At 37.6% G+C, this 71,092-nt stretch overlaps 5 protein-coding genes and 1 long non-coding RNA gene across 16 annotated transcripts; 1 reads left to right on the top strand and 5 right to left on the bottom strand.

Moving 5' to 3' along the window:
- Positions 1-3,789: 3,789 nt before the first annotated feature.
- Positions 3,790-5,369, bottom strand: LOC122415115 (uncharacterized). The gene is made up of 4 exons (XR_006261863.1): positions 5,179-5,369; positions 4,465-4,542; positions 4,315-4,360; positions 3,790-3,898 (listed from the first exon to the last, which is right to left on the bottom strand). It is a non-coding gene; the product is annotated as an uncharacterized lncRNA (long non-coding RNA).
- A 21,008-nt stretch (positions 5,370-26,377) lies between these two features.
- On the bottom strand, positions 26,378-32,198 carry LOC122415214 (uncharacterized). Its single transcript, XM_043427203.1, has 4 exons — positions 30,801-32,198; positions 28,200-30,527; positions 26,710-26,737; positions 26,378-26,613 (listed from the first exon to the last, which is right to left on the bottom strand). The coding sequence occupies exons 1-4, from the start codon at positions 32,196-32,198 to the stop codon at positions 26,378-26,380; spliced, it is 3,990 nt and encodes a 1,329-aa protein (XP_043283138.1).
- Positions 32,199-41,478: 9,280 nt separating this feature from the next.
- RpS9 (ribosomal protein S9) lies at positions 41,479-51,896 on the bottom strand. Of its 3 annotated transcripts, XR_006261901.1 has the most exons (6): positions 51,549-51,896; positions 44,362-44,508; positions 43,227-43,482; positions 42,780-42,966; positions 41,910-42,192; positions 41,588-41,724 (listed from the first exon to the last, which is right to left on the bottom strand). XR_006261901.1 is itself a non-coding variant. In XM_043427377.1 (5 exons), the coding sequence occupies exons 1-5, from the start codon at positions 51,651-51,653 to the stop codon at positions 41,553-41,555; spliced, it is 867 nt and encodes a 288-aa protein (XP_043283312.1). In that variant the 5' UTR covers positions 51,654-51,795; the 3' UTR covers positions 41,479-41,552. The 3 variants fall into 3 exon arrangements, 2 of the variants coding, with proteins under 2 accessions (XP_043283312.1, XP_043283313.1); XM_043427377.1 differs by lacking the exon at positions 41,910-42,192 and having other exon boundaries at positions 41,479-41,724; positions 51,549-51,795; XM_043427378.1 differs by lacking the exons at positions 41,910-42,192; positions 51,549-51,896 and having other exon boundaries at positions 41,479-41,724; positions 43,227-43,462; positions 44,362-44,500.
- Positions 44,815-50,975, top strand: LOC122415331 (mitochondrial glycine transporter-like). 6 transcript variants are annotated; one of them, XM_043427370.1, is made up of 8 exons: positions 44,815-45,015; positions 45,730-45,950; positions 47,545-47,663; positions 47,887-47,971; positions 48,184-48,363; positions 48,464-48,632; positions 50,002-50,252; positions 50,783-50,975. In XM_043427370.1, exons 2-8 carry the CDS (start codon positions 45,798-45,800, stop codon positions 50,807-50,809), a joined length of 984 nt encoding a protein of 327 aa, XP_043283305.1. In that variant the 5' UTR covers positions 44,815-45,015; positions 45,730-45,797; the 3' UTR covers positions 50,810-50,975. The 6 variants fall into 6 exon arrangements, with proteins under 6 accessions (XP_043283305.1, XP_043283309.1, XP_043283307.1 ...); XM_043427374.1 differs by having other exon boundaries at positions 44,815-45,065; XM_043427372.1 differs by lacking the exon at positions 44,815-45,015 and adding an exon at positions 45,042-45,190.
- LOC122415330 (luc7-like protein 3) lies at positions 51,450-57,633 on the bottom strand. 4 transcript variants are annotated; one of them, XR_006261900.1, is made up of 8 exons: positions 57,106-57,633; positions 56,450-56,698; positions 55,270-55,476; positions 54,986-55,147; positions 54,582-54,805; positions 54,401-54,492; positions 52,592-53,468; positions 51,450-51,632 (listed from the first exon to the last, which is right to left on the bottom strand). XR_006261900.1 is itself a non-coding variant. In XM_043427368.1 (8 exons), exons 1-7 carry the CDS (start codon positions 57,208-57,210, stop codon positions 53,395-53,397), a joined length of 1,113 nt encoding a protein of 370 aa, XP_043283303.1. In that variant the 5' UTR covers positions 57,211-57,633; the 3' UTR covers positions 51,450-51,632; positions 53,358-53,394. The 4 variants fall into 4 exon arrangements, 3 of the variants coding, with proteins under 3 accessions (XP_043283303.1, XP_043283304.1, XP_043283302.1); XM_043427368.1 differs by having other exon boundaries at positions 53,358-53,468; XM_043427369.1 differs by having other exon boundaries at positions 53,382-53,468.
- A 2,857-nt stretch (positions 57,634-60,490) lies between these two features.
- On the bottom strand, positions 60,491-68,296 carry Myd88 (myeloid differentiation primary response protein MyD88). Its single transcript, XM_043427366.1, has 7 exons — positions 67,904-68,296; positions 67,560-67,756; positions 67,009-67,104; positions 66,338-66,465; positions 62,373-62,541; positions 62,062-62,224; positions 60,491-61,813 (listed from the first exon to the last, which is right to left on the bottom strand). Exons 1-7 carry the CDS (start codon positions 68,044-68,046, stop codon positions 61,414-61,416), a joined length of 1,296 nt encoding a protein of 431 aa, XP_043283301.1. The 5' UTR covers positions 68,047-68,296; the 3' UTR covers positions 60,491-61,413.
- Positions 68,297-71,092: the final 2,796 nt, after the last annotated feature.

Below are 71,092 nucleotides of genomic sequence, written 5' to 3'. Positions count from 1 at the left end.
AAATTTATGAGTTATTTTGAATAAATATTTTATTATTTCAAGTGATAATACAATTAAATGGAGTTTCTATTAATTCATACCCTCTTTCGTATCTCGAATCATTTAAGAGTATGGATCAGTCGACTAACCTCACTTGGAATTTTCGAAATCGAAATTCTTTGACTCAGTTTGACCGATTAAAAAAAGGCTCTGTCAGCCTACGCAGAACGATGGCAAAAATCGACTGACAGAGCCTTTTTTTAATCGGTCAAACTGTGTTCCAGAATTTCGATTTCGAAATTTGCAGCTATCTCTCTCGCACTCACGGTTGCGATATACCGATTGATCCATCCTCTTAAAAATAAGGAACGATACAAGTGATAACGTTTCAGTACGAAAAAAGCGGACACAATTTTGTGATTTTTGGATGTCGTTTTTTTTCGATTTTTCTTGTTTTATTGTTAAATAAATTTATGATATTTTGATTTACCCATCTCAATTCGGCTGCGATAACTTGACAATTAGTGGTCCTGAAGCTGAATTAGTCAATAGCAATAACACACAATGTTTTTATCCGTTTTGGAATAAACAAAACGCCTAGTCGAAAACTTTATATTTCTTTTCAGTTTTTTGTGCTAAAAAATGAGGGTTCATTAAAAGGAAATTGATGATGTTTGCTTTGGAATTTCTTTTAAACAACAAGGTGAAGATAGGAAATTTGAAAGCATAAGTTCACAGAGGGCGGGTTTTATTAGTAGAAGCTACAGTTATTTGCAGTTATAAACATTCAATAATGGTACTCCGAAGGCTGTAAATTTTCCTTATAAATGTATACTAGCACTCATAAATATTTTAATTTCACCTTGTTATTGATAAAAATTGCAATGAAGAAAAAGAAAAGACCTGTTATTATAGAACAAAAAACATGAAAACTCCATCATTTAAAATGAACATACATTTTTTGAGAATGAACCGAATTTGTAATTTACTTCTATCGAATTAATCTTCTTTGCAATTCTTTTCACCTTATTGGAGGCAGGGTTGTAGAATTTCCGATGAAAAAGTAACAAATTAATGATAAACTTTTCAGTTCGTAATGAGAATAACTTACATTCACCATTCAATTCATATTTTTTATGGAAATTATGTTAATCCACTGGAAATTTTTTACATTAACTATTCAATTTCCATTTTGAATAAAAATTATTTCCATTAAATACTCAATTGAAATGGCTAATGGAAGAAGTTCCCTTTAAAAAATAAATTGAGTAGTTTATGAACACCACTCATGATAGGTGTTCAAGTCCTCGGACGATGGCCGACGCCATGTCTACCGTCCACGAGCAAGAATTTTCGAGCTCCAGCCACGATACGTCGTGCCACAGCAATGGAGCGGTCGAATAACGGCGGGATTTTGGGCGTGCATGTCCGCCGCTGGACCAATGACATTGTGCGAAATTCCACCGAGGATGAGATCAGTGGATTACGTGAACATTCTGCAAAATGTCATGCTACCTTGCGCCAGAGAGCGGTTCCCCGCCGATCGGTATCCACATGTTCAATTCATGCAAGATCGAAGCGCCGTTCACACATCTCGGGTGACGATGGCGTGGTTCGATGAGCACCGAGAAGTTCGAGTAATGGATTGGCCGAGCAAATCCCCAGACTTCAATCCCATTGAGAATCTTTGGAGTACGTCTCATTACTCTTAGTTTGGTCACACTAAAGATTTTACAACGTGAAAACGTTGTGACCATAGTTATTGTGTATGGAGATTGTTAGAGAACTCCAGGGTTACAAAGTTTAACAAAAAATTTTGTTGTCTTAAGAAAAGTCATGTTTTTCAAATTTTCGATCGGATTGAAACTTTGAGTAATTTGACAGCATCCACGTCAATTTTGGTCTCAAACAACGTCCTCACGTGCACGGTAGCGCCCGTGTTTCTGCAAAAACTGTTTTTTCAAATTTATTCAAAAATTTCCATTATAAGTAAATTATAGCAAATCTTAATGTAAATGCGTATAATACCCTGCTTACATTTCCTAAGAAACCGTTCATCCTAACAGGCATAATGGTCAAAGATTGGAGATCCGGCGAGGACCGGATCCGTGAAGCACTTGTGGCGCACGTACATCGCGTGTGGGCAGACATTGAGGCGAGAGAAGATTATTGCCTTCGCCTCGTCAACTCGATGCCCACTCGCATGCAGTGCGTCATAGAAAATAATGGATCCTTTTTTGCCTTTTAGATAAATACAACTTTATAGCCAAACTGTGTTAAAAATTTATTTAATAGGATGTACTTTACTAGCTCTCTATGGGATTGAAGTCTGAGGATTTGGTTGATCAATCCATTGCTTGGATTTCTTGAAGATGTGTGAAAGGCCCTTCGATCTTACATAAATTGAACATGCGGGTACCGATGGACGGGGGACCGCTCTCTGGCGCAAGGTAGCATGACATTTTGCAGAATGTTCACGTAATCCACTGATCTCATCCGCGGTGGAATTTCGCACAATGTCATTGGTCCAGCGGCGGACATGCACGCCCAAAATCCCGCCGTTATTCGACCGCTCCATTGCTGTTGCACGACGTATCGGGGCTGGAGCTTGAAAATTCTTGCTCGTTGACGGTAGACCCAGCAATAGCTGTCGTCCGAGGAATTGGACATTGATAGAAGGAGTCGAGGCGGTTAATAATGGTAAAATGTTATTTGGTTGCTACTCATCTTTTTCAAATAATGTTTACTGCCAGTATAGGGAAGGAATATTAAATATCATTTTCAGTATGGCTTTTATTGTTTGCATAATAACATGGGAGCGGAGTAGCTAACTGGGCCAATGCGAAGGCTCACAAATTTTGAATCGTAATAATGTAGGAGTTACTTACAGCCATCCATGCTAGCCTATTGATGAATAATTACCGAAAATGCGCTGAGAAAGCGTGGAATAATTCAAATTCCATATAATCGAACCGTTATCGACTTTGTGATAGGTTGTTTAGTTTTTTAATTATACACATTCAAGCAAATAAGTTTTCATATCGATTTTAGAAGCTATCTGCAGAACATGATACTTTGCACGTTGAGTTCGTACTTAACTCCCTACTCCAACCAAGCTTTCTTCGTTAAATAACTGATATCAGTGAATATTCTTTTGGATTCAGATGATTCTATTCAGAAGACCGCGTGCGAAGTTTGAATAATGATTCCCTTTGACTGACAATGCCTTTTTTTCGATTCTGCAGTGATCCTGAGCGAAACGGAGCCGTGCTGGCAATGCTCCGGGGTGAAATCGTTTTTTGGGGGACCATTAGTGCCTAGGCCTGCTTCTTTTAAGTGACGTCGAGCCATATTTTTGCCCACACCGATTCCCGTTTCATTTAATACGGCGACGACTATTGTGAACGGGTGCTCTTTGATAAATCAACAAAGCTCCTCTTCTTATCCGGTGTCATTTTTAACGGGGGGTTTTTTCGTTTACGGTGATCGCGAAGTGCCACATCACCACCATCTTCATAACGGGTTATCTCACTGGACGGGAGTGTTAAAGTTTTAATATTACAGCCGATAGCAGCCTGTATTTGTGCTGAAGTAAGTCCGGCTTCATGTAGGCCCACAATTTTCCCGCGAACCGACGGATTATAGTTAGCAAGTTTTGTTTGAAGTTTGTTCTAAGTTTTGTTCTAAGTTTTGTTTCAAGTTTTGTTCTAAGTTTTATCCGAAGTTTTGTTCTAATTGTTTTTGTTCTAAATCTTATGTTGAAAATTGGTAATAAATCCAAAATATAAATATAAATATCATTCTGAAAACTCGAGGAATTATGAATAAAATTTATTTTTTTTTAACATTTTTGAACAAGACGCTCCAGCTCTGTCTTTCTTTTTCTTCTTCGTTGAGCTCGGCTTGGAAGCGCATCATTCTGTAAAAAAAAAAATAACATCAAGTCCGTGCTTTCATAATTTCTACTTCATGAAAACATGTTGTTCATTCCTCTTCATATCGGGGTTCACGTTTTTTCATTCAACCCTTCAAGAGCACGGATCAATCGGTTTATCGCAACCGTGAGTACGAGAGAGACAGCTGCCAATTTTGTAAGGGAAATTTTTACCATACCGTTCGCCCGATCGGAATGATAAAAATGTCATCCTATTATTGCCATCGCCCTGCGTGGGCTAACAAAGTTATTTTTTAATCGGTCAAACTATGTCAAAGAATTTACATTCCAAAATTTCGAGGTGAGGTTAGGTTACTGATCCGTTCTCTTAACGGCTGACGGGCACATGACGCTTCAAAAAAATTCGTGTGTCTAAAGGTTAAGTCGTACCATTTATTTACCTCAACATTTCCCTCCGCATTTCTTCCATCCGTTCCTACCCCGTCACTATTATTGAAAAGAAAAAGATATATCAATATTGATCGAGGTGAAATTACTTATCCACCGATATTCTTTATATTATTTCAATCCTAAATTTCCGAAATATTTACCCAACAACTTCTACTCCACGCTCCGACATTGCGAGGAGATCGTTCTTCGCCGCCAAGCCAATTTCGAAGAATGAGTCACTGTAACAATTATTCGTTCAAAGTTATTGAAGGAAAATGAAGTGCATTCTATTCAATCTCTAGAGGATCGGGAAACCGATATATCGGCTGGCCCTGTGATATGGGGTTTGTATACAGTTGATACGTGATACCAGAGACTAATTTAAGCATTTTTTAAGGAGTTTCGATACCTATTGACAAATTTTAAGAAATTGATAAAACTTGGTAATAATATTCTTCGACATAACGTGCAAAAACTCAATTTTTTCGAAATTTTCATCTACATAGTTATCGAGTAAAAAAGCATTAAAGCAAAGTTCTTATGTCCGGAATGTATACTTATACATATTGAAACGCTATGCTCATACACGTAATCTTTCGAGATCAATTACTCGATAACGGTGTAGAAGAAAAATCTAACAAAAACATGTATTGTCGAATTTAGTTCTAAAGAAAATGTTCACCAAATTTTATAAAATTTTGAACTTGTTGAATTTTTTCATGTTCTTTACATGGCTTAGCATGACAACATTGTATCGACTGTACCGAAACTCCGATTTCAACTCTCAAATCCCGGCGGTTTAAAAGTTGAATAACCTATAAAAACATTAAAACTTACTACACAACTTACTACTAATTAACACTTACTACACTTACTATTCACAATCTTCTCTTCTCGGCGTCTGTATTTTTTTTTCTTGATGAAATTGTCAAAAAAAGACCGATTCCGGTTGATGAATTTCCGTAAATAATCGCGGCGATGTTTACGTGGTTTTTTTTTGTATATCAACGGGAGGAGTTGGTCAACATCCCGCAAAGTTATATCCACCGTGCGTCTTTCGTCATCAAAAATACCCGAAAGTCCGACGATAAGACGCACGAAAATTTCAGGGTTGTCCCCGACGTTTTTGTCGTACTTTGTCACGACGCCGCGGATATAATCAGACATTTTTTACGGTTAAATGATGACTGAAGGAAGCGATAAGTCTGTTGATAGAACCATCTTCTGTTTTTTTCCTTGGTTACATAATAATCCAAATTTTCGCCTGACATCCTTGGACACCGTGGATACGTCTGGAAAATTCAAAAGTTCGTTCGAGGCACCCTTTCGCAAAGTTCGAACTCTGCGAGGTTATTTTTCTCGACAATCGGCTTATCCAGACGTATCCATCGATGCACCAGGTTGTTTTGGCTCCATAATAATCCAAATTTTCGCCTGGCATCCTCGACCACCGTGGATACGTCTGGAAAATTTAAATGTTCGTTCGAGGCACCCTTTTGCAAAGTTCGAACTGAGCGAGGTGATTTTTCGCAACAATCGGCTTATCCAGACTTATCCATCGATGCACCAGGTTGTTTTGGCTCCATAATAAACCAAATTTTCGCCTGGTATCCTCGGACACCGTGGATACGTCTGGAAAATTCGGAAGAAAAAAAATTTCGCATACTTGCAACCATTAACTGTGATCGTTGTCGACCGAATAAAGCATCTAAGACGTTTTAAGATACTAGTAATTTTTACTTATTTTTTCTGTTTCGCTCCTAGAATTCATGCATTCAGATTCTATCATTCAAGAAGGATAAATCAATTTTAGAATCATTTCCCTCTACTGGTTAGGTGGAATTTTTTCCATTGTCAATTTAGTGGTTAAAGGTTATCATTTCCATTCCATATATTTCTCTTCTTCATTGGTTCGTCCTTTCAATTATTGCCGTTACTTGGTAACGAGATCAGACTGCCGAAGTCGCACAGTCTCAGTGCTGTCAGATTTTCGGCAGGTTACGTTGTCAAAGGGGTTAACAATTTTTGGTGACAGATCAGTCTGAAAATCGTACGGCTGCGCTCAAATCATATATGCTACAACTCGAACGGTCGGTAACAATGACAGGTCCAGGCATTAATGGAACTCAGTGTACATACTGCTGGTACTCTTTCTGCTGTGCTCTCATGAATTTACGTTAATATATAAACCTTACAAATTGTTTTTTCAGTATTTTCCTATAGCATTTACGTTGATAAGCAGAAGAACCGAAGAGGCATACACAGCGGTTCTCCAGTGTATGGTCAAAATAATGATGACCTTTTTCAAGGCGGAGAGTATCATCACTGATTTCGAAGTGGCATTACAGAATGCGATTAGAAAAGTCTTCCCGGACGCGGAACAACATGGTTGTCATTTTCACCACAGTCAAGTAAGAACGTCGACTTTATATTCTTTCAATTCGTTTTTCTTTAACTTTAATAAATGTTGGCAAGATCAAATGGGTTAAATCGTCATTTTTTCAGGCTTTAGTGAAACGATGTTAATCGAGATCGATAATTACACGAGTGAGACGTCATTACCCGCAACTTATTAAGGAGGCATACATATTTCAGAGAAATCTGATGAATCTTTGTCTCCTAACTCCGGAGTTCGCAGCCAAAGGGTTTCGGATAATCGACAGAGAGATGCAAGACAACTACCCGGAACTAGCCGAAATTTTTGCAGACATGCGCAAGTATTACCAGCGATTCTAGATCAAGGGGCAAAGTCCGGCGGCGTATAGCCAGTTTAAAAAAATCGTACGCGCCAACAATCCCCTTGAGCGGTGGCATAGAAAAATCAAGGATGCAACAGCAACTCGTCCACAGCTCACAAAATTTATGAGTGAGTATAACCGCTGTTTATCTGATAAATTACCCTAGAAGATTGTACTACCAGGATTTTGGTCGAAACGACTACAAAAACGACCGAAATCGGTTGTTTTCGGTCGTTTTTGTACTTTTTTCGACCGTTTCCTGGTCGTACAATCCGCTAGGGTACTGTCATACAGTTACTAATGAAGCTGTATGATTTTATATAGAGATCTTGAAGGAATTGGTGGAATCAGCTCAACTGGATTTTTTACTGTCGAGCAGGACCCCCACAGAAAACCAAGACACTCAAGTAAGGAGTGACTTGCAGTCTAATGAGTGCAACGTGGTATGCACTTGGAGACTTGAGAAGTTACGACGAGAAGGAACGAGCATTATAAGATTTTTAACTCCCGACTGCCCGCAGGGCCCAAAAGACGAAAGTTATGTTTCACTACGATCAGTGGGTAGGGGGATATTCCTTTGTCGCCACTTTTCTGGAAAGCGGTGATAGTTGTTTTGACCAATTTTTGACATAACTTTCTATATATGCCGAACAGTGTTCTTATTTGCAGTATGTCAAGATTCATCGCGAACTTTTTTTTTTAACTTTTAAAACATTTAACGTCACACATCGTTTGAACATATCGCAATATGACCATATTTCGATCATCAACCACTTTACACCATTGTATGTTGCTAGTTTCACTCGGAGCTTTTTCGAGGTAGGGTCGTCCCAACTCGATAGTAGCAGCCAAGTGTCCAAGTATGATTGTGAACTCTCCACTATATACTGTGACGTGACATTTTTTCCCCGCCACTCGTACGAATTGTGTTGACCAGTGGACCGGGTTTACGGCCCAGTTTTGACGCCCCTTCGACTCATCGGGTGTTGGTCGGAGCAGGACTCATCGTTATTTAACTAAAATTTAATTTTAAGAATCGCGTATATTTTCGATCTAGCGAAAATTTACCAAGTCAACCGACGCTTACGTTTTTTTACCTTTTGCCTCTGTTTGTCAGGAAGAGAGAGAATTTTGATTGCCTATTTTCAGTTATAATGAAGTTTTTATTGACAGTGATTCTTGTTTGATTTTTGAGAGATTTGGTGTTGCCGCCACCACATATGGCCTCGCAACAATTATTATTTTGACGATACTCTCCTGCTGTTCGAGCCGATCTCGTTCGCAAGAGGCATTCCTCTCACGCCACCTCCAAGTATCGAGTATCATTCTCGACCTGCGGGCGGTTGAAAAAGCACGCTGGCATAGGCCATTCGATGAACGTCGTCCGTGTCGTGTCCTTCCCGTCGTAGCAACCGAAAGTTGTACCGCCCGCAAAACCGTGAATTCGGGTGTCACAGTCCGTGTGAGTTCGGAGTCGTGAGAGAAGCCTCCTCTCGGTCTTTCAGAGATTATATACTTTGTAACGAATTTTTCCCGGGGAGGTACGATTCGTCCCTTCCCGGCTCACTCACCTCGCCTCGCGCTACTCTCCGGCTGCGAGAACGGACTGGGCGCCAGGTACAAAGTACCGCCGAATGAATCGACTTGAATTTCGTCGGATCTCGCGATGGTAACGTCAGGCAAAATTAGAATATAGAGAGCACGAGGGAAACAAGTGACCGAGGACGGTCCGGCTACTCAGCTCAGCTGAGGTACAAAAGGTAGAGGGGGGGATCCTTGGGAGAGAGTAACAATTCATAACGCAACAAAAAATATAGCCGACACAAATCAAGTAATTCAGAAAAGGTTTCACAATTTATTCGAAAGCCAGAATACAGCGAGAGATATATTAGAAATAGAGTGGATGCGATATAAAACAAAACCGGGGGGAAGTAAGTCGCTACCGAGTCCGAGCGTACAACGGTTAGGTCTTGCGCCGCGACGATTGAAATTCGCGTACGGCGGGCGCGAACCCGCCGGGTGAAAACGATTAGCGATTCGCCCCGCGATCTCACAGGTGCCGTAGATAGACGACAACCGATGCTCTGACATGGCAGGTAACAGGTAGCCAGTAACCCGACAAGCGGGGCTGGAGGTAATAGGCAAAAGATAACCCACGTCAGAACGAACGGTGTCGCAGGTAATGCAAGGCAAAAGGTAGCGGCACCCGGTCGATCGAGAGGGGGTTAGAGAATAAAGTAATAGAAAAATTAACGTTGGGACGGTATGAAACGGATTGAAATTTAGGGCGTAACGCCGCTCGCAAAAATATATCGGAAAGTGACCAAAATACGACACGCAGTAGACATCGTAGCGTGAAGGCTCAGGCAAAAGAGAGAATCGAGAAATATTCAACTCAAAAGATAATAGGTACTGCCGTATAAACGACGCGCGACCACGCGAGCAAGAGAGACGGAACGAAAACAAAGGCGCGAACGAACAGGCCGGCGAGAGCCTCAGCGCGTGCAGGGAGAGAGAGAGAGAGAACAACGTAACTGCGCGGAAAGTTCCAGCGCTTAATACTACATTACATCAAACTTGAACTCGATATTTTCGAAATATTTGAATGAACAAGACTTTAACTAATTCACGCGAAGACCAAATGGACTGTGAGTTCGATAGTCAAGTCGAGCCACGCGAACTGCCGTACTAGAGAATGAACACGGGAAGTATCGGCCACAATCTCGCTCGATACTTCGGCCCCGTGCCCGACTACAACGGCCAAAACAGAAAAACTCTACAAAAACCGGAACTATATTCCGAAACTCAAAAAGAAAGGCTCGACTTATCTAACGAACTCGATGGAGAAAGAGACGTGGACTTACCGAGGAACACGCTCGCCGCACCAGGACCAAGAAAACTCGACTTTGGGGAGGCTCGGTTGTGGACTCGTCGTAACGATGCTCGAAGAAAGACTAATTGGTGCGTGCGAGCGGTCCTCGCGATTCGGCGTTATCCCCACCACGAGGCCCAGGTACTGCAGCGCTTCACGCGTTAGGCGCGAACCCGAGCGCGAACTCGGGGTTCGCGCTGCCGCGCGGGATTTTCAAACGGGGATTGCGTCAGAGTCGTAATTGCTGTTACGTTTGTTACACGATCGTATCGAATACTGACTCCTCCGCTGCTCTCACCTTTCCCGCTCACTCGAAACACTCCTCCCTACAAGATGACCGTGATCCGGGTGTCTTTCCTCTTGGGGATCCGGCGGGCAGCTCCGGAAGGCTGAGGGGAGGCCTCCCTCACGATTCCTGACGTCTAGGATGCGTGGTGGGCCCACAAAATAACCACCAGGCAAAACAGCACCTCACCTCCGGAAAACTCCCCCAGATCCCACCTGACGAGGCGCCGGTTCACGCGGACTTTGACACCCGAATCTACGGTAGTGCGGGCGGTGCAACTCGGGGTTGCTACGGCGGGAAATACACGGGCGGCGTTCATAAAATGGCCAATGCCAACGTGTTATTTCAACCGCCCGCAGGTCGGGATTGTTTTTCGGTGCTCGTAGACGGTGTGGGAGGACGGGTCCCTGCGAGCGAGATCGGCTCGAACAGCCGGAGAGACAGCCGTCAAGTTTTAATTGTTAGGCCCCTGTGGTAGCGACAACACCAACTCGCTCCAATATCGAACTCCACTGTCAAACGCAACGTCATTATTATTCAAAAACAGACACACTAAAATTCTCTCTCCACCCTGCACTCGGGGGTAAAAGGTAGTCACAGAAGGTAATTAACGCTCGGTCGGTAATATAGGCGCATTCTAAGCTAAACTTAAGAGCTACGTGGTGCTGAGTCTCACTCCGAACATCGCCCGACGAGTCGAGGGGCGTCAAAAGGGCCGTAAACCCGGTCCACTGGTCGACAACGTCCGTACGAGTGGCGGGGCAGAAATGTCACGTCACAACTTTTATTATGAGATTAATACTTATCAGGATTTTTTTTATTTTTCGAAACATGATCGAGGACAAATAGTTTGCAATTATTCTAATTCATTATATTTTTCTTCACCGAAAATTTGGAAAACTTAGCAATATTTTTTCGATAATTTTTACTGTTTCGAACTCAATTGATTTTATTCGAAAAAATGAAAAAAATCAGGTCGCGTCCGTGACTCGTCGCGATCTGGCCGTGATTTGTACTCAACTTATTTATTTCGTAACATCGCGGAAAAATTATTCGCATTTTCTCGTGATACTTTTCAGGATTTTTTTCCTCTTCGGAACACGACTGTGGACAAATACTTTGCAATTCCTCCAATTCAATGAAATACTTTGCACTTATTCCTATTCATTCCGTTTCTCAGCATCGAAATTGTGAAAACTTATCAATATTTTTTTCGATAACTGTCCGTGTTTCGAACTCATTTAATTTTTTCCGAAAAAATTTAAAAAATCAGGTCTTTCTCAATCAAAATAGTACATTACACTACAAGGGCAGAAAGTTTGATATTCCTGCAGTGCGCGTGTGGTGTATACTATTTTTCTTCATAGCCGGTCGAAAGTACGTTTCTTCCGAAATATGCATCTATCGATAGAAGATGTTTTAATGCCTGCCCCGACATTTGCTGCACGAGCGAAGCGAGTGCTGTTGGTCGGGGGGCGCCCCCCGACCAACATCGTCAAAAAAACAAGATTAGCAAAGATAATTTATATGAATATTTGCATTGCTATGAACCTGAAAATAGATCATTAATCCGACAATATTCATTTTATCAGTCTGATCACTTTATTTTTGGCTTTCACATTGATTTTATCTGGAAGGATAAATGTATGTTATTCGTTCGAATTTGTAGCAGTATAGTACTGTTTTGATAATAGTGCTTGGAAATAATATGGCATTTCCAGAGCATATTTCCGAATGAATAACATAACCTTATTCGTACGGTTTGCGGATGAATAGACACAACCTTTCAAAAAACACGTAAGCCATATCGGTTCAAACGTCAAACGTCAAAAGTAAAAAAAATAATTACGTCAAACCTTTCGGAATGTAGAAAAAAGTTTTTTTACCACACATGCGCCGAAAGTTCAACTTTCCGAAATCGGAAGGTTGAATTTTCGGTGCATGTGTGGTGAAAAATTATTTTTTTTTCCTTTTTATTTTTTTTCATAACTCTGCTTACATCACTCTAGTAAATTTCATATTTTTTTTTAGGACGTAATGATGAAAGGATCCCGGTTATTACAAGCATCAAGCAGACTTCTGAGGCTTTTCTAAATGTACACAGATAAATTTTCATGTTTTTGTCTTTCTTTCCCACACAAAATGCGAGTTGAGAGAATCTTGATAAAAACAACTATTATATTTCATTTCATTCCTCAATATACTCGTCTACAAAATAGAATGAGGTTTATTGATTTCTTGTCGATCCATTAGCTATCATGAAAATATTTCCACCGTATTTTTTCCATATTATTAAGGAGTTAACGATAAAGCCTTTTTACACCCAACCATGGCTTTGTCATTGCGACAGCTGCTCACAATTAGGAAAAACTTCGGAAACATTGGACATTTCTTTACTAAGATCACGAAATATATTCATTATAAAGATATGAAAGAAAGATAAAATTCATTATTTCTATAGAAAGAACTATGAATAGTGAAACTTAATATTCTTGTGTTTTACCTATCAACCTGACAGCATGAATCCATCTCGGCCACTAGAGAAATATCCGGATGCCTGGTCGTCTATGAAATTTTATTCCCACCTTCGAGACTTCGTCTTCGGAAGAACAATCGGTGGGCCCAAACGATCGATTCGTTATGGACTGGTTGTTCACGAGTTAACGAAACGGAAGCGAGCTTGCAAAGCGCCATGGAGGCCATAAATGATCTTCCACCTATGAGTAACCGGACTTTACTTATTGTTATTGCTACCGCTGACAAACAATACGATGTGCGTCTAACAAATCGTAGAGTTACAGCTAACATTAAAGGATTTAAAAAAAAAATCTTTTCTTTCTTGTAGTCAGGAGCATCATCTCTACTAACTTTAGGTAGTGTCCGAAGAAACGGAATGCCGCTTCGTAAAACACCGACTGGGATCAAGACGGCGATCGACCGGAAACCAACAACACAGCTGGAACAACAACAACGAGAACGGTAATAACAACAACAACGAGAACGACAATAACAACAACAACGAGAACGACAACAATTTATCAACAATGAACCTCAACAGTTACAACGTCCACAATCGGGTCAACAAGATGCTTTTCTTTTTCAGGAACATCAACAAGGACAACAATTCCAGAATCTTTACAATGCCCCCGTATCAACAACAATGGCAGGTCTCACCGTATCTCCCTCAATTTAATCGAGCGCCCCAATACGCAACAGAAGAGTCGATTGCTCAACTGACAAGGAAAATTTTTCCGCTGACCCCCTTCGATTTTGATGAAATTAAATATGTTATTCTACATCAAAATCTAAGAGATGCGTATTTTTTTTTTATCGGCGGAAAAACGGGGGTGAAATCACCCTTTAAACTTGAGACCTCTGAGGGATACTTTTCAGGTTTCACCTATTTTCGTCTGAGATAATAGAATGCACCCAAATGGATAATTACCATAATCATAAACTATGAAAAATGCAACTGGTTTCATATGGGGGGGTTAGCATAGAAAAAAAATTACAGGGGTTGAAAATCACAAAATCGTTATAAAAAAAAACTATTGCACCTATCTCGATGAATTCAATTGCACTTTGAAAAGAGCAAACAAATAACGGATACGGGTTTTTGCGTTTTTCTCGCAAACGGTGAAAGTGATTGAACCAAAAGTATGCGTCGAATCTTAATGGTTAGTTTTTTATTTAAAGGCATTTTGATACTCTTCTAGTTATACTTTAAAAATTCTATTCAAAATTTATTTAAACAATGAATTTGACCTACTTGAGCAAGGAAAATTGGAAAAAATGGAATTTTTCTGTTGACAATTCTACCACTTTCTCAATTTTTTATTTTTTCTAACTTTTTGCGGTATTCATACAAATCACATCCATAGTTTAAAAGAATTCACTTATTTATTTTTTTCCGTGAAAAATTACAGATTGGATAACTTTCATGAATAACAATTTTTTTTCATTAGTTAATAATAAATAAACCACAAGAAAAATTTTGAAAATATGTATTTCTTATATTTTTCACAAAAATTTTGTAAATACGACGTATTTTCATACACTGAAAAAAAAATTTGGTTGAAACACTTGAAAAATGTTCAGTTTAACTAAAGTATTTAGGCCCATACGCACGACAAAATATTTATTAAATTTCACAAAATATTTAGATAATGATTCAAATAGATAACGATTTGGATTAACAAAATTAAGAGCTATATGATGATATTTGGGTTACTTTAACATTATATTTTGTTCCTATGAAAATAATTGTATATTAAATGTCCGTAGACTTTGCTGTAGTAAAAAAAATATTCAGCTGAATTAACAAAAAGATATACCATTCAAACAAAAATTTAATCTCTGTCAACCAAAAATCTACAGTCCTTTGTGACGTAATGCCCTCCTGAACGACCCGAATCGACTCGAACCCGAACATAACCTCGAAAAACATCGCGACGCGGCGTCAAAAGATGATGCGCAAAATTATAACGGATCGAAGAAAAGTAATGAAAAGATTATTTCTTTTAGAAAATTGGTGTCAATTCAAAGAAAACAAGACGCGTGTTTATGACGCATGCGCGGGTGGAGCGTTGATGGGCTATAGGACGCGTACGTGACTTTTAGCGAATATAATTATTTAAATCGTATTAAACTGAATAACAGCGCTGAATTATAGAAAAAATTAAATAAGAACGAATCAAATGGAAGTTTTTGTTGTTAAAAATCACACAGCAGAAAAACATAAAAAGCGATAGTCCGCGCATCGTACGTTAGTCCGCTCGACCAACAGTAGAGCGCGAATCATGGCAACGAGCCAATCACGAGTCCCGTTACGAAAAGATGCGGAGAACCGATCCGAAAACCGAAAATTCGGCGTTTGATAATTTTATGGTGGGGACACGGGTATAAGAAGCGCTGCACGACTCATTCGGGAGGCAGTCCTTCCTCAAAATTCTGACTCGGAACAAAAAGGCTGACCTCAAACATTCTTCCTGATTTTAGCAAGCAATCTAACCTATCCTAATTTTCCTGGATGCCTGGATTCTCGGAGCGATTCGGCGACGTACCGCGATCCCATAATCCAGGGTCCACCCCTAACCTCTAAATTTTCCAAGCTTTCCGTTGCACGGAGTTCTCGGAGCGATTCGGCGACGTCTCAATCCTATAACACGTGGACGGCAAGTTACCTCAACCTTCCAAATGCTTAGACTCTCGGAGGGATTCGGCGACGTTTATATCCCATAGCCTGGGGTTTGTTCCTTAACTGAACTTATTTTTTTTATTATTATTCTTTTGCTTGCTATAATCAGGGATGATTTTTCGTGTAAATTAATCTGTAAATTTGTAAATTCTGTAAATTCTCTTTTTAAATTCAAAGTTGAAATTAATCGAGTCCGAGTCAAACAAAACCGAGATTTCTGTAAATTTTGTATATCTTGTAAATTTTAAATAATTCTAAAGGCCGCGGTACGAATTTGAGGTTATATTGCGTCAAATTAATAAATTTCTTTTATTGTATAAAATCGAAACATTTTTGAATTATCGAAACTACTATTTTTAAAAGCGAGCGAAAAACGCGTAAATTAAAAATTAATCCATTCGAAAACGGCGAGCGCAATCGAATTTCCCCTAATTGACGAACACAATCACAATAATAAATCAAAAAAACCGCAGATCCTGTGAATTCAATCAAAATTGAATAAATCGGAATTGTTATATTCTTCAAAATCGAAATCCCGCGTTCTCACGTTTCTTTCATACCTGCTTCTTTTAAAATTAAGGTAGCTCGAACCGACGCGTGGCGGCGTTCAGGCCAGGTCGGCAAGAGCGTTTCGTTACACCTTATCTAAAGATAAAATCAAAGTGACAATATATATATTTACTATAAAAAAGGATCCTGTCATACAGCTTGAAAGTACTGTTAATCGAACTAGTAAGTCATGCACTTTTAAAAACAAATTAGGATTGTTGCATTCAAAAGTTTCGTGGTTTTAACATACATTTCTTTAACCTCTAAAGGACCGGATAACCAATATATTGACTCGCCCAGTGATATGCGCTTTGTATTTAGTTGATACGTGATACCATAATTCTGATCACTTTTCAAGAGCGATTTCAACTCTGAAATTTCGGCCTCCTAAAGGTTAAGGAGTTTCGGTACAGAAGTCTAAATATTAAGAAATTGATCAAATTTGGTGATAATGTTCTTCAACATCAAGTGCGAAAATGCAATTTTTTTTCAAAATTTTCTTCTACCTAGTTATCGAGTAATTACGCATTAAAGCAGATTTCTTATGGCCGGAATGTATACTAGGGTGGCCCTTAATATGCGTAAAAAAAAAATTGATCGCGCCGCCCTCCAAAACGATTCCAAATGATAAAAAAAAAATCTACGCAAAGCCGCAGCTATGTCCGGTAAGAGGAACACGTGCCTGTAAGCATGAACTTGGATTCAAATATCAATTTTTCTGCATGATTGGAGAAATTTCGGTTTTTTATATCTGGTTTATGGGTCAATTTTTTTTTCCTACTTTTCAAAGCTATTGTATATTAGTATTCAATATCCAGATCAAATAATAAGGTCTTGCATACTACACTAATGAAAAAAATTAAAGGATCAAAAAATTTTTAGTGATTTTTCAAAATGTTGTATTTCAGAGAAAAATAGTCGTATCGAGGTCTAAAAAAAACGCATTTTGAAGCTTCAAGTTTCTAATTTCAAGATCTTATGTCGAAAAAAAAGCAGAGCTACATGTTCTGCGCAATTTTGAGAAAAAGTGCGAGAAAAAAATTTGCAAATTTTTATGCTTTTTTATCAATTCCACAAGCGTAGATTTATTTTTTTCAACTAAGCCATGGTATGGACCGGATAGCTGGTTTATTCAGCTTCAATTTGCTTTTTTAAAAACTTGGGTAAGACGATTTTTTGCTGAGATGTTGAACTTTGAATTAAGAAGAACTCTTTTGTCTTTGATCGACGATATCTCGGCAACCAATGGTCGCACAGGAAATTCAAGGGCAGTTCTGAAAACTGGAATGTATGTCCTGAAAGGTTCCGTTGCGATCTTGAAGATGAAATTTTTCTTTCATCCTTGTCGTGAATTTAAAAAAATAGGACGTAATTTATGGTTTTTCAGAAAGTCAATAGCCAAATTTCAAATAATCATGAAATGACTGATGTTGAGTATGCCATTTACAGCTGAATATACCCCCAAAAACCCTGCGAAGTTACATTTCGAACTAACCAATCGTTTTTTCGTTGCAACCGGTCAAACATTAAACAAATTTAAGGGTCACGTTTTTTACGTTAAAGGAGTCATGATCATGACAAAAATAAAAAAAAAAAAATTTCTAAAAGTTTTTTCTACATTTTTCCCATAAATAAGGTTGAAATATACAAAAAAAAATTCCGAAAATTTTTGATGAAAATTGATTTTTTTTTCTCAAAGCTTCCAACATTGAGGGCTTCTGAAAAATCATAGATTACCTTTTTTTTCTTATTTTTTTAAATTCACGACAAGGGTGGAATAAAAAATTTATCTTCAAGATTGCAACGGAACCTTATAGGACATTCATTCCATTTTTCAGAACTGCCCTTGAATTTCCTGTGCGACCATTCGTTACCGAGATATCGTCGATCAAAGACAAGAGAGTTCTTGATTCAAAGTTCAACATCTCAGCAAAAAATGGTCCTACCCGGGTGGGGGTCAAAACAGCGAACGATCAACATAGCGAACAGGCATTCTGTATATCTATATATGCATATAATACTGAATGCCCTGTTCGCTATTTTGTCGTTCGTTGTTTTGACCCCCACCCGTCCTACCCAAGTTTTAAAAAAAGCAAATTGTAGCTTAATAAACCAGCTATCCGGTACATACCATGGCTTAGTTGAAAAAAATAAATCTACGCTTGTGGAATTGATAAAAAAATTGATAAAAAAGCATAAAAATTTGCTGTTTTTTTCTCGCACTTTTTCTCAAAATTGCGCAGAACATGTAGCTCTGCATTTTTTTCGTCATAAGATCTTGAAATTAGAAACTTGAAGCTTCAAAATGTGTTTTTTTTAGACCTCGATACGACCATTTTTCACTGAAAGACAACATTTTGAAAAATTACTAAAAGTTCGGAAAAATCTTTTGACCCTTAACTCCATAATTGAACGATATACGTTTTGTAAACAACATGTCAAATGAGCAAGGAAGCAAAGCTTTTACATTTGACATGAGACCTCATAAAGTAGAAGACTTATGCTCGTTTATCTGACACTGAGGAGGAGAGTAGAAAGATTGCAAGTCTTATAGGCGTACGGATGGTGCTCCACTGACGCGAAAGCGCCCTATCCGTAGCCCTCTAGCGGATTTCTGCCACACTAGAATTCGTACTAGGCTATGCCGTTACAATTTACTGTTAAGGATGAAAAAAATAACTATTTATTCCAACAAAAATTTTGTTAGGTAATTACAAAAATAATAGCTATTCTGAACTAAATCATTGACCAATTAATGAAGCTCTTATCCATGCTAGAAAATTCATATGGACTAATTATCTGTTTAATTATTCAACGCGCTTGGTTTCTGGATTTGAAAATAATGTAGATGTGAACACTTTTCAAAGTATTATCAATAAATTCAAGTAACAAAAATGACTATTCGTTTCAACAAGAATTTTGTTTCGTGGTCACGAAACTAGGAATACATACGAAAAAAGTCTTTCGTATCAACAATTGAAATAAAGAAAATCAACTATTTGATCAGGCAGAAATTTAGTTAGTTAAGAAATAAATAAATCCGTTTAACTAATTTATACCTAAAATATACTGAGCTTTTTTCGAGGCAAATATCTGTACAGACAATTGTTTTTGTTCGTCATCGATAAGATTTAGTTAAGCTGCACGAAGAAAAAATCTGACCATCAAAATTATTTATTATTTTCCACAAATCATGTTGGCTAATATAATAATACATTTCAACTAATTTTGAGTTATATTGAACTGTATGATTCGATTTACAAAATATTTATCATTCTTAACAAAACCGTTTAGATACTCAGTACTTCAAATTCAAATAAATATATCATAAAAGTGTATGTGAACTGAGTAAATATAAACAAATGTTTTGAGTTCTTCGAACAAAAGATTTGGTTTCACTCGTTTAGTTAATTCACATAAACAAAAACTTAGTGATTCCGTTAAATGAACTACTCCTTATTTATCATAAGCAGACGTTAGTTAAATCAAGTAACAAACATATCAACTAAAGACATTTAGTTGTTACAACGATTTTTTTCTCAGTGCAGTTGAAAGAAAACTTCGAAAATATTTTGTTGAGTGCAATGAACTAATACAGTGGTTTCGAAACGGTAGAGTAAATTCTTTGCATTTTGAAAAACCATTTAAGGGTCGGGAAATGGAAATTGTTGAAGATAAAAAATGGGCAGACGCCCTGCATGAACCAGAATTTCCGCCTGAATCATGCACTCGTGATAACGAAGACTTATCTTACGAGTACAAATTAAGGGCCGTTGCGTATTGGCACAGCCGAAAGAAAGGAAATTTAGGTTTGGGAAGTATTCAACAAAAATTCAAGAAAGTGCAATCTATACGACAGTTGCGGCGATGGGCCCACAATTTGAATAAGGGGAGAACATACAAAGGAAAATTAGCACGAATTTGTGATTACACTTTGGAAAATTTCAAAGTTGCTATGGATGCTGGTTTAATAGTACACGATTCCGATTTTTAAAAATGGGCCTTACATGCCCAAAAAGAAATAGGGTATATTGATTTTCGTTTCAAAGCATCTCATACATGGATAAACTCATTCAAAGCAGCTCATCGTATCGTATCGAGAAAAATTAATAAATTCATTACATCCAAAACAATTGAAGATGGAAAAATCTTGGAACAACAAATTCAAAAATTTGTCTATGACGTAAAGCAAAATATTAGAACGTACAGATTGTCAAATACATTTAACGCAAATTAGAGTGGCTTTCAACTAGAAATGCATTCTGGAAGAACTTTAGCAATCGAAGGAGAAAAGCAAGTACAATGTCTTGTACAATCAGTCTCTCTTACGACCCATAGTTACACTATTCAGCCGACTATATCAGCTGACGCCAAGCTGCTATCTTCTCTGTTTTTAGTTTTAAAAGAACCAACTGGCAAGATTGATCCATTAGTGGAGAAAACGCTTTTCAGACCCGATAATGTGTACACAGAAGTATCCAAGTCTGGGAACCTTACTTCAGATATAAATTACACCCACTGTGTTCGTGTAGACATTTTTTTGAATGAAAAAATAATACGTTTTTCTATTTTCAGATCATTTTAAAATTTGGTTGGAGTATGTATTTTTCTCGAAAGTTGGCCCAAAATCTTTATTGCTGATTGATTCTTGGACTGGACACTGTCCCCAAGCTGTACTTGATGTGAAACCTTCAAATAGAGATGTCAAAGTAATGATTATGATACCTAAAGGAACTACCGGAAAAATTCAACTCCTCGATGTTTTTGGATTCCGAATATGGAAAAATTTGTTAGACGTTTTTCTGATAATTGTCTTTTGATAAATTGTCTATTGATTTGCAATCACTCTTTCATAATCAACTGTCATCACCACGTTATATCGATCTTTTCAAATATTCTTGGTACAAAAGTGGTTACATAGAAGAAAAACCAGCGAATTTTAAAAACCCTGTAAACTTTGCATTTGGAGATTCCGGCAATTCACACTGTGAAGTTCCAGGATGTGAAAATATTGCTATTGTTCGCTGCTCCGGATGTAAAAAGTCGTTATGTTTTAAACACTTTTTCAATGACTATCATTACTGCAGTACTTACAACTGCCAATAGAGCATACGATTATATATACTCGCTTCTATTTATTGCTGTAGTGATTATTTCGTTAGTTTCTTGACATATTATCAATAAAAGATCCAAGCATATTGTACGCTCTTTTTTTTTAATTGACTACGCAGTTTTTCTATGCATCATTCCAAAACTTGATCCTATCTACCGAGACGAATGTGTGTAAGCGCTTATCATATGCCTATGTTATCTCATTGCCAAATATAAATCAGTCAGAATTATCGATAAATCAAATTTAAATACTTTTTCGTATAAAAGAATTGATCTATAAATAAGTTGGCTCCTAGATAAAACCGTTTATTAAATGCTATATACGTGATATGGTTATTGTAAATTTAAAAAAAAAACGTATCTCTAGGAGAAGAAATAAGAAAAAAAAGAATTACTGCCGATGTATTGACATCAAACGTAAACATACATAGGGGTAGTTCACCCTCTTAACTCGATTTGCGAGAAAAACACAAAAACCCGTATCTAATATTTTTTTTGCCCTTTTCAACGTGCAATTGAATTCATCGAGATAGGTGCAATAGTTTTTGAAGTAAAACTTCTATAGGCGTGCTGGGCTTGGGGGGTAAACTGGTGAAAATCTTGTTACGGAAGTATGTAACGGAAGTGCTACGAGAAGTGTGAATGCGCCGCATGCGCATGTACATTTTCGTTCTTTCTCACGCTCATTACCATGGGCTCGTGTGATTGGGCGAGGTGAACGATAATTGAGAGAGATATACGTTGGTAGAGATAGAAATACCTAATACGCAGTGTAGACCCATCGTCCCCACTCTTACATTTAGTATTGAGCCCTGACTTAAAAGTATTGTAGGAGCAAGAGAGAGATAGAGTGATGCGCACGCACATTTTCTTTCTCTCTTTCTCTCATTTACGCAGTGTTAGTGCGTTAGCCTGCTTTACAGGTACATTGATAGAAGTCTTATAGAAGCAAGTGATAGAAATTTCAAGCGTATATTTTCTTTCTCTCTTTTTCTCATCAGCAGTTCATGAAATATATACATCTCAGTAAAACGTGTGTGAGTTTTGAGTTCAGTAGCTTTACACGAACGATATGAAAACCAAGCACGAAACGATAAAAATAAGTGGTTTTATAAACATTTTTAAATTACAATAATTGTAACACATTTTTACTAGAGAAAGTGATCCTCTACGAAAAATCACAAGAATGTCATGTTTTTTAGATACATATTCAAGTACACAGCTACTGAATATAATGTTATATGTCGAGATAATTGATTTTCAACCCATAAATGACGTGACGAACCGCAGTACGGCACACACCGATAATTCATGACGTATCTTTCAACTTGATTGTTTTATAGTTGATTTTTTAAGAATCTGAAAATAAAATAGCACTGTTTTTTTGTAAAAAAAAAGTCTGAACTTTACGAAAAAAATATTCTAAAATATTTTAAAAATGGTACATTAGGAGAAAAAGCAATTTTAAAGTTATAATTGCTTTTTCAGGATTTATTTGACCCCTGAGAATATTTAAAATATTTTTATCGAAAAGCTGAGGGTTTTTCACATAAAAATGACTACGTTTAGTGTTCCGAAAAATAATTCAGGGGTTCGATATTTTCAACACGAGAAGTTAACAATTGCAAATTTTCAAATCTCTATAACTTAGAAACGACTAGACAAAAAAAATTGAAAAAAATCATGAAAGCTCACAGTGACACGTACTTTTGAAAAGCAATTACCATTATGCATAATTCAGACCCTCCAACACAAATTAATTCCATAATTGGTAGAATGACCTATACATCTGTACGTTGCGAAAAAAGTTTTACTTCAGTTGTGTGGTCTAAAGCACATTCACTTTTTTTTATAATGATTTTGTGACTTTCAACCCCTGTAATTTTTTTCCTATGCAACCCCCCGATATGAAACCAGTTGCATTTTTCATCGTTTATCATTAGGGTAATTATCCATTTGGGTGCATTCTATTATCTCAGGTGCAAATAGGTGAAACCTGAAAAGTACCTCTCGGAAGTCTCAACTTTAAAGGGTAATTTCACCCCCGTTTTTCCGCCGATAAAAAAAAAATACGTGTCTCTTAGATTTTTATGTAGAATAACATATTTAAATTTCATTAAAATCGAAGGCGGTCAGCGGAAAGACTTTCCTTGTTAGAGCTGTTGGCAACTTTTTTTAGTTTGAAATATTTCGTAAAAAATGAAAAGAACTGTAATGTTCTTTTTCTGTCCTCCGGGCCGAAGTTGCCGCATTCCGCCTGCGTCGGACAGAAAAATCGTATACACACCTCGGGCAGGAAAAAGTAAAGCCTCAGACCACATGTTTGTCAGCCTCGGCTTCGCCTCGGCCGACAATTACATGTGATCTGAGACTTTCCTTATTTTCCTGCCCTAGGTGTGTAATATACTATTACGAATGGACAATACAACAGCTATTGCTTATATCAATAAAACGGGTGGCGTACGATTTAAAAAATTTAATCATTTAGCTCGAGAAATATGGGAATAGTGTGAACAACGTGAAATTTGGTTGACAGCATCATATATTAACACTAAAGATAACACCGAGGCAGATTTCGAATCACGAAGACTTGAAGACGAAACGGAATATAGTTTGGCTGATTGGGCTTTCGGTAGAATAGTTAACGCGTTGGGGAAACCAGAAATCGATCTCTTCGCCTCTCGTGTTAATACGAAATGTGAACGTTATTTTTCATGGTTTCGAGATCCTCAGAGTGAAGCGATAGATGCGTTTACGGTCGACTGGTCTGGTTTTTCTTTGTTTTATGCGTTTCCACCGTTTGCACTTATTTTACGTGTGCTAAGAAAAGTCCGAGAGGAGGGAGCCACGGGTATCGTGGTTGTGCCAGACTGGCCAGCCCAACCATGGTACCCACAGTTTCGATCTCTCCTTATTAGTGGAGTAGTAAGATTTGTTCCTAGACAATGTTTGCTTTTGTCTATCAACAGGGATCCACACCCGTTATGAAAACAACTTACCCTGGTGGCCGGAATTGTTTGTGGAGAGCTTTCGAATTGAATAATGTTCCAGAGGAAGCCAGAGATATAATGATTAGTTCAATACGAAATTCTTCGTTAAAACAATATGACAGTGCTCTTAAAAAATGATGGAGATTTTGCGTTCAAGAAGAAATTAACCCATTAAAACCTTTGATAAAAAATGATTTAGAAATATTAGCAAATGAATTTAAGAAAGGAGCATCGTACAGTTCGTTAAATACTCTTCGTTCGGCCATTTCATGAATAGTGGACCCACAAATAGGACAAGACCATAATATTCGAAGACTATTCAAAGGAATTGCTGAAGCTCGCCCATCTAAGCCAAAGTATGATCATACATGGGATCCTCATATAGTTTTGGACTACTTAAAGTTATGGACTACTTACTAGTTTAGAAAGAAATGCTGAGATGCCTTTAGAAAAGTTGGCAAGAAAAACAGTGACGTTGCTTGCTTTAGTAACAGGTCAGAGAATTCAGACATTGGCATTGATTCGTATCAAAAATATCAGGTGGCAAGGAAAAAAGATATACATAGAGATTCCAGATACTATAAAAACTTCGGGTTTTAATAAAAAACAACCTCTTTTGACGCTACCCGTTTTTGAAGAGGAAAAGGTAATTTGTCCAGTTACAACATTACAAGATTACGTGGAGCGAACGAAAGACTTCCGAGGAATGTGTGAATTCCTTTTTATCACGGCAAGAAGACCTTATAAAGCTGTTGGAGCGCAAACCTTGAGTAGATGGGTCAAGATTATGCTACATGACAGTGGAATTGATACAAAAATTTTTTCAGCCCATAGTACCAGACACACATCGTCTTGTGCTGCAAAGGCAAAAGGAGTTAATATTGATAACATTAGAGCGACAGTAGGTTGGTCTGAACGATCAAAAACATTTGCGAAATTCTATGATCGTCCAATAATGCATGATAATAGCTTATATGCGAGGGCAATTCTAAAGGGTTAAGCTTAATTGAATACTTATGTTGTTTACTCAGTGTTAATAAATTTAATAAATGTAAGAACATATACAGACAATTAAATGGGCCACAATGACTTTAAACATCTACACATTGATCTTGAGGAAAAGGCGCTAAATACAATTGAACGATTAAACGAACTTACTTGTAAGTGATGTTTGATCGTAATTGTATGTTGCGCCTCTTCCGAAATATCAGAATCCCATCCCGATTTTATACAAATACATAAAAAGTTATGGATCAAGCAAAATACCCATCTCCTAATAGGAGATTTTCCCAATTGATTGTGGCCATACTTTGAAAATGAATATCAGCAGGAGCATGAGCATGAGATCACAGCAGGCTATGGAAAAAATTCTTTAGACTTTAAAAACTCGTGATTATCTAGCAGTACGAGTAGGGGTACTACACATTGATCTTTCGGAAGAGGCACAACATACAATTACGATCAAACATCACTTACAAGTAAGTTCGTTTAATCGTTCAATTTTTCATTTCAATCATTCATGATCCAATATCCAATGAAAAACATAATCGCGTAGTTTCAACGAAAGTGATATTTCACTTATTCGCAATTTATATATTTTCTATTCTTCATATGATTTACGATACTATAAGAATTTTCGACTTATAGGCACGTTCAGAGAGTCGCTGTTTGCGCTAAAAACGCTAACGCTATCATTAACTAATATTAGTATATCTTGTATTTTTAGCGTAAATTGCGACTCCCCGAACGCGCCTTGTAACGATTGAAACTTTTTTTGAGGAAAAAATGTACCGTTATAAAAACGAAATCGAAATTTATTTGATAAATTTATATTAAGATTACTGCATTTAGGCGTAGTACCGCCTACTTCCTGCCAAATTCCGCGAGTATTCAGAGTCAAACAAACGGAACGGGGAACAGGCCCTCCCGTTCCACCATTCCGTACGATCCCTTCATAATGGTTATAGATTATTTACAAAGGGTGGGTTAAGCAAATAAATTAGCAAAATTTTTCCTTACACGGGTGGGAGTGTAATCTCTCGAATGAGACATCAGATATAATTACGATAGAATTTCACAACAGGTAAGTTCGTTTAATCGGTTAATTATATCCTCGTCTCGTTCTCGAGATTACAATGGTAGATGTTTAGAGATAATAAACAACAATTATTATTATTATTTGCTTTAATCCAATTGAAAAAACATTTTTTTTAACAATTTATATTAATCAAAAGGAACATTTCTTAATGAAAAACAGCCTGTGCAAAATTGCCCCTGTCCGGCTCAATTGGTCGATTGTAAAACCTCGCAAAAACTTGCGAATCTTTGGACTATCCTGCCGTTGATTTAATAATGCTTAAGTCTATACCTTTGGCTAGTGCTGTCGACGTTGCCGCATGCCTTGTGCTGTGAGGTGTGTATTTTTCGCCTACCCCACTGAGTTTTAATGTTACTCTAATCCAACGGCTTATGGACTGCGCCGTTGCCGCTTTAAACGGTTTTCTCGACGATATGAACAAATTGTCACAGTCGTTTCTTAGCGGGGCTGTTAAGGCTAAATATCGCTCTAAAAAGGATGCCACACATATCTCACTAAGATATTAATATGTAACTTTTTTTCCTCTTGATTCCAAAATCCATGTGTTCTCTCATTGTCGCATACTGCTCTCCAACCTGACAGCGAAGCATCGCTAAAAATTTCATAGCTGTATTTTTTATTTCTGAACGAATTATGAACTGAACGAATGACTTTTAATCACCAGGAGAATTCGGATTGTACTCGGAATTCGCATGAAACTCTCACAACAACTAAAGTTTTCCTCTAATGCCAAGTATCGAATTCTTTCAAAAGCTTTCGTATGACCCAAACCATACTTCACTGCTGAACAACATGCAACAATTGTACCAATGAATTCGGCAAATTCGCGAATGGTACATGAAGTTTTTTCACAAATTTTTAAAATTTTTCCTTCCACTTTCATTCTTTTTTCTGATGGAAGTTCTATATTCATCTTTTCGGTATCGAAAATGAAACCTAAGAATCTCGATCGTTTTTCAAGCAACAGCTGACATTTCTCTTCATTCAAAACAAAACCCAAGCTTTATAAAGTTGCATAAACCTTGTGTACAATTTTTTGGCATTCCTCGAAAGAATTTCCGATAATTAATATATCATCAAGATATATAACCAGAAGAAAACCTTTTTTACGCAAATATGCTATCACCGGTTTCAAAATCTTTGTAAATGTATACGGTGCTGTCGCCAGGCCAAATGGCAAACAGACAAATTCATATAATTGTTTTTTAAAAGAAAACCTCAAATATTTCCTGTCTCTCTCCCTGGCGGAAACTGTATAATATGCGTCCTTTAAATCTAATGTCGCGAGAAAACTATTCTTGCTGATAAGATTTTCTGCAGTCCTTCTATCCTCTATTTTAAAATGTTCAGTCTTAATAAATCTGTTTAATTTCTTCAGATTAAGAATGAATCGTTTTCTCCCATCCGGTTTCGGAACTAAAAAAATATCAGACACAAATTGTCCTTTTGATTGCTTGCATGCTACAATAGCGCCTTTTTCTAACAATTCGTTAACCAATTTTTCTAATTCCAAATACTCTTTTTTAGATCTTATAGGTTCAGAATAGCTTTTTTGATAAGGCTGTTTTTGCAAGGAGTCTGGTGTAGGTGGTAAACGAATAATAAGTACGCCGGTGGTGCGAGAAAAATAGTGAGGAATTTATTGTTCTGCTGTTCTATGTTAAAATACAGTATTTGCCCGACAATTAGTGCGATTAAGCCCGATGATGAAAATGGCGAGTGGACCCGGTGTTCGTCGAGCACGTGCGAGACGAACAAGATGGACGACCGAAGCGTGCTCGTGAGAAAGAACCCGATGACTTTTAGAGATATACCGTTAAAATGAGTCCGAGAGAATGTTCCGTTAAATGCGCAGAGTCCGTGTAATGATTTGAACCGAAAATGAATAAGAGAACCCGAATTTGATACCGAAAACTGATGAGAAGGTGAGATGCAGTGATTAGCCGTATTGCACGCTTCAGCGACCGGATCAAGACTGAGGCATCAATCATGGAGATCGATGATGAAGCCCCGCGCACATGCGCGGTGTGCTTCCCCGGTCCCGTGCTAATTACTGCCCAGGAGGTGGCGACGCCCCCCGTGAGCGCGTGAAACGAGCACCCGGCTGCTCTAATTGCACGCGCCCAAACGTCCGAACCCGCGAACTGTCGACGCCAGCGGCGGAGCGCGAGAGCCCGGCCCGAATTCTCTCGCGCTACCGTCGAGGCCTCGCTCAATCCTGGACATTCCGCCCGCCATCGGCAGCAGTGCTGTCGATTGATCACGGTTGAGGCACTGGCAAGAGTGCCAGTTTGGTGATAGGCCGGGTGAGTGTGGTCGTCGCCGTTTTGAGAGTAACCACCCGTATGAGCCCGTCCTTTCCCGGATGTAGCTGTGTGACCCGTGCCCGTGGCCACTTTGTGGGTGACGTGTTTTCGTTCATGAGTAGAACCATAGACCCGACCCGGATGTCGTGACTCGGATGATGCCATTTTGATATAGCCTGCTGCCGTTGCAGGTATCCCGATGACCAATGCTCCCAGTAGTATTGAACCCGTTCCTGGAGCCATTGCCACCGGTGTGAGGCGACCTTGAGGCACATCCCGTAATGAGGGCTCAGGAATGGAGGTGAGTGTGTCCCCGATGAGAAAATGCCTAGGGGTGAGAACCGAATAATCATCCGGGTCATCCGACAGAGGCTCCAACGGCCGCGAGTTGAGTATGCCCTCAATTTGTGTGAGAAGAGTCGTAAATTCTTCAAACGTGAGACTGGCATCCCCAATCGTCCGCCGGAGATGATACTTGACCGATTTTACTGCGGCCTCCCATTTTCCGCCCATATGAGGTGCCCCCGGTGGGTTGAACACCCATTTAATCCCGTCAGTTGCCCCAGTGTGCTGAATGAGTTCGGATTCCCGTGTACCCGTTTTGAATAATTGTCGTAGCTCCGCTGCTGCACCCTGAAAGTTGGTTCCGCAATCACTTTGGATCGTGTGCCGAATCCCGCGTCTGCCCGTGAACCGTCTGAGTGCTGCGAGGAACCCGTCCGTGGTTAAATCTGTAACAACTTCAAGGTGCATAGCGGAGGTAGCGAAACAAACGAAAATGCACAACCAGCCTTTGTGACATTTGCTCCCACGCCCGCGCCAGCTTTTGAGTGAAACTGGCCCCGCGTAGTCGACCCCCGAGAAGAGAAACGGCCTTGCCGGCGTAACCCGTGAGATTGGCAACTGACCCATTAGTTGCTGTGCCTTGAGCGCCCGGAAGCGTACGCACCGCACGCAACGCAAAATGTATGAGCATACTGGCCCACGCCCGCCGATGATCCAGCAGCTCTGCCGTAGATAAGCCAAAGTGAGTTGAGTCCCGCCGTGGAGAGTGCGCTCGTGGGCATCAGCGATGAGAAGTGCCGTAAGTGGTGAGTCCCGAGGGAGAATGACTGAGTGCTTGCAATCAGGTTGTAAGGCTGAGTGCTTCAGCCGTCCTCCCACCCTGAGAATGCCTTGATGATCTATAAAGCCCGTTAATCGCGTGATCGGATGCGATTTCGGGAGAGTGTAGCCCGATGTGAGTGTTTTAAGCTCTGAAGTGAAGTATGCTCCCTGAATGGCTTTCACCCAATAAAGCCGTGAGTTCTCCAGGTCTCCCGGTGTGATGTTGGCTGAACCCGATGTACCGTCGCCCTCTCTTTTCAGGTTTGTAATCACCTTGAAGAGCCATGAGGTGATTCGCAACAACCGTGTGAGAGATGAGTATTTCAAGATGAGATCGTAAACCGGTGAGGGTGATGTTGCGAGTGAGAGTGTAAGACCTGGCCGCTCTTCGAGCGCCGCTGCGTTCCCCGTCCCGACGCGTTGAGTTGGCCAATGGAATGAGTCTTTTGCTAACCAGTGAGGCCCGTCCCACCATGATGAATGTCGCGCGAGTTGTGAGATGGTTAGCCTCCGTGATGCGCAATCCGCTGGATTGTCCCGACCCGGTGTGAATCTCCATTGGGCCCGTGGCACGAGCTCCTGTGCCAGTGATACCCGATTCCGAACAAAATCCTTCCACCGTGAAGGATGAGAAGTGACCCAAGTGAGCGTTACCATTGAGTCCGTCCATAGGTATACCCGTGAGTCATCAAGGCCCAGCACGTTTTGCACGTGGTGTGTGAGTTTAGCAAGCAGCACCGCTGCTGCGAGCTCCAACCGAGGAATTGTGAGCCGTTTGATCGGTGCGACCTTAGTCTTAGCGCAGACTAGTGAGACCGTTGTTTGATTACCCGCGCCCGAAACCCGAACGTACACAGCTGCGCCCATTGCTAGTTGAGATGCATCCGAAAACCCGTGTAGTTCGACCGATGTACCCGTCGCGATGTTGAGCAACCGCGGTACCGAAACCGTCCCGATATGCGATAGTTCCTGCCGAAACGCGACCCAGGAGTTGCGAACTTCCGTTGACACGAGGTCATCCCAATTTAACTTTTCTAACCAAAGCCTTTGTAAGAGAACTTTGGCTCGAATCGTTACCGGTGAGAGAAAACCCAATGGATCGTATAATTATGCGATCTCCGAGAGAATGATGCGTTTCGTGATCCCGTCCCCGGCTGTGTACTTGTGAACCGTGAATTTGAACACGTCCGTGTGAGGAAGCCATGCGAGACCAAGGACTTTTGTCTCACATTCTTCAAATACCCGAGCGTTTTCCGTTGATGCGGTCGCCCCGACCGCCGTGAGAAGCTCCGGATGATTGCTCTGCCACTTGGCCAGAGGAAAGCAGCCCGCTGTACAAATCCCGATGAGTTGCTCCGCTTGCGTGATGAGATCTGCGAGCTGGTCAGCACCGCCGTAAATATCGTCCACATATCGCCCCTTTGTAAGAGGGGCGACAGCTTCGGGATATTTCCCGCCCTCGTCTGTAACCAGTTGATCCAGGGCCCGTCCCGCGAGGAATGGTGCTGACCGAGTACCGTAAGTGAAGGTGGTGAGATGGAATGGAACGACCCGCCCACCCTCGTCCACCCATAAAATGCGTTGTAAGTCCCAATCACTTTCGTGAACCCGAATTTGCCGGAACATCTTAACGATGTCGGTCGCGAAGACGAAACGGTGTCGTCTGACCCACAAGAGAACGTCCGAAATATCCCGCTGCAGTTTCGCGCCCGTGTGCAGAATGTCGTTAAGCGAAATTCCCGAAGCTGTATTGCACGACCCGTTGAATACAACACGTAACTTTGTGGTGAGCACCCCGTGATGCGGCAAGTAGTAAATGGGCCCGAGCGGGGCGTGATTGCCCGAGACTCGAGTCATGTGCCCCAATGATTCGTATTCCCCGAGAAACGTGTCGTAGAGGCCCTTGTAGCTTGAATCCCGATTGAGTTTGCATTGTAGTCGATGGAGACAGGAAGAAGCTGTGTGAAAAGACCCGCCCAATGTCCCCGATGCGGATTTAACCGGCAATCTGACGACGTACCGCCCGTCCGAGTCCCGTTTGTGTGTCGTCAAGAAATGAGTCTCACATTCCTGCTCGTCAGGAGTGAGGTGCGATTCGCCCGAGCCCGAGACTTCTTCCTGTATCCAAAACTGTGTGAGGAGATCCTGAAGCTCCTGATACCCGTGATCCACTGCAGCGTGATGGACCAACCCGGCTGACTGTTTAGAAGAGTCCGTAGGACCGAGAACGATCCACCCGAAAACCGTATTCTGTGCAATCGGTGTGCCGTGAGGCCCCCGCTTGATCTGCTCCCGAATGAGTTGCCCATAGATATCAGCCCCAAGAATTAAATCGATGGACCCTGGTGAGAGAAATTCCGGGTCTGCAAGTGGAAGACCTTGCAGATGAGAAAGTGAGATGTTCGGAGGTGTAAATGAAGGGAGAGTAGGCATTAACTTTGACAAAATGTGCGCTTTTATTGAGACAATGTCCGATGAGTGCATAGACCGAAGCTTTACACAAACCACCCCGCGCGTGTGGCCCGAATGCGTCCCGCCGATCCCGATGATCGGTATTACCGATGCTTCCCGGTGAAGCTTGAGTTGCTGCACGAGAGAAGCAGTGATGAATGTGATCTCCGCGCCCGTGTCGATCAACATTCGTACCCGGTGAGAAGCCCCGTGTGGTGTGATGAGGTTAGCTTGACCCGTTGCGAGAAGAACTGCCGGCCTGGCGGCTCCCGAGGCGGACAAAGTTAATGCCCCGTTGTCTCATGCGGAGCTTGATGAGGATGGTCCCGCCGTAGAGGCTCCCGATGCCTCGCCCGACTTGACCGAACGTGATGGTGCAGGAGTGCTCCCGTCCCGACTCCACCCGACGTGGATCATGGTGTGATGCTTCCGTTCGCACTCCTTGCACTTCGTCGTCGTCTGGCACGACGACACGTTGTGCCGACCCAAGCAATTAAAGCACAGCCGCAAGGACTGCACCTTTTCCCGCCGTTGCTCGTTGGTGAGCTCCCGAAATTTGGGGCAGGCGACGATGAAGTGCGCCTGCTGGCAGAACGAGCATGATTGCTGGCTCCCCGTTGTTGCCGCATGAGCCCTTGCTGACGGCCTTGAGGATGTACCCGATGCTGATTTGCCCGATCCCGTGTTGCTTCCGCTCCGAGAGTGAGGAGGACCCGTGGAGACAGCAGAGCCCTCAAGAGCCCGAGCTCGATTGGTGAGGAATGCCCGTAATTCTGCCAATTTTGGCTGATTTGGTGATTGGCCCGCTTTCGTTTCCCAGGCGACGCGAATCGAGGTGTCGAGACGTCGCGTGATCGCATACTCGAGAACCCAGTCCCAGTAGTCGATAGGTGCCCCCAGAACCCGGAGTGAGTTGTACGCCTCCGAGACGTCGTGGATGAGGGTGCGAAGATCCCGTGCAGAGTTTGGTGAGATGACCGTTGTGCGAAAAATGCTGTCCAGGTGAGAGCGGATGAGCACCCGTGTGTCGTTGTACCGATCCGAGAGAATCTCCCAAGCTGTTGCGAAAAATTCGGCTTCTATTGCGAGGCTGGCGATGAGTTTCGCCGCCTCTCCCGATGTGGCCGTCCGCAAATAGTGCATACGCTCGACATCAGTGAGCGATGCGTTGTCCCGAACCAAAGATGTGAATAGATCCCGAAATGAAATCCAGGCTGAGAAATCCCCGGTGAATGTGGGTAGAGAGATCTTCGGAAGATTCTCCCTCCCGATGGCTGCAGCGCCGCCCGATGTGGAAGCTCCCGTTGAGGAAGGCTGAATCTCGTCCCGAAACCGAGAAATGATTGAGGTGATGCGCTGGTGCAGGTGGAACGCCGCGAATATACGTCCCCGGTGACGTATGCTCCCGAAGAATTGCGTGGAGCCCAATAAACCGACAAAATCCCCAAAAAAACCGGAGGATATTGTCCCGTAGTATGAATGCTGCAGCCCGTAATTTTTGTACAAGCCCGAAATGCTTGAAGAGACGAGGTGGCCCCGAACCCGCCCGACCCGCGCCACCTGTCACCGTTAATCCCGAAAGTGCACAGAATACCGATAAAGCACCCGCGAATTTGTCCAAAATTCGATAACGGAACGTCACTGTAAACCCGAATGCGAAGTGTCACTAATCACTGCTAGAACCCGTGAGAAATGTCCGTTGATTTTGCCCGAAGTCACTGGCCACTCCCGAAAAGTACCCAAGATTGCCCAAAAAGGTGTGAAAAACCGAGTAATTGCCCGTAACGGTCGTGAGAATTGTCCATGCATTGAGTTTAGCCGATGAGTTGCCGCCGAATGACCGAATCCCGTGGAAAACCGATAAATTACCGGTGCGCGGTAATGTGACCGTTACTTTACCGCCCATGACCCGACGCCAGTGACTGATTACCGACTGCGCAGCGCCGCGCGGTGAGCGTCCCGAGAATGAGAGCCGAGATCGACGCCAATGTTCCCGCGCGCCGAGAGTGAGAGAGAAAGCGCTACCGCTGAGCCCGCGACCGCACACTTGCTTCACTTCCCGCACTGATGTCCATTTTCCCAAATAAATTGATGAATAAAGTTTGCGAAAAAACTCACCCGATGTGAAGACTCACTGAGAAAAAACCCGTTGAGATCGAAGAATCGATGAGAGTGCACGGTCGATGACCAAGATGGCCGCCCGTTGAGCTCGAACCACGTGCGAACCACGCCGTGGAGACGAGAATGTTCGAAGTCCCGTTGAGATGCGATGCGCCGTGAAAAACCCGTTGAAACCGTTCTCACTGAATTTTCACTCACTTTTTACACCCACTCCGCGCGCACTTACCACCAGATACGGCTCGAAGGACCAAAATGTTTTTGCAAGGAGTCTGGTGTAGGTGGTAAACGAATAATAAGTACGCCGGTGGTGCGAGAAAAATAGTGAGGAATTTATTGTTCCGCTGTTCTATGTTAAAGTACAGTATTTGCCCGACAATTAGTGCGATTAAGCCCGATGATGAAAATGGCGAGTGGACCCGGTGTTCGTTGAGCACGTGCGAGACGAACAAGATGGACGACCGAAGCGTGCTCGTGAGAAAGAACCCGATGACTTTTAGAGATATACCGTTAAAATGAGTCCGAGAGAATGTTCCGTTAAATGCGCAGAGTCCGTGTAATGATTTGAACCGAAAATGAATAAGAGAACCCGAATTTGATACCGAAAACTGGTGAGAAGGTGAGATGCAGTGATTAGCCGTATTGCACGCTTCAGCGACCGGATCAAGACTGAGGCATCAATCATGGAGATCGATGATGAAGCCCCGCGCACATGCGCGGTGTGCTTCCCCGGTCCCGTGCTAATTACTGCCCAGGAGGTGGCGACGCCCCCCGTGAGCGCGTGAAACGAGCACCCGGCTGCTCTAATTGCACGCGCCCAAAATGTCCGAACCCGCGAACTGTCGACGCCAGCGGCGGAGCGCGAGAGCCCGGCCCGAATTCTCTCGCGCTACCGTCGAGGCCTCGCTCAATCCTGAACAAAGGCCTTGTCTCAAAAGGAATTTGATAACCATCTATCCATGATAATATCAATTTATCCGACGTGATCTCGCTCCATTTGTGTTTGAAGAAACGTAAGCGACCAGGAATTGAACTTACAGAGTTCTTTACCACCTCCGACGTGTTGGACCCTCGCGTTGGTAATTCCGACGACTGGATTCCTCCCGACGACGACTCTTTGAGGTGTTCGGAAGGTTCCGAAGACGTTTTGGAAAACCTTGCTTCCTCCAGCCCTGTTCCGATGTCTCCTGGTGATAACCATTTGTCGTGCGACGGGGCAGGATCCTGAAGTTTTTTGAGTTCTTTGTATTCATCGTTTTCCAAGAGATTTTAAATTCCTTCGAAGTATTTTCTAAGGTTTTTGCCACTTTTACTCTATCCTCGATTTGTTTACCGAACAATCATTCGTCTGGTTCCGAAGCATTAAGTACGTCCTTAAAAGATGTATTAATATTTGCTAATATTAAACTTCGACGAATTAGAGACTCATATCGCTGCAAATCTGCGAGAATACGTCCTGCGTCACTAAGCTTTTCGAGAACGTTCAGTTTTCCTTTTCCACTGTTGACAATCTCGCGAAAAACACCTCCAATAATTGTCAGAGCAGCTGCAATCTTTTTTGTTTGCTAGCAATTCTCTCATCTCTTTTTGAGGAATTTTCACCAAGAGATATCTTGACTTCAGGATTGATATTTGGAGGATCGATGAAAATAGCATTTTCTGGAGGCGGGTATTTTTGTATGAGGTTTTCTCGTTCTTCTGTTGATAACCCAGCTCTCAAAATTTCCTCCCAGCGAACCATTAATTCATTTGGAATCTTCGAGGCTAACTGTCTATCCTCTTTTATTCTTTTTCCCAAAATCTCAACAATACGAGGATCCAAATTTTCCTCGTTCGAACTCGTCGTTTTTAGCGACTCATTCTGTTTTCCGCCATCAGTAATTTTTTGTACCTCTATGACCTCTGGAAGTGGAGTATTTGATCGCGATACCGACCGCAATCGCGACTGATCATGTGAATTATCCGAATCTGTCAAGTGAGGATTATCCATTTTTTCTTCATAATGACTCTTTACACAACGCTCATACCCACTGTGACTGACATTATTGTCATACGTCATTTCCGAATCGGAGTTGTGACGGTGACCTGTTAAAAATGAGATAGTCTCATAACCTTCAACCGTCATTCTTCGGTTAGTCCTACTTAAACGACACTTTTTTAACGTGGTCATTATGCACGAGCTACGCCCTTCCTCAATCAGGTTAGACCTTTTTGAGTTGCATATTTTGTTGAAATACTTGGCAGGTTAGAACCTCTCCCAGCGCTCTTTCATTTCCAAATGAAAAGATTCTACCTCTAAATGTAAGAAGGAATTCGAACATCCAGTTTTGAATGTGTAAACTAGGTAAAGTGAGACAGGTTAGAACCTATACTAGCCTTTACCCAGAAAATACAGACACGTTGTCATGGAGCTCCTTTGTTTATCTGAAAAAAAAATTTTTCACTTACGTCGTCGCTTCTTATTCTCAAAGCGTTCCAATGGTTCCAACCGCCGAATCCTTTTCTCCAACTGTTCCTCGCGTCTCCTTAGTTCTTCAGAACGATCCCTATGACGTTTTTTTCCCATTTCTACTACAAATCTCGAATTTTTCTTAAGCTATAACAAACAGACAACCGTGATCTTCTAGCACGAGAAGAAGAATGAATATCAGCAGGAGCATGAGCATGAGAGATCACAGCAGGCTATGGAAAAAAGTCTTTAGACTTTAAAAACTCGTGATTATCATCTAGCAGTACGAGTAGGGGTACTACACATTGATCTTGAGGAAGAGGCGCTAAATAAAATTAATAAGTAATATATTGAAACGTTTCGATATTCGGGAGGTTGTCAAATCACAAATACCGGAACTTAGGATTTTTTAAATCCTCTTCTCTCACGTAGGAGAGGTGTCATAGTGCAGGTTCGTGCACTGACCGGCGGATTTTTGCCAGGAGCGGGTAAAGCCGATTTCCCCATCTTGCAATTCGAGGAGCTTGGCTCGAACTCGACCTTCAAGAACGGATACTTTCGTCCGGTATAGGAGCATCTAGTGCTCTGTATTGCTTCCTCGCTACGCAATCGGGCTTAGCCTCGCTAAAGCGTACTGCAAGAAGCAATCTTCTCGGGATCGAGGAATGATATGCTCCGTTATTGCTTTGTTTGTGTACAATTTTGGTAGGAATAAGGAGGAGGATGCAGGAAAGGTTGGGAGCCTTATTGTCGTACGGGCGGTGCTCCGCTGACGCGAGAGCGCTCCGTCCGTAGCCCTCTGACAGACTTCTGTCAAACCAGAAATCGTGCCAGGGGGTAAGGCTGTCCGTTACAATATATTGTAACGGTACGCTTTTGGACGTCACCCGCTACGCGTAAGTTCGAGCTACTAAATTTTTAGGAGCAGGCATGAAATGAACGAGAGATTAAGAATTTGTGTATGAAAATATAATAATCGTGTTTATTCACAGTAATTTCATTAAATAAATGAGAATGTGATGCAAATCGTTGGTGTTTTGTGGTGTTAATGAGAATCTCTCTCTTATTTGAAGAATTTTGTCCAGTTTAATGCAACTTGCCCAAGTCGAATAAATTTGTTCAATTTAACTATTTCTGTTCTCTTTTGCGAATTCTCGTAAATTCTTATCTGTGAGCTCGAAATTAATTCCTATTTTTCTCGATTTTCAAATTTAATCAATCCGATTAATTCTGTGCTTCTATACAATCTTAAATAATATTCGTGGACTGGCTCGATATAACTCAACTGAAATTGATTAAATCAAAACAATTTTCTTTCTGTCAAATGATTTTCTGAAATAATCGAAATATTTTGATAGAATTGAAACAGGTCTCGCTTTAAACAAGATAGTGAGTCTCCTATGCTTTTAAAATAACTATTTTTTTGCTCTCAACAAGGAAATCAAATGAAGTCAGAGAACATAGATTTACATGGAACAACAGGGCCCATGTTAGCTTTTGGCATGGAAACTGTAGTTCCACTTATGCGCTGTAGAGCGCGCACCGACGTATCCATGTGTTTCACACATTCAAAGCGTCAATTGACCGCCCCCCTCTTATATATCGCTGCTAAGGAAGCCATAGCATCCGAGAGATTACCGGTTCATATACTCATGTTGAAAGAAATTTTTTTTGCCCTAATTTTTTTTTTTAATGATATTTATGGATATTTGGAAATTATATTGATAATTATAGCTCTTGCGACCACAGTTACTATTTCATAAAACTTCAACATATTAAGCGGCCCGGATAAGCCAGTAGCATTTTCTGCCGCTTAGGGATCAGAAGTTTATATGGTATAGTGGTTCGATGTCACTCTCATAAGGTTGGAGATAGTAGTTCAAATCCAGGTTGGTCGTGTTTTTTTTTCCATCAAAGACAGTTTTTTTTAATTATAGCCGAAACTAAACAAATTCAATTGATTTTGTTGAATGGTTGAATTATTGTTTTTGATTTTTTATGCAAAAAAATGACTGCAACATGTTAAATGTTTTAACAGCATTGAGACCCCAAGCGTGGGGTCCATAACTTATGGGTGCGAGCAAGAGGGCAATAGTACCCCAAGCATGGCTGAACGCTTGGGTACGAGAAAGCGCGCGCTATGACCCCAGCGTCAGTGTATGCGTGCTCACGTATATTGAACAGCGCCACGGTGGCCGGGGTCAGTACTAAGCGGACCCCAGCCAAATGCGCCCATATGGCCTGTTGTTCCATGTAAATCTATGTTCTCTGATGAAGTGAAGGTAAAGGGCCTATGCGATGCCAAGAATCTTCAGACCCCACAGAATCGCAGGGTCCCCTCCTTCTCAATAAGGAATGGAAAGGTTATCACCCTCGAATCTTTGGACTGCACGGAATCGCACAGTCCCCTCCCTCTCGGCATGATCGGAAAAGAATTTCACCCTCGAATCTTTGGCCTGCACGGAATCGCTACCTTTCCAGAGTCACTACCTCTGTACTAGAGCCAGAGCTGATTCAAGAATAAGCTGCCGTGGCTGCTCCGCACGGCCTTTTATACTCGTTCAGACAAAGAAATAATAATGATAATTCAGTCTAAAAATAACGCGAACTTTGATTCGTTGAGAAAAATAATCTCCAACCAGAATTTTGCTCGCTAAATTCATTGATTGGTCGGCCGATTTCTATTTCCTCGTGGTTGGACAAGCTTGAGGTTGATTTCCCTCACTTTTGAGAAATTGATGATCCTTGAGTAAAAATAAATGTTTTTATCAACCAAAAATCATATTTTACTTTATCAAAATTAAATAAATCAAATTTTCTTGTTGCACTGGTTAAATTAATAAATTACGCTCAATTTGGATCAATATTTCTCCTACAACCAAACGCTTGTTCGTGACTGGCTATTTCCGTTCGATCCAGCACGCAATAGGACTTTTCTGGACAAGTTTTATCTGGACACTCTCAATTGCCTTTTACACTGAATTTTTTATTTGCTTTGTTCGATTAAACCTTGCCTCGTATAAAATGAAATTAATAGTGTCATTGAAACATAAAATGAGTGTAATTATGAGAGAAAAGAGTTCTGTTAAGGCGATAGCCTTTACGCTGAGCCACGAAGAGTCGCGTCGAGCGGCTAAGTACGAGCTCGCGTGGCGCGGGGTTCAAATGTGATATTTCGATAGGATAAAAGGGAGTGCAGTTTCAATATAGAGAATAAAATATATACGTATCGATTGAGAGCATTATAATGAGCGAGATGAAAGGGATTTCAATTGTTTTATAGAAAGAGAAAAGGGCGAGAAAAATAAAAGAGGACACAGTCGTGACAGAAACGCGCATGTCAAAACATGATTTCTCTGTATTGGAATTCAAAAATATTCCTGTTCTAATAAAATACATTCGATCAATATTCTTTACTCTAATTTATTATTTTACATGTAAGCACTAAAAAAGTTAGACATTGCTCTCTTTGTTTAAAAATATAGACAATTTCGAAACAGGGCAGAAGTACTCGGAAAAGCACATATGTAAACATTTTAATATGCACGCTCAAGTCAGGTGCACGTTATAAGTTGTAACGGTTTCTCTCCTTTATGCTTACACACATTTTTTTTCTTGAGACAGCAAAACTTACATTAATTGTTTATATGACGAACGGATGGATTTTCGGACATCGAAAGCCGCCCGAAACAATTTGGATTCTAAAGAACCACCAAGAAATACTCAGCGTTTCTTGCATTCTCCCTTCCTCTTACTAAAAATATAGCTAACGAAAAAACCTTCGAACCACTTAAACGATTTTTCTGAAAAATACATATTTCAACGGAATGAAATTAGGTCGGCTCTCGCGAAGAGGTATAGGGCTATTTCAGACCTGCCGGAGCGCAGCGGCGCGCACAGGAGCGCACTTGGTCGCGAGCATCCGCGCGATTTCCAGCGCACCCTCGAGCATCCGCGCGTATTCCAGCGCATCTGCGGACATCCGCGCAAACCTTCACGTGCTCGCACGTATCTGGACGCGTCCGTGCGTGTTTGCACGCGTCCTCGACTTCAGTGTTCGAGCAAAGCTCGCGGGTGCGCTGGATAATACGCGCGGATGCGCTGGAATGCGCGCGACCAAGTGCGCTCCGTCAGGTCTGAAATAGCCCTAAGATTTGAGCGAAAACGTATTACACAGAAAAATCACTTCGAATGTACAGTATACGTGAGTGCGAGAAAGGTCCACAATTTTTTTTAATGCTTGATATTTTGAGTCATATTGGCCTCTGCTCAACAGATAAACGTGTCACTCTTCTCGTTCTTAATACGTTAAACGCATCCAAGAAAAATGTATTTCTACTATTCAGTTATACTTATAACATTTACTGAGGCGACATACTGCCCGATGCCGAGTTTCCCTCTTTTATATTCTAAAAGCTCAGTCAATATTCAGAACCATGTGCATTTTCTTAGCCAGGATTTTTTTTTCATCATTATCAACGGATGCTAATATTACCAATGAAATGGTCAGCATTAGAAAATGAAACTTTACGAAATACTAAAAAATTAAGATGCTGGTTACCAAACTCAAGATTAATCAAAATAATTCAATATAGATCATATATATACAAAAATTTTCACGTTGGTACGTCAAAAGCTTGACTGCTTGAAAGGAAATTCGACCGAACTGACAATTCAAAGAATTTTTTTTTTCATCTATCTAGAGTCGCGGCAGCGACTCTGAGACAAGTACATTTATAACAACAACATGACATGACGAGTTGCTGCCAGAGACTCTTTACCGGTTTATAAAACGAAGAATGAATGAAAACTCGAAAATAGTATATTGACTCAATCATTGGGAAAAGGACATGTGGTGTGGAAATTGATGAAAGGACGATTTCTATAGTCACAAAAGAATAGTGTCGTTTATATATTTTTTTATTTTTTATTTTTCATTCCTTCTCACGGCCACACGAGAAGGTAGTTACATCAATCTAATCTTCTTCTTCTTCGGCAGCAGCGTTGGTGGTTCCCTTGCGCATGTTCTTCCTCTTGACACGACCAGCACGGCCACTTCCGAAGGGCGATTTTGTGGAGAAATCGATGTGTTTCTGCGAGTCGAGACGTACGATGAATGATGGAATGTTCACAACTTGTTTGCGAACGCTGTGGGAAGAAAAACGATTTTTTGCTCATCAAAAACCAAAATTGTTAATTTCAATGATGAAAAATTCTTTCATTTGCCAATCGAGTAACATTCATATCAACAGTGTGTTGTTAAACTCCTATTTAAAATTTTATCTTATTTATATATGGTGATGAAGGAATTTATTTTGTGAAACGAATCGTACCGATATGAAACTTCAAGATTCGCGAGAAAACAGGATTTTTAATTCAAGACGTTGAACGCCGAGATCTTAAAATTAAGACTCGTCGATCAAGTGGTCTTAGTGAATAATTGTGACACCACCCGCGACCAGGACGCTCTGTCCGTAAAACAAAAAAAAAACTTTTTTTTGTTGTGGCGTGAAACGACAGCCATAACTGTAGCATTTCAGTGGCCATTACGAAGTCATTCAAGACGTTATTGAGTTTTGTTAGACCATCGATGGGTGTCAGTGAGGTTCCTCGTATCTGGAGAATCAAATACAAATATCGTAAAAATCATACGATTTTCTCTCTCGCATTTTTTCATCTTCGTTTTTTTACAAAATCATTTGATTCCGCGAATATATTAAGGATACATAATTAATGACACATTCGAATTTACACACATCAATTAAAAGAAATACGATAATTGACTTCTAAATTCATTGAATCTGATTTGTAATAAATGACATTGAATTGAATCATCTCAAAATGGTTTTCGAAACATTAAGGATGCCTTGCAAATGAAACGGTAACCTAATCTTTTTCCATAACTGTTAAGGTTGTTTATCAAACATGAAAAATTAACAGCAATATCGGTTTTGAGTATGTCATAATTTACAAATGTATATCATAATAAAAATGTTTCCTGGTCATGAAAATGCAAAGAGGATAATTGCCTCCGGCACTGATTAATCCAGGTATTTGATATTGCCTCAAAGATTAGAAACCATCTGTAAAGCAGCAGATGTTCCTTGCCCAATTTTTAAGGCGTGAATCAACATTTTTCTATTCAGCACTTATCCTGAATGGTATACATATCATTATCAATAAATGAAATCTATAATACTAACCGAATGTGTCTTTGACGAATAAGAACACGTGCGTGGTGGATGGACTTAGCCAATCCAAGTTTGAAAACCTGAGTCTGTAGACGTCTTTCCAAAAAATCTTCAATTTTCAGACCAAGAACGTAATCAAGCTTCATGCGTCCTTCATCCAAGACTCCGATTCTTACCAAACGACGAAGAAGAGCGTTACCTTAATGAGCAACAAAATAAAATTTTTTAAATTTATTTTTATGCCAATATCGGCATTGAATCGATCTCTTTTTTGCTTTGCAATCTCAGATTGTATGTGTCCTTTCACTGATAATTCAGATAAGAGGTGTCAGAATATATTACTTTATTGATCATCATTTTTATTTATAAAAAGATTTTAACCAATTTACAATAAATTTATTGTTCATTGCTATAGGTTAGTTGGTATCTGAAAAGACGATATTTGTTATTTTTTCTTACCTTCAAAAAGACGTTTAGGATCTTTTTCTTCCAATGTGAGCAGCTCACGAGCAGCTTTACGGATTTTGGCAAGAGTGTATTTTACTCTCCACACTTCACGCTTGTTGCGAAGACCATACTCTCCGATAATCTTTAATTCTTGATCAAGACGAGCCTTCTCATATGGTCGTCGTGGTGTGACATAGGTCTTAGAAAAGACCGACGGAATTCTACCGTTAACCATGATCAATCGATATCTATGATCAAGAGATAAAAACTGTTAAGAAAATTTGTTTTTAGACTGTTGAAGATATTTTATAGAAATTTATAATTATTTCAAATGCAATTTTAGAATTTCAAGATATTTCACTTGCAAAGAAAAAGTTGTTCATAATTTATCAATTACGAATAAAAATAGGGTATGGAACTTTCAGATGTACTCTAGCAGCAATTATATTTCATACTGGAAATTCCTGGAAAACCGTTGATTTTACCATTATAAAATGTTAGGATTGTCAAAATTTTCTTAAGCATTTCGTGGACAAAAATATAACACAATAATAATTTACAAAAACTCATTAATTGTGTCAATGGAGTGAATTTTATACCAATTTAAATGATAAAATTTTTTTCTTAAAATTCGTACGAAAAACTCCATCTGTTATATCAGCAATTCGAATGTTATACCTGATTCAGCTCCATAATAAATTACAATTGTAGTATCTACAGGCAAGAATTTTTCTGATTCCTATATTGTTAAAAAAAATTCTATCGTATTATAGTCCAATGATGGAGCGTGGGATGATATTCAGGAACATTGCCTCAATGTTTGCAGGTTATGTCATCTTCGAGACAGTAAAAATATGCAATAAAGTGAGTTTTTGAAATATAAATGAAGGAAAATTAAAAAATTCAAATATTGAACGAAATTCTCATGCGAAGTAAATTCATACTGAGATAAGAGTGGAGAAACAAAAATTCCAAACGCGTGATGGAAGTTCCAAGTGCATGCTCGAGCCACGTTTTTGCCAATTTCAGTAAAATTTTGATAGAAAAATAAAAATAAAAAAATCAAATTGTTTAATCGATAATTAAAAATACTTTCAAAGGCGCGTAAATAGAGAATGCAATAATAACAATAAATAACTGAACTTACATCTATCCAGAAATAGAGTAAACGACCATACGTTACGTCCCGAGAGTCCCAACGAAAATGGCCGAGTTCGAGGAATGCTGCCGGCACGCTGGGAGCTGGGAGTGGGTACGGGAAGTCTTTTCCGAAGCAAGCGCCGTCTACAATCATCTTGGGAAGGTAACACCGCGACCAAGGTTAATTTCCAATTTCCGGCTATCTGCGTAGAACGTGGAACATATGTGAAGCGCGAGGCGCAAGCCGCGCAGCGCAAATAGTACGAAGTACGCATAACAATATTTTGTTTTCGTATTTTGATTATTGCTTTATGAAATGATGAAACGAAGAACCACAATGATGACGAGATCGGTGATTAGGTTGATAATTCCAAATCGGGGATCAAAATATATTGTAATTTATTGGATAAGAACGTAATTCTCCTTAATGTGCATTTGAGTAGCAGCCGACTACGTAAACAATACGATTTCTTTACATTACCGAAATTTTTTTTTAATTTGCCAATAATGCTTTTCGTTCTGTCTATACAATAGTAAACAATCATAATAGATCACAGTACCGCGGTGCATTAAAAGATACCAGCGGCAAAGAATTCTGGGTCTTGTGCAGCAATTTCTAGCAATTGCCTATGCATACTAAATATATACATATAATCTTCACGTAATTTATCTTTTCCATCAGAATTCGTTTATCTGTTGCGTGTGTTTTGGGTGACTGGTCATTTTTATTGTCGTTTGTATACATACGTCGCAATTTCGATGAAATTTTTGAGGTTATCTTGACGATTCTACCAAAAAAAGACAAAAAAATTCAAACTGAAAGTTTTAGAAAAAAGGTGTAATTAGTACGTCATTCACTTCCCTGAATCTATATCATAATTTCATATAAAATGTGTATAAAAACATGATGTTGCTATTTCTTGTGATCACAACTTACAAGTTTTCTTTTTCTATAAAATCATTTAAAATTAGGACCAGTTATATTAACATGATTGAGTGCCAAATTTGAAGAAATGAATTTTATTGGTTGGCATACTTTCTCATCTTGGTTGCTCGATATTGCATGTTCTCTTTTGTTATGGAAAATATTTAATAATTTTACTCTTGTCATAAATTCTAGGGGAAGGTGGAGCACGACGGCCTCCCAAAAAGCCTGTTATTTAGGGAGCCGTCGTACCCCACCTTCCCCCAATGTTTTTGTACAGGTTTTTTCATTGAAATTCTTCATATACTATTTTTTAATCATGAACTTGATTGATAAAAAGTTTTGTTTCTTCCTAATTGTTGGAATTTGTTTATACAAAACAGCAAATCATTTTTTCCATACATGATTCAATTTGTTTCATTTGATTTTTTTCTTATTTTCAATGTTTAGATCACTCATTTTTTACCTGAAATTTTGACTGGAAAAAACGGGATGCTTAGCCTAGCTCAGCTAAGGCAATGATAATTGGTCTGAGTTCAAAACAAATCCTTAAGTCACGTTTGGTCTATCACCTTTTACGTCTTTATCCGTCATTCGGTCTGAAAACATGCCCCGATATGCAGGGTCATTTTGTTGACCCCAAAAGTGAAGAAACTCAGATAAGCAAAGATGTAAGTAATCGGGGAACAAGAAAGAAGCTCACTTCTCTAGCCGCTACTGTCATAAGTCTCTCGAAAGAATTGTCTTTCTTATCGCAACTTTGAATTTTTTAATATAAAATTTTCTAGTGCTTTTGGTTAAGTTGTTTTATTTTGAATTGTTAAAATTGTTCAATCCCTTTTATTCTTACCTCAATGGATACTTTTACTGCTGTGAGTATTATATCAACTTGCTTTTACTTTTTTGAATGAGAAACATTCAGCTATAAATTTATACTTATTTTATCCAAAATTTGTGCTCCAACTATCAAGTTTGTGAATTTCTTATTATTAAATCTACTGTAGGAATTGGAAAAAAACAAGTTCAAAACAGTTATTTTATATACAGTTTAATATATCATAAAAGAAAACGTCTTTTAAATTCACTGTTAATTGTTCAAATAATGAAAAGAAAAATAGAATGGAGTGGTTGTAATAACTACTAGTTGATGATCAGAATACCTCAAATTTCGTGCAGTTGTTAAAAGTCTACCATATAATCTTTTTTGAATATCATTAATTTGATTTTTTATGAGACTCTTCATTCAAAGATTCGTATATAAATTATTATTACAGTTAATATTCAATCTAATTGCACAGAGATATGATTTATAAGGCATCCTTCAAGCAATTGCAGTATCAAGGCTAAAAAGTTATCAGGATAAATACAAAACAATTCATAGGGGGTGATTGCTTAATATATTTGTTTCGCACATTTCAATATTGCTTATTTTTCCATTTACGCAAACATAAATTTATTGTGATTTTTTATCAAGAGAAAAACATCTTGTTTTTTGTATCATCGCTATAATATGTGGAGCAGATAAATTTGTTAATTCATATAGAATATAAAAATTGTATGTTGGTGAGAAATTAAATAGTCAAAGTGAAAAAAACTAGAAAATGATTTGTGATAATTTTCAAGACAGTTAAAAAAATAATTGTGTGGCAGAAAATTCTGCATGTTTGTTACGGAGAAATCAATTTTCTGTGCATGAAATTTTTTTCAATGATTAATTCCAGGAAGTTTTTATTGACAAATTTCTTTCAAACGATTTTATATTTCTTTAGATAAAATAATTTAGTAAAACGACCTGCTGTTTGTGGTGAATTGCAATATAGAATTCATCAAAAAGCGTATAAAAATATAAAGTTATATGTGAAAGAAGTGTAGATAAAGAGTGCAGAAAAGAATAACTCAACCATGAAAAAAGGAAATTGATAGATGTGTTTTTTTTTAATTGCGGCAAGATTTAACGAGAAGAAATCACGTGACTCAAATAAATAACGTTGTATTCGATTGCGATAACTCAAAACCCTGATGTGAGATTCTTTTTCTTCACCCTCATGCGTATTGGACAATTATAAATACGACCTCTAACACGAGATAGTAAGAAGCTCACGTGAGTGAACTCGTGCGAGAGATATTACCAATGTACTGAGATAAGAACCCCAATGGAAAAGTCTCGTGAATTCAATTATTATTATACACATTGACTATTATACCTCTGACTTATTCAACATTTTTCGATGAGTTAAAAAATATAATTATTTTTCAATATTGCAGTATCCCATTCTCAAATCATTCCTCGCTGGCTCATTCTCCGGTACCTTTTCAACGATTTTGTTCCAACCACTCGATCTCGTGAAAACGAGACTTCAGAGTACCGTTAACACACAAATTAGGTAATTATTGCTTTATTATTTTAGATACCACTTTCGAAACGTTCATTTCGCAATAAATGTTATTAGCAAGTTTCGGCTCGAAATATCCATCGTAAATATTGTCTATTAAAAGCACAGGAAAGCAATGCAATTTGAAAACGATAGTTAAGACAAAAAACTGAATACAAATTGAATAATCACGTTGTAAACTTCTCTACTATGAAATATTGTTTTTTATTTTCAGTACACAGAAAAATGGAATGCTAAGGACCCTCTTTCAAATTGTTCGCAAAGAAAACATTTTTGGACTATGGAGCGGTATGACACCGGTTTGTAGAGCATTATATTTTACACTATTCTCAATAATAATTATAAATTCTTATAAATTTTTTATTCTGTCAAAAGAATTAAAAGTATTTGAATAAAGAAGTATGACTTAATGAAGAACTTGTGTTACAAGAAGTTTTGACGATTTAATCGGAGAAGATTTCTTTGTAAAAAAAATGTGTGTTCGGTATAACATTTTTTTCCTTTTGTGCAGTCGATAACTCGAGTAATTCCTGGAGTCGGTTTATATTTTTCCTCCCTTCACTGGCTCAAAAATGCACTATGTCTGGAAGAGCCACTGTCACCTTTACAGGCAGTGAGTCTAGGAATTACCGCCAGAACAATGTCAGGAGGACTTTTAATACCAATCACAGTAGTCAAAACAAGATTCGAGGTATACTCAAGGAAAATATACAAAATCTAGAAATGCTGCCTAACAATTGAAAATTGTTTTAATGTCAATTAAATGGAAAAACAATATTTTTTCTATACAGAGTGGAGTTTACAAGTACGCCAACATGAGCGAAGCACTGAGGCTTATATATAAACATGAAGGAGTCAAAGGTCTCTCGAGTGGTTTGGGACCAACCCTACTAAGAGATGCTCCTTACAGCGGTCTTTATCTAATGTTTTATACTCAATTGAAGGACGCCACATCTACAAGTAAGTTGAATGGCATTTCTCTTATGCTCATAACTTTTTTTTAACTAATACCTAATAACCATTCATTTTACGACCCTCATTACTGACACTACCTCACTACTGATTTTTTTCTTGAAAATACATCGAAGAAGGGTATGATCATAAAATTTTTGAAATTTCAAAAAAGCCAATTTTTTCGTCATTTTCAAATAATTGTATTTCAGCTTCTATATCACTTGGAAATTCCATTCGAACGGCAATTTTTTCTGCGAACCCTCTACTCCAAGAAAAAATAGGTGTTAGCGATAAACTCATATCCGGATTAACGGGAAAATTTCAACGGAACCACTGCATTAACAAAATTTTATTTGTTTTTCAAATGCTCTCAAATCTACAGTTTCCAAAGTAAAAGATTAAATAACAGCCGATATTTTTTGCGGAGGTGTATTCTGTCGATTTCTGCTGCCCTACTTTCCTTAATTGCCTTGGTTTTGTTATTATAAAATCATCCAATACCGATCGACTTTTCAAAAATCTATATTTTTCAATAGCTGTTCTTGTTGTTTCTTGGAATTTCGATTTGCTTGATATTTTCAGGAAAGTTGCTTTCAATTCAAATTGCAATCTTGAAATCAAGCCTCAATCATAAATACCAGCCATTACAATTGATATCAATTGTTATTTAACCATCTACTTTGGAAACTGTATATTTGAGAGCATTTGAAAAACAGGTAAAATTTTGTTAATGCAGTGGTTTAGTTGAAATGTTCCCGCCAATCCGGATATGAGTTTATCGCTATCTATTTTTTTCTTATAAGTAGAGGGTTCGTAAAAAATAATATCGTTCGAATGGAATTTTCAAGTGTTATAAAAGCTGAGATACAAATTCTTGAAAATGACTAAAAAATTGACTTTTTTTTAATTAAAAAAAATGTCTTCAGTGGCTGAATTTGATCGTATCGGGTTCAAATTTTCGAGATCATATCCTTCTTTGATGTACTTTCAAGAAAAAAATCAATATCTAAACAGCTAACCTAAGCGCGCAGACTCTCGTTGAAAAGTAATGGATCTGTCCATATCGAACACCGAAAAAAATCAATAACAGAGAAAACGGTTCAGCTTTGCTTTACTATTCCGAGACAACAGTCACAAAAAAGTTTCTGACTTTCCTCCATAAAAGGAAAAAAAACGTTCGCTCGCTGTTTGACATGAAATCAATACCTCTTATTACCTACGACTTATTTAATATGCTCCCAATCAATCATTCATTTACTATTGAGTTTCGAATATTGAAGAGAGAAATATTTGCCGGTTGATCATTTCGTAAACGTGATTTTGTTTGCTACGCATAAGTATATGTAACATATATTTTCTCTGTTTCTCTTCCAAGATACAAACGAATCAGTTCCTGCTTACTTTGTGTGTGGTATAACAGCGGGAGTTCTTGCTTCAGCAGTAACGCATCCAGCTGACGTCGTCAAAACGAAAATGCAGCTCTATCCAAACGAGTTTACGAGCGCTTCCCAGGCATTTATTTTTGTTTATAATAAATACGGTCCTTTGGGATATTTCAAGGGTATCGTGCCTCGTATGTTGAGACGAACGCTTATGACCACTATGGCTTGGACCGTTTACGAACAGGTATTTAGAAAAAAAGTGACGATTTATAAATGATGAAAGCTTAAATAAAAACAAAATTTGTTTTAGTTTTTATCAAATGCATCGAAAATTAAACGTTTTAACATATATCATAAAAGTGGGAAAAAAATTTCACGCACTTATATTTTTGTGAACTATTAATTGGTCATCTATTAATTTTATCATCTATTTTGAAAATGATTCTAAACCGGATCTTCTATCATTGTTTGTATTATTATATTTTAAATTATTCCTTCAAACGAATATAAAATTGAATTTCGACTAGACCCGATTCAAAGATGCCACGGATTGCGTTTTTTCAATTCAAAATTTGGTCCGATCGACGATAACTAGAACCTAGAAATATTCGGTCGCGTCCCACCCTAGAATTGGCCTTCAAATTGAATAAATATAGCAAAACCGATAAAACATAAAGAAACAACTGTTAATAAAAATAAATGAACCCATTTTAAAAACTCATCCACTGATATTTTGCTATTCCGTTGTTTTTCCTCACTCATTTTATTTTTCAGATAACTCGAAATATCGGTCTGAAGTAAGAAATAAACGAAATTCGTCAAGTAGTTTGAAAACAAGAATGAAGATTCGTCTCAGTATTGAGAACAGGAGGCTGTTAACTTCGGAACTCGACTGCGCAATGTATTATTTATTGTTAAAATGATAATGTATATATTTTTATTAAATAAAACCGTACTATTGTTTGTATTTTTCACTTATTTACCATTGATTCCTTACAAAGGACGTTGTTATCATCGCTTATTTTTTTTGATAATATTTTTAGAATATTTTTTTATTAGAAATAACACTTTATTGCAATCATTTTACAATTTACGAACAGTGGACAATTTATGACGCGATATTATTACGGCTTATGACAGTTTAAAGTAACAATTGTATTCGATGGGGACCGAAAAGAGCTGTTCATTTTTCATTGTTCAGTATGTCTACATTTATACATGTGTATGTATATGTTTGGAATGTACATATGTATACACAAACAGATGAATTGGTTGTTAAAAGACCTTGATTTTGAATATTTATCTGACATGCCTTTTTGGAGCAAAAACGAATGGTAGACAAATTCGAAGACTAAATGAATTTGTTTCACTTGTTATTTGTTCATATTTTTGTACATAAAAATATGTATTTAATTGCGGGTAAAAATTAACGATAATCTTGTTCATATGAATGTTTTTATTTCTCTACTGGTCCAACATCACGGGATAAAATCACGTTCGTCTTGTCCGACATTTTTGAGAGATGATGCAAAATTTTTACCTTAAACAATACATTAAGCTGGGTGCTCGTGTTCGTGTGTGCTCTACCGCTCTCGCAATTTTCCTTCCCCGACTCTTGAAAATTCTGAAAATAGACAATCAACATTTCAAAAAAGTTGGAACGCGTCAGACATGAATGAATTACTGATTTATTTTGTTGCTGTCATATTATATGTTTTTTTTTCTTGATTTCTTTAACGTTTTCCCTCATTTGCCTCTGCCAGAAGTGCTCTTATCGCCAAACAATATCTCCGATTCATTTTTAGTATTTCATTTTAGAATCCGTATTATGCATAAGACGTAAAACAAAAAAATGGTCACGATCGTTGAGTAAGAAAAAGTTAATCGACGATCGCCAACGGGAACTGCGTTCCCAAGATTATCGATTTGGGCTTTTTGTTTATTTCACATGTTCGATATCACACATGTCAAGAAAAAATGTGTAGATAATGCAAAAGTTGAATTCTTATTTTATCTTTTCAAACCGATTATTCAAAGAATTGAGTTTTCAAATATTTCCGTAGCAATCATTTTAAGCACATTTTCCTACTTCAAAAATATCTATCGTCGGAACCGCGTTGGAATTTGATTTATTTTGTGCTATCTACAATAATCTTAGTTAAATAAATTTGTTTTTGTGAGATGATCTATTTTTTATTTAATCGCGAAAATAAAAATTAAAGAAATTCTGCATGAAAAGAGACGGAGACTTCACGCGGAAGTAATATCAGATTTTTATATTTACCAAGGTTAGAAGATGGATAATTTTTAAGGTTATTAGAACATTCGTGGAGTTGTTCTAAATTGAAAATATCATTGATCACATTTTAAAACGAAAATTGATAAGCCCGGCGTTGATTATTTCAGAAGTTTTTCTCTTTGAATAGATGTGGATAAATGAATAGCTAGGTACAATAAATATATTAGAGTATAGAAGGTGGTTCTCGTCCAGGTCTTTTCGCATGGCAATAATATAATAAATAACACCACCGATTTTCGCTATTTAAAAAGACATGTTTGGTATTATCATTCCGACATAAATACCTCATCAATGCGTGGCGGAAGTTACGAATGTATAGTCACAGTCACACAGGGCACTGTCGTGGCGGCTCTACCGGCAATAGGCACTGATTTCCTCCACTAAACCACTAATTTTTCTTTGCGAAAAAAATTATAGAAAATAGAGAAAAAAAGAAAATAATATCTTTGCACTCAATTCGTTGGTTTCGTATTTTTTTTTGTTTTTCGTTTGTATTTAACACAAATCGCCGCTTTGAAAACCTGTTACGAAGCTCACATTACAATATATTTTAAATCCAAAGCAAGTACAGGTATACCTTCTCCCAACTTGCTCTGCTATTTTCAATTTAATAGAACTAATTATAGATATTTATCCGTTTATCATGGAAATTACACAGCCCGGTTTTTCCTCAATTTTCGTATCACGCGATTTTTTATTATCACGGTTGTTCGAAAGTTTCCATTTTTTTACGCTTCAAAAATGAAAATAAAATTGGTATTTTATGCCCCGAAAGAAATTGAAAAAAAGTTACGACGATGAAATGTTTCTTCATCCGATTTTGTTCCTGTATGTTCGGTCATTTTTATTTTTCATTCTCTTTTCCTTTTTTTCTTTTTTTATAGTGATCGGCAAGTTTACCGATCTCTTTTATTCGTAGGTTTCATTGTCCTCTGTTGAGCACTCATTACACGTAAATTTTTTGGTCATTTTCTAACTTAACTCACCTGAATTATTTTGTACCTGTACAGTAGTTATTGAGATGTAAAAATTTAATTGATTAGTGCATACCTGGCTCACTTCTCACTCACTAACCAATCAAGAGTAGTTACTTGTGACTTCGACTTCGAGAACGGTGCCGGCGACGATTGTGACTACTCGAATTTCGATGATCACGATTTCCTAAAATCATATTTTCATTATTATTTTGATGAAAACTAAGAAATTTAAGTATGCATTCACAATTTATTCATAATTCAGTTGTCTTATGCAGTGCGTAATGGAGTGAATGACCATTGTAGATAATCACTGAACATCCTGAAAAAGGAAAAGGTAAATATTTAGAAGAATCACTTTTCCGAAAACCTAGCGGAACATTTTTTTCTTTCGTATCAGGTAGAGAATATTGCCACCAATAATGGCAGGGTGTCAACTCGATATTGGGAAACTCACTGCCCCACTGTTTGCGTATATCTATATCAAGAAATCTTGAAACTAGAAACTTGAAAGTTCAAAATTTGTAGACTTCGATACCACAATTTTTCACTGAAATACAACATTTTGAAAAATCACCAAAAATTCGGAAAAATTTGTTGATCCTTCAATTTTTTTCGTTAGTGTAGTATGGAGGACCTTATTATTTGATCTGTATATTGAATACTAATATACGATAGCTTCGGAAAGTAGGAAAAAAATTGACACATAAACCAGATTTAAAAAATCGAAACTTCTCCAATCATGCGAAAAAATTGATATTTGAATCCAAGTTCATGCTTAGAGGCACGTCTTCTTCTTAACGGACATAGGCTTTGCGTAGATTTTTTTTTACCATTTGGAACCCGTTTTGGGGGTGGGCGCGATCAATTTTTTTTTTACCCATATCAAGGGCCACCCTAATATACATATATTCATGTTACAATGATACCCGATAATTGATTTTCGCTCAAAAAAATTAGGCATGTCCATTATCTAATAGAAAAGGAAAAAAGATTCTATCATCATTTTTCAGAAAAGTGGCTTTACTAAGTATTTACCCTGAAACTGATCGAGAAATAAAAGAGCAATGAAAAAAATTGCATGGAATACCCCATACGTAAAACATATCTTTATTTTACCTTTATCTCGATTATGACGTCTATGGTTCTCTTCTTCTCGGTGACGTTCATGCCGTTCGCGAGATTTACTTCTGCTCTGATGCCCGAAGTTTCTGCACATTGAGTATATCCATTTTAGCACGTTTTAAAACATTTTGTTTTTTGTATGACGAGGAATATTTTAGATAGAATAAATATTCACCTATGTCCAATGCCATCGTGACGACTCTTATCTTCATCAGGACGCCGACGTCGCTTTTCTCTATCACCCCTATCACGATCCCTTTCCCTATTATCCCGGTCTCTGTCTCTTTCTCTGTCTCCTTCTCGGCGCTTCCTCTCCATTTCTTCATTCGCTCGAGCACGTTGCTTTCTGTCCTCGTCCCGCTTTTGCTCTTTTTCGTCTCTTACACGCTCGCGTTTGTCCTGTAAGTAGAAATAATGTATCTCAGTAATTGATACAATAAACAATAAAACAGCAATTTGACGATTTAATCTTAATATCATAAAGATCATATGAATGCTTTCATCATCGGAATAGAACATTTCTGTTTGATTTGTTTTTTATAATATTACAATAGGAAAATAAATCTTTGGATAGCTCACCATAATTTCTTGTAAAGCACTTTTTAGTCTAGCGTATCCTACGTGCTGTTTCCCCATAAGATGGTCATCAATTCGTTGTTGAGCATCCCCGACTATGAGGAACGCTCCACAGACGTCACAAACTTCCATCTGTTTTTCTTGTGCGGCTGCCAACTCAGCAGTCTTCACAAGAAACAAATAGAAAACATTTAATACTGGAATCGCTATACGATCAAATATCTCTTTTTATATGAGATATGAAGTCGCTATAGGGAATACTCATAAAATCAAGATATTCAAAAGACCTGATTATAGTGACTGTTGTCGTTCGACTTTCGCAGAGTTTCCCGTTCTTCCTTGAGTTGATCGCACAATCTCATGAGACCCTGAGCTTGCTCAACATTGCCCTGTATTCCACTCTGCTCTGCCTCCTCTACAAGCTTGTTTATTTTTTCTGTAAGTAGAGCTATTTGTTCCTCGTTTCTTTGAGTTTGTGCTGGTGTAAGAGTTGGCTGTAAACATATAAATTGATCATTTGGCACAACAGAATCCACATTTAAAATAACTGAAGCACTATTTTATCTCAGATTATTCCAGCAGTGTAGTAAATACCTAACTGGATCTGCACACAAAAAAATATGATCAATCAAATAATGCCTCAATGCAATCTTGGTTGAGAAACAAGAATAACCAAGACCATGTTTCAGATTTTTAAATCAGATAAAAAAACACTGGGTTATTGAAGAGTAATAAATTAATTTTTTCAAGACCAAATATTTGATATTTCCAACTTGATGAAAGTTCAAAGAGTGATCACAACCTTATGTGGGTTTTGTGTTTTGTGAAAAATTTATACATAAATATATGTATACCAACAAATATATATATTTGTTGGACAAATACAATAAAAAAACAGCCAATAAAGAATCTGCATGATAAAAAAAATAATGCTAACTGTACTTTTTTCCTTTTGAGAGCCCAAAATTAAAATCTAGTGTTGAATTACACAACTTTAAAATAACTACTGTACTGCATACTAGTCAAATGGGTGCTAAACTTTTAAAACGCTTTTGATCAAGTTTAACGTACTGACTACTACAAAATCTACTAATAAGTAGATTTATCTAATCTAATTATTTATCTAATCTACTAATAAGTAGATTTTGTTCGAGGATCAGTTGACAAATAAAATGAGACACGGTGCAATCAAATCAGTTTAAAAATATGGATAACTCTTTGAAAAATACCAATAAAAAATGTGTCATTATGGAAATTTGCATTTATCATATCTAACACTGATTTGACTAGTATGTAGTACAGTAGTTAACGATAGCGTTCTGAACAAACTTTGGAATTACCTCAATTTCATAACAAACAAAAAAACAATACACAAGAATTTGATGAATTACTTAAATTTTTTAGTAAGTGCTATTCCATTTCAACATCATAAAAAGCTTGGAGCATAATATATTTGTGACTACTTACAGCCTCTGTTCGTCCAATGAGCGCCAATCTCTGTTTCCCTTTGATAATTTTTCTCTCAACTTCATTAAGCATGCCTTGGCAAAATCTGATAAATTCATCCTCATATTGTTGTTTTCTGTATGAATAGCTAGCTTTTTCAAAAAGTTCCCTCGCCTCGTCATCGTGAACCCTCGAACATGCTCCAAGGTCGGCTCGAGTGTTAACAAAGAGATCGTGAGGACAGAACTTGACAAGATAGAGTTTGCAGAACTGTAAAAAGATATAAAACTAATTATATGCCATGAAAAAATTCGGATATTCTTCAACACCAACAGAAAAATTCACTTAAAAGGGAGGATCAAATTTTTTGTAGCTGAAAAAATTGAAGTACTATGGCAAAACAGGAAAAACTTATATGGTTTCTTTTAAAAAATATTTGTTCTCGTTTCGTTTCATTGATAAATTATAAACAAATAAAAATAGAGCAAAAAACAAACGCAACATTGCATGAATAAAATGTAAGAATTCCTATCGAAAATTGCTGCTAGCTGGTTGAAGAATTACAGAAAATGAATACTTGACGGAAAAAGATCGAAATTTCAGGGATTTTGCGATGAAAATAGAATCGAATGCATATTACGTATTCGAAATTTTTATTTGCGCGATCGAAAACTCACCTCAGGATCTTCCCAATTGAGTTCTTTAGGCTTTTCGTTTGGAAGAACATTTCTGTTCCTTCCCATGAGTTCGTCAAGCAAAGCGGCAGCGGCTGCAGCAGCCATGTTAGAATTTGGATGAAAAACAAAAACTACGAATGCAAATAAAAGGTTTCTCAATTCTCATATGAGAAGTTTTACTCCGTTGAAATATCAACAATGACACAACAATATTTCATGATTCATTAACGAGGAAATTTCAACCGTAGATTCCAGTGGTAGGAACGAAAACCCACACGAGACAAGCACAGGTCGAAGCACAAACTCGAAATGTTGATATTTCGTGACTCGCGAAAAAATTAGAATCTCGAATTTTAGTTCAGCGGTTCAGCATGCGATGATCGAGCAAGACGGCTTTATCTTTAATGTAATCGTTAATGTACTCGCGTGGAAACACGAGGATTATGTATTTAATGGGTAAACCGATGCTGCCCGATACTGATCGGCCATTTCCATTTGTCGGCGATTGGCGAGGGGCAAGGGGGTGAGGGAAACGGGCATCATCAAGAGTTAGCGCTGCTAGTGTGGTGGCGGTGTATAAAACAACTAAAGACAGACGAGCCAGACGCAGAAAAATAAAGGAGCTTTTCAGCAAGCGACACGCACAGAACGACGATATACTGTGCAACGATTTTGATTTGTAATTGATAAAATATTGAGGATCCTCCCAACTTTAAAGAGCAAAAACGAGAATAAGGGCGGATGATTGTTTCAACTTTCTAAAAGTCAATGTTTTTACCCGCCAGATAAGCTGCCTAGAAGTTGGAACAACCTGCCCTAAGGAAATAGAATGTTTTTAGAGATCAATGATGTCTCGAGAAACCCTCATTATATACCGGTGAAAATGACTTGGAAATATCTTCTAGAGTTCGCTCAGAACGTATTGCATGGAGTTTCAATTTTTGTACTGAGTAAATCATATGACGATTAAGGCGCGTTCGGGAAGTCGCTATTTGCGCTAAAAATACAAGATATATTAATATTATTCAATGATAGCGTTAGCGTTTGTAGCGCAAATAGCGACTCCCCGAACGCGCCTTTAGAACCGGCAAAACCATTGACTACGTTTACACGGCCATCTTATTCCGGTTTTGTATACACAGACGGGTATATTTATATATATCGACAGATATGCATTTTGTATATCTATGACTACGTTTACATGGCCCTCTTATTCCGGTTTTGTATATACAGACGGCATAGACGGGGGTATCATTAGGATTTTTCTATCACGAAAAAGCGTTATGGCCGCGTGGAGGGGGTAGACGATATATTGCGCGGTGAGAAGCGGCAGCGAGAGAGAAAGGCTGGCTAACGGGGCGGCAGCGGAGAGAGGGCGACGGCTATGTATTAGACGTATATTAGGGTGGTCGTTATTTACGGTCAAAATTTATTTTACCCTTTCCGCCCCCTAATGGCCGTTTTCTCCGACGCGATTCAAACTCAGTTCAATTTTTTCTCTATAGTCTCGAAATAGGATGAACCGAGTTTAAACTCAGATTAACGTTGAAGAAAACGCGGGCATAAATCGGTTCGAAATACATAAAAAGCAATGCTGTAATTTTTTCAGATATTTAAAACAATGCTTAACCTTCGACCACGCGGGTTGATTGAAGTTTTCCGTTTAAAATACATGGAACTTTTCTGCGTTAGTGGTCACGATTTTACTGTAGGCCTCAATACGATTGGAAAATCTTGAAATTTTCAGAAATTTACAAGCATGTTGCTACACGGAAAAAATCTCCAAAACTCCTATCCTCAAAATGTATACCATCACCATATATATATACTAACCCATAAATGTGCAAAACGACAATTTTGGACACACAATTTTCAAGTACGCAGTTTTAACTGAGGATCAAAAGAAAAATTCTCCAAAATCTGATATAGGGGGTTTTTGAGGGTGCTCGTTCAGAATCTGGCATTTACTTTGTAAAATTAAATCAAAATCTTAATTATTTTTGCGTTTTGAATTGAAAAGTCAAGAATTTTTAACGGTTTTACTGTGTCCCAACACACATTTTTTTTTTTTTTTTTAATGGATACTGTACAACTTAATAGTGAGAGTTCTATCTCTAGTAATAGCGATTCTCGAAGTACCTCAAATTTCACATCATCGAATGGCAGCTGGATATTCGATACTGACGACGATGACACATTATATTCTCCACCGCTTCAATACTTAACTACGTGCTGTAGGTGATATCGTGTTGAGAACTATCTCAAAATTATAGAATCTCGACTAGATTTGCAGTTTAATGAGTTCTTCCGATTAGAACATATTACAACAATTATAAATCAATTGATTGGTAATAATCTCACAATCACTATTTCGGAAACTACATTGTATATATATTAGGGTGGTCCAAAAAAAAAGTTTTTTCCCTATCATTGCAAAAGTTTCTAGAAGATATAACAAAAAATCTCCTGCAAGGGTAGCCCCATATGTTGATTCTACGAGACGCTCAACAGATTTCCGTTTTTCCATATAAATAACACGTAAAAAATTTTTTTTTTCGTTTTCTTCAAATAAAACTATTCAAAAAATTTTCTCCACAATGTCAATGGACATGTTTTTGTAGTAAATTAAATTCTCTACAAAAAATCTCTGATGTGATTTTTTCATAAACCTAATGGGTAAACCGTTATTAGACTTTGAATACGAGCAACTAATTGTAAGTGAAATACAATCTAGATGTTATAAATAGTTCCCTATTTCATGACTTGATAAATAAACAAATTCGTAAATAAATGTTTCCTGACTATATCCTCCAATATACGATCCTGCTAAAAAAAAAATTGCGTTCGCATGTCAAAATTTCTGCCCGTAGTAAAAGTTTAATTCCAAAAAGTTCAATTGCTTTTTTGACTCACAAGTAACGCATGATCTTCCTTTAACAGATTAAAAACACCAGAAAACAGTCATTTTCAAGATAGTGTACCCATCAAAAAAAAATAAATAAATAAAAAATATTTGGGCAAAGGGATATGAAGAAAAAAAAGTTGTCCTCTCCAAAACGCTGTACGCTAAATTCAAACATCTTGATTCTTCGGAATGCTATCAAACTTTGAGTGCGGCACGAATTTGGTGATTCCATACATTTGATCGGCAGTGTACAAGAGGAGCTCAAAATAACGACCCTCGGCCGAAGCGGTTATAGATATTAGCAGTGGCCAGGATCACGGATCTACACGTGACACTAGCTAAATTGGAGAAAAAAGTATGAAATGAATCAGTCAAATCGACGGTTTAAAATTTTTGTAAGTAAAAATTTCTCCACGCCGTTGGTTTGACAAATATCAAGAAGAGTATCAAAGGACGCAAAAAAATTGAAAAAGCAAAGTATCTCGGGACAATACATTTTTTTGGTATCGTCAAGGGGCTCTACAACTTCGTTGGAAAAATAAACGTTTTTTTTTATTATTGTATACCCATAAATCAACCATTTTCGTTTCAGAAGTTAATATTTACAATATTTTAATGTAACAGTACATATCAAAGGATAAATGTAACGTCAAATATACAAAATATACAAATATATAAAATAATTTATTGTGTAACATTTGATTTATTAAAAAATCAGTTAAAGTAATCCTATCGCCAGGTTCAGTTCATAAGATTAAAAAAAAATGTATGCTGTAATATAACTTTTAATAAAAAACCGTGTAAAATTTCAGAGTCAGTTATCGACCTAATTTCAGAGAAATTAATTATTAAAATTGTGAGGTTTTCGTGAAGGAACTTCAAAACGGCATACAAAAACCCAACTTTTGATTGATATTAAGGGTATGTTTGCATAAAAAATCCATGAAATCCTGGAAAAAAAACTGCAATTCATATACTTAACACTTGTAGTAATCTAATACTCTCAAAAAAAGTTGCACTTAACGGTTTATTTTTTATGGGATATTAAGTTTAATTTGAACTTAGACATGACTTAAAAGAGACATGACAGCAGGGCAGCAGCTAAGTGTCGTTCTAATCTCAATTTGACAGATCAACGGAAAAAAGATTGACCACTCACGAGTAGTGGAGTAGAAAAAGACGAAGAGAATCGGTGTTACCAAACGTAAATCTAGGGATACTACGTGAATTGCCGGACTGACTTTTTTTCATTTTTATAACTCAGTGCAAACATTCATTTAAAGGATTACATATGGAAAATTTTAGCTATTAGAAATATATTTTTTTCATATGTCAATAATATTGATTACTACAAGTCTCAAGTATTAGTAGTGATATGACTAAACTGAAGCGATAGAATTACCTTAATGCTGCTTCGATAAGAGTGACTGCATTTTGTTGATACATGTGCCTACTAGATTTTTCTTTTTTTTTGTAGTATTGTTGTTCACTGCTGCTGTTTCTACGGGATCAAGAGGAGGAAGATTATCCAGAGATGGTAAACTAAGCGTGATTGAAACCGTTTCTGTCACAGGTTCAATTTCTTTTTCCGAACACAATCGCTTTTTCTCTCGTTTACACTTTGGCCAAACTCTTAATTTTCTCGGTCTCACGGTTTTCACGAATTTTTTATCGAGATCTGGTGAGAATACAGGCCTATCAATTTTTTTAAGGGAGTTTACAGTGATGTTTGTACATGTCACATTTGTTTCACTTCTACAGACTCCCTCCTCCAGGTGATAAGATTGCTGTGTAGGCAATGGACTGGAACAAATTTACGAAAAAAAATCACTCGCTGAATAGCGCATAGATATTCATCTGAGATAGTATATTAAACAACTAGGGAGGGAAAGTAGACTACTTCAAACCGCCCGCGGTTTGAGATGGTCTAATTTCACTCCCGTAGAGTGTATACTATTTTTCACCACACATGCACCGAAAATTCAACTTTCCGATTTCGGAAAGTTGAACTTTCGACGCATGTGTGGTGAAATTTTTTTTTATTAACATACCTATTAGTGTTGTCCTGAGCTATAACTTGCACACAAGCATGCAGCCTGCCCCAAAAATCGTACAAGCCTTTTTTACCGTAATCCAAAATAAATTGGTATGCAAGCTGAGGCGGTAATGAGCATTTCTTATACAGACAAGGGATTATTTTCCTTTGGCCAGTTCCTGTACACAAAAATGATTTAAAAGAAAACATCTAGAATAAATATGATTATATAATTTCCAAAGTGTACCATAGAGTATTTCATTTGAAAGTTTTACGTGATTGTAAAACCTTCGTGATAAAAAAATAATATTTGAAATGAATTATTACCAATGCCTACTGCCTGTGCATAATTTAAAAAGAAAGTATTGGCAGGGCTCTTTAAAAAATCAGGCGACACAACGACGATGAGCCTATTGCAGCGCTCGGAAATCAACTGCATAACGGCTTCGTGTTCAAATGCTATGCCTCCCATGAGATCCCGATCTTTTAGACACAACTAATATGAAAAAGTTACATATTATATAGTTTTAGCGATTTGAATTTTGCGAAAGTATTTTGTAAGTTTTACCAAACTACAGGGTGAAATTAAAATAAAGTCCTCACCTCTGATTTTAATCATTTTTAAATAAAATTGATATATAATTGTATAGGGCGGTCTCTAACAGTTTCAGAGATATAAGCGTTTTTGTGCAAAAGATGATATATATATCAGATATGTATCTAATACGCACGCATTCACGTAAGTCGTATATTTTGATGACTTTCAATCACTGTAGTGAGAATCGTTGGAGTAACCGAGTCAAGAAATTTTCTAATTAAAAAAAAATCCAATCGTTAAAATTCTAAAACTTATTATTATATTAGTATATTATAATATTGTAGTATATTATTATACTTCTGTTATAGTATAATACTATTATATACATTAGGGTGGCGCAAAAAAATCGACTATTTTTTTTCAGAGTCTCCTATGAAAATATGTTAATTTATCATGTTTCAAGAGCCCCCTCCAAAAATCAACTCAAAAAAATTTTTAAAGATCGCTTAAGATTTTTTTAAATTCCAAAAATAGTCGAAAAATTTGACTTTTTTAATTTAAAAAATTTTTTTGCTCTATACACCGAAATTTCGTCGAGAAAATACCAATGAGTTTCTGAAATTTGTAACTCAAAATATTCATTTTAAAAGGTCGCTCATAATTCATTTTAATTTTTATGTGTTTCGATGCTTCGAGAGACCTTTAAATATTCATATTGAATATTCATTTTAATTTTCACTTTCAATAAGTTGGTTTAATGGTTAGAAATACACAATGAGATGGAGGAAAAATCTGACGTAAAAAGGTATGATTTTACAATAGGTCGATATTTTTATTTAAACAATTCAAACAATTACGAGAACTAGTTAGCAGAGAAAATATAATTATAAATAGAGCATACCTTTAATCAAAACATTTATTGACTCTCATAATGAGTGAATTTGGTACAATACTGAGTGATGTTTTGAACAATTTGTTTTAATAATTATCAAGTAGATTATTAGAATACTTCGAATTGTTATTTGCGAACAAGTACTTTAATTGAATAAAAGCAAAAATAGCGCAGGCTCAAACACGGTATCAAAATAGTAAACTAACAATTTTGCTACGCCGGTAAAAAAATTTCCGTTTTTTTGGTCTATTACCTACATTGTTATATACGATTTTTCCTCCGTTTCGTGGTGTATTTTCATCGATTATCTTACTAATTCTCAAAATTCAAATTGATAATCAATATGAATATTTAAAGGTCACTCGAAGCATTAAAAGCAAAGTATATAAAAATTGAAATGAATTATCAGCGACCTTTTAAAATTAATATTTTGAGTTGAAAATTTCAGAAACTCATAGGTTTTTTCTGTACAAAATTTCGCTGTGTTGAGCAAAAAAATTTTTTAAATAAAAAAATTTAAATTTTGACTATTTTTGGAATTTTTAAAAATCGTGAGCGACCTTTAAAAAAATTTTTTTGAGCTGATTTTTGGAGGGGGCTCTTGAAAAATGATAAATTGACATATTTTCATAGGATACCCCGAAAAAAAGTCGATTTTTTTGCGTCACCCTAGTATATATTATACAGTACGACCGCGATTTTTTAGCATTCCCCTAATTTTTTGCCGCCACCCAATGTCGTTTGGCAAGGGGAATAGTATTGGTAGGTGTTGTTTGTCCCCACCGCCGTCGTTCAACACGTCGACCGCGTCGCAGTCGAAACGCGCGGTTTTGAGTATGTTCAATACATATAACCGCAAAACGCACCAGAACTTTTAGGTTAGTTCATGTTTTTTCAGCCACGCAGTGTTACGGCTACATGCATGCTCCTAATCGGCTCTCCCTATAACGTCTTAAGCCACTTATTCTCCCAACTGAACCTCAATCTTTTACCAGTTCTCTCCCAAGGTGGTAAAAAACTCAAAAAAATGTAAAGTCTATCTTACATAATTTATTTCTTTTTTTCTGTATATTTAGCTAAGTATTATGAAAATAAAAAACGTGTTTCTACAAAAACGGTAATTTTTGTCGTCCTTCCCCTAGCGGATTGTACGACCAATTTCGGTCGTTTTTGTATTTTTCTCGACCGATGGCCTTGGTCGTACAATCCGCTAGGGTCCAGAAGAAGGGGTGAATGTACTTTGCAAAAACAGTTTTTCAAAATTTTGTTGAATTCAAATTCTCTATTTTAAAGCCTGGTATTTCACCGCAATATTTGCGTTTCTGTGTTTATTAGTCTCCATTTTTTTCCAACATAATTCGATCAAAATATTTTACTAATTTTTATAACGCATGAGAAAACTAGAATATTCTTAAATTTTTACGCCTTCTACTGTGAAATATCAGACAATATCAGAAATAAAGAATTTGAATCCGGCAAGCAATTCATTTGGCATGTTGTCATTTTTGTACGATGCCCTAGCAAGTTTTCGTGCATAAAAATGTATTTTGGTATGAAGAAGACAGAAAAATTGAATTCAATCGCTTAAGAAGCGCAAAAATATTTCTTATAATATGTAATTTTGAAAAACTATGTTTTTGCCAAGTACATTCACCCCTTCCTCTGGAAGAACGACAAAATTGCCATTTGTAGCCAAACGTTTTTTAATCTCATGATTGACAGCTAAATATACAGAAAAACAAAAATAAATTATGCGAAGTAGCCTTTAGATTTTTTTGAGTAACAAAATTTTATCAAGAGACTCGGTAGAGTCTCGAGATAAGTACATTGACAGCCCTGTCGTCTGCTGGCCCGAGGCTCTCGACTATAATTTCTCTGAATAAAACGATTCGCGGTGGTGGGGCAAAATTGAAATACCATTTCGTTCCTTTACTGAGCTCATGAGTCATTTCAGGTTTTCAAAATTGAACTGGAGACTAATTAAAAAATTCTCTGTCAAATTAGAAATATGATCCCATGAAACACCAACAATTTCTACTATAAGTAGAAAAAAAAATTTTTGCTTCGTGATTTTTTTGAAAAAACAGGAAAATATCGAAAAATGCCTTGAGCACTATATAAAAAATTTTTAAATCTGAAATTTCGGGAAAATTAATTTTTTTTCATGTATTAACGATTTCCGTTGGAGCTCTGAGAAAAAAAATATCGATTTTTTTGTGCACATCCTAATATATATAGTATAATACTATTATTCTATTATTATAGTATATTATAATACTATAAATGTTACTTCTAGGATTTATAGGAAAAAATCCTAGGCATATGGGTCTATAGGGTTTCAATTCTATGCGAGTTCAATTTTATAAAACTATATTTCTATAGAATTGCACTCATATAAAATTCAAACCCTGCAAACCCCTACTCCTAGGATTTTTCCCTATAAATCCATCAGTACAATCTCGACAATACATTCCAGAATTTTAACAATTGGATTTTTTTTTTAGAAAATATCTTCATATCGGTATTCATGTAATAGTTAATAACGTGATCAAAAATCACCAAAATATATAATTTTTATAGAAAATCCTTATACCAAATAGACCAATTATCGTGGATATAGACGTGTTTGTATTTATATTTGCATTTACACGTTCACGAGTTCCTGCATACACGAGTTCGTATACATGTTAGTTACACAAAAACAAAAATCTCCGAAACTATTAGAGACCGCCTCATACAATTATATATATCAAGTTACTCGGAACGCTATTCAGAACAACATATTTAAAAATGCATGAAATCTGAGGTGAGGACACTATTCCGAATATTTACCAACTCCAGAATGTAAATAAAAAAAAAAACCTTTAAATGATGTTGTTTTTCAAGAACTCGAATCATTTCATTTACGAACTCCAAATCCTCTTCGGCATACAAAACGAATGCATCATAGCATTGATTTTTCATACCCTGTTTTACCCGGTACAAATCATCTGGATAAACAAACATTAACAATAAATTCATGGGACAAAAAGGTTTACTTTAGAATTCTATTTGAGTTAATCCGTTGTTTTGTTCCAATTAACTATGTTGAAATGCTCTTGGTAGAGTAAATATTTAGAAAATGGTCACCACCTCTGATCTCATTTAATTTGAAATATTTTATTCTGGACATCGTCACAGGACCCGATTTCATATGTAATTGTTTTATAATGGTTTCCAATGTATAAAAGATTTTGTATAGAAATAATAGGAAATTTATAATATATGTATTATCTTCTACACAAAATCCTTATATCCCCAAAACTATTAAATAGCATCCCATATAATTATATAGGAAACTAGTCAAGGTGATGCCCAAAATGATATTCCAAAATCAAAAATGAGAATCGTTTTCTGAATATTTACCTTTCAGTGTTACCATATTAAAGTTATGATAGATCTCACTGAATATTTTGATATTAATAGTTTTTATATCTGACAGTGATGTGGAAAATTTTCAACACAATATTTAAAGTTTCTACTGTAAATTTTACCCATGGTTAAAATCTTCTTTTCCACCTCGGTTTGAATTTCATTTGCAGAATCTTTGCACCGCTCCAATCTTTCGACATATTGTTCTGCATCTTTTTCTAAAATAAACAGAAAAATTGAATTTCAAGGTTTGTTTTAAGGAGGGTGGATAGCGACGATACAATGTTGTCATGCTAAACCATGTTAAATACATTAAAAATTTCAAAATGATAAGAATTTAATAAAATATGGTAAACATATTCTTTAGTGCCAAATTTAACAATACAAATTTTTTAAGATTTTTCTTCTGTACAGTTATCGAGTAATTGATCACTAAAGTTCACGTGTGTAAGCACAGCATTTCCATATATATAGGTATACATTCCGGGCATAAGAAATCTGCTTTAATGCGTAATTACTCGATAACTAAGTAGAAGAAAATTTTGAAAAAAATGGTGTCTTCGCACTTGATGTTAAAGAACATTATCACCAAATTTGATCAATTTCTTATGATTTTGACGAATGTAACCACCCTCCTTAAAATCACTAAAATCATAAATGGAGCCAAACTTACCTAATAACGCGTGAGCATCGTCGATAATGTCCCATCTGTCAATTTTGCTTAGCATTGCTTCAAAATCTTTGATAGTACAAGATGAAATTTTTTCATTTGAAAAATTCAGAAGTTGTCCAGTGGGATCGGAATGCGAAGATAAGGATGGTATTTTTTCTCCATCGATTCCCCATAAATGAGCTAAGCCTCGCCAATCCCTAAACAGTTTAGTAATGGGAAACAGTTCAGTTAGAATATACGTATTATTTTTTCTTGACTATGTATGATCTTGTCATTTGTGCTGGGTCAAAGTTTCCACAATAAGTCGAATTTAATTAGATTATTTAGCTATATTTAAAACTAACCTTGGCAATCCATCGTATGTTAGTAACCACTTGGTTGGATTTAAGAGCGTTGAAATAAGTATTTTTGTGTCAATCGACAATGCAACAAGTGGAACATTTGACAGGTCAGCCATCTTTGTTTTAACGAGATTCGAGGTTATCATTCACGAAGTCATTCCTTATCACTGTAAACTATTTGCTTTATCCATGATAATCGTGTTACTGCGAGAACTATTGTTCATCTCAGTGAATTATAAATATACCACACTTGAATGAAATAGAAACACGCAACCGGTTGGTAGGCAAACCACCAGAGAACGCAGAAAACAATGTTCTCTGATACTACCTACTACCCCACACACTAGGCTAGACATTATAGTTGACTTCTTTTACTATTGGCTATGCTCACTTTTGTCCGTGAGACTAGCCTGGCCACTGGTACGATTAACCGCTTCGACCACGTCTCGGCACATATTGGACCAATCGGTCAATTAAACTGTATCAAAGAATTTCGATAATTCCAAGTGAGAACATTTAACATGTTGCAGTCATTTTTTACATAAAAAATTAAAAACAATCATTCAACAAAATCAATCGGATATGTTTGGTTTCGGCTATATTTTAAAAGAAACCTATAAATCTAACCATTCTGAATGACGAGTCTGACATCGAAACAATATATATATAAACTTCTGGTACCCAAGCGGCAGAAAACTCTACTGGCTTATCCGGGCCGCTCGATATATGTTAAAGTTTTATGAAACAGTAACTGTGGTCACAAGAGCTATAGTTGTCAATATAATTTCAAAATATTCATAAATATCATTGAAAAAAAAGTATGGCGAAAAAAATTTCTTTCAACATGAGTATATATGAACCGACAATCTCTCGGATGCTATGGCTTCCTTAGCAGCGACATATTGCTGGTGGGGGGGGGGGGGGGGTCAGCTGACGCTTTGAATGTGTGAAGCACAGGGAACTATGTACATTTTCCGGGCCAAAAGTTAACACGGGCCCTGTTGTTCCATGTAAATCTATGCTGCTTTGTTCTCTGAATTAAACGGTACAGGCTCCTGGGGCCCGATTCTCAAGTGTATGAAACGACCCTAGATGCCGCATGAGATATCGTATGCGAGTTGAGAAACCGTATTCCCGAGACGTCTCGAGCGGTTTGAGATGACAAAATTTCGAACGAAAAAATCTCGAGTGGGTATGACCCATGCGAGACTGAATGTGAGATATATTTATATATGTAGAAAAATATACTGACTAGCAAAAGTAAGATTATGTGAGTTTAAATATGTCTAATAACAACTTTGAAAAAGTTCATAAGCGAGCTAGATGCGACTCATAACAGTTTCGAAAAATAATGGAATTACCAATTCAAATTGCCATTCAGTGAAATGTCACTCAACTGAATTGGTGTATTTTTTATCTTTTTTAATTATAATGAAATAAAAATAAATTGAAACATTAGGACTCTCAACTCCCTGTTTACTTGAGACTAAACTTTCGCCAGTCTGAAAATAGCTAGCGTATACGCTGGCTTTGCTGGCAATAATATGGTTATTTTAAGTGCAGCAATAATAACGAAAATCGATTTGAAAGAAAAAAAACGTCAAAAATTCTTGACTTTTTAATTAAAAACGCAAAAATAATAAAGATTTTGGTTTAATTTTATAAAATAAATGCCAGATTCTGAAAGAGCACTCTGAAAAGCCCTCTATATCATATTTTGAAGAATGTTTCTTTTGTTCCTCAGTTAAAAATGTGTATTTGAAATTACGTGTCCAAAATTGTCGTTAATGGGCTAGTATGGTGATACTGTACGACATTTTCAGGGTAGAAGTTTTGGAATTTTTTTCCGTGTAGTAGCATGTTTGTATAAAGTAATTTCTGAAAATTTCAAAATTTTCCAATTGTATCGAGGCCCACAGTAAAATCGTGACCACTAACACAGTTAGTTCAAAAATTCCATATATTTTAAACGGAAAACTTCAACCCCCGTAGTCGAGGGTTAAGCATTGTTTTAAAAATCTGAAAAAATTACAGCATTACTTTTTGTGTATTTCGAACCAATTTAGATGGCGGAAAAGGTAAAATAAATTTTGACCCTAAATAACGATCACCCTAATATACAGTTTTGCACACAGCGAATAAAGAAATATCCATTACTATATTCAACAGGCGGTAGTCCTGTCTATCCGCAGTGACTTACGCCCGTCTGACCCCAAGAAAGCACGGTATTCCGAAATGTCCCGAGATATTCCATTTTCTTTCTGAATTGAAAGAGAAAAATGAAAATAATCGTCACCAATTTTTAGATTTTTGAGTGCAACGATTTATTCGTCAGAACGGGGTTTGAAAATCCCTATAAATCGGCATATTCGCGTATAGTATAAGAGTGCAGCAGAGTCCGCTCTGGCTTTTCTTTTACAAGCTGATTTTTCTTTTAATCCTTGGCGCCGAGTCGTTACCGCGTCTCTTGATATAACAAATAACAAAAACCATTAGGTATGTTCAAAACTTTTCAAGATTTGTGTGAAGAACCGTCTGATGACACATAAACATATCGCGATTTAAGGAACTTCAAAAACCCGTAACTTAAAGGGAATAATTAAAAAAAATTTCGTCAAAATATCGTTTATGATAAAGTAATTTACTGGTTTACATTGAAAAAAAATGCACAGTGATATGATTAACGTTTTTCCCGAAAGGAAAAATGGTTGTTTTGAGAAAACCTCACCTATACAATGCTTCAGTATGCTCCCAATCTGTGTGGATCTTGACGAGAACTTCATCGAATCGTTTTCATCAATATGACCAGGTCGAAACCAGTAAATACGTCCTGGAAGAGGAAAGTCCAAGCAAGTTGATAAACTTTAAAAAAGTGATATCAGAATTGGACACGCCGTAAATACAGGATGAAAGAGATAGTCGCTGGAGAATTATTATTTTTTGCTACTCGAAAGGAGCAAAATTTGACTTATCGTTGAATAAAATATTAAAGATTGTTTTTACATTTTCGTAGATCAGAAGCTCTTATTGAATTTCAATCGCCATCACGTTTATTTACAATGTTTTACGCCATTTAATAGAATTCATTTTCGATCAAAAGAATATTCAAAATCGATTTTGCATTCAATCGTTTATCAACGTTAATCCTTTACTAAGTTAATATTTTTGAATAAACGTTTTATTGATCAAGCA

The sequence above is a fragment of the Venturia canescens genome, chromosome 8 (genome assembly GCF_019457755.1).
Source record: "Venturia canescens isolate UGA chromosome 8, ASM1945775v1, whole genome shotgun sequence".
Lineage (NCBI taxonomy): Eukaryota > Metazoa > Arthropoda > Insecta > Hymenoptera > Ichneumonidae > Venturia > Venturia canescens.
Note: the sequence above shows the minus strand (reverse complement) of the source record. Positions and strands in the feature narration are given on the sequence as shown.

Coding starts and splice junctions, on each gene's coding strand:
- RpS9 (XM_043427377.1), bottom strand. CDS start 51,653: ATGTTGATTGTCTATTTTCAGAATTTTCAAGAGTCGGGGAAGGAAAAT. Junction 44,509..51,548: donor AGCTTAATGTATTGTTTAAG/GTAAAAATTTTG, acceptor TACCTTCCCAAG/ATGATTGTAGACGGCGCTTG. Junction 42,967..43,226: donor TCCTAAACGTCTTTTTGAAG/GTAAGAAAAAAT, acceptor TTGCTCATTAAG/GTAACGCTCTTCTTCGTCGT.
- Myd88 (XM_043427366.1), bottom strand. CDS start 68,046: ATGATAACCTCGAATCTCGTTAAAACAAAGATGGCTGACCTGTCAAAT. Junction 67,757..67,903: donor ACATACGATGGATTGCCAAG/GTTAGTTTTAAA, acceptor TAAACTGTTTAG/GGATTGGCGAGGCTTAGCTC. Junction 62,225..62,372: donor TGCACAGGCAGTAGGCATTG/GTAATAATTCAT, acceptor TTTTGTGTACAG/GAACTGGCCAAAGGAAAATA.
- LOC122415330 (XM_043427367.1), bottom strand. CDS start 57,210: ATGGCTGCTGCAGCCGCTGCCGCTTTGCTTGACGAACTCATGGGAAGG. Junction 55,148..55,269: donor ACAACAGTCACTATAATCAG/GTCTTTTGAATA, acceptor TTTCTTGTGAAG/ACTGCTGAGTTGGCAGCCGC. Junction 54,493..54,581: donor CACGATGGCATTGGACATAG/GTGAATATTTAT, acceptor CTCAATGTGCAG/AAACTTCGGGCATCAGAGCA.
- LOC122415214 (XM_043427203.1), bottom strand. CDS start 32,198: ATGTTGATCGACACGGGCGCGGAGATCACATTCATCACTGCTTCTCTC. Junction 30,528..30,800: donor CATCAACGGAAAACGCTCGG/GTATTTGAAGAA, acceptor GCGTTTCGGCAG/GAACTATCGCATATCGGGAC. Junction 26,614..26,709: donor CGCTGTCAGGTTGGAGAGCA/GTATGCGACAAT, acceptor CATCCTTTTTAG/AGCGATATTTAGCCTTAACA.
- LOC122415331 (XM_043427370.1), top strand. CDS start 45,798: ATGATAATTGGTCTGAGTTCAAAACAAATCCTTAAGTCACGTTTGGTC. Junction 48,364..48,463: donor TAGTCAAAACAAGATTCGAG/GTATACTCAAGG, acceptor TTTTCTATACAG/AGTGGAGTTTACAAGTACGC. Junction 50,253..50,782: donor CTTGGACCGTTTACGAACAG/GTATTTAGAAAA, acceptor TTTATTTTTCAG/ATAACTCGAAATATCGGTCT.